Raw genomic sequence first — 69,725 nt, forward strand, 5'->3', positions numbered from 1 at the left:
AGGATTTTCTTTCATGTTATTTGGTCTTCCTAAAGTTTTGGGGTCATCTCCGATGAGAGGAGAGAATGTATGAGGTCAAAAAAGAGCAAGTTAAATGGAACCTAAGTATTTCTCGATTAAAGCTTAGTGTGCTTTCTTAAAGAATGCCAGGGGTGTAACACTGCATTTACCATGAATGCTAAAAAGGTATACATTTTAGCAAATGTGCATTAAACTTTAATACTGCTTCTGGCAATTGCAGATTTAGTTTGATGCTTTCCAACTTGCATGAGATGCATGAAGTAAAATTTTGGGTCAGAAAAAAAAAAAGATCCCACCCAGCAGTGTTGAATGGGGATTAAAGAACTTGGCTTTAATACACAGCAGATTCAAAGCAGCACAGGTAGTGAGTGGTGATTCTCTACCTCCCCCCTCTGCCTACATTTATTAATTGGCAGTCAGTCCTGTTGGTGACTGTCCTGGAGTAGCTGCTACGGGACTAGGCCTCCCACCACAAGCAATCATGACTGTGACAAAATGTACACATCACCCCTTTCAGGCCCCGGGGCAGTTGGCCATTGAGCCTTGACCCCAGAGCCCAGGGAAACCGCCAGGTGAGCTCCACCTGCTGAGGAGGCAGCAGCCAGAGTCTGGGCAGCTGAAGTTGTGGGAACACGTGGGCAGCAGATGGGTGGGGCCGGGCAGCCAGAAGCCTGTGTGTGGGTCCCTGCGTGTCAGTGGCTGAGACCCACCCAGAGCCGCTGTCTCAGGCTGGGGCAGAGGGGAGGCCCTCGAGGTCAGGCGAGCCTGAGGTCAGTGGGAGAGCCACTCAGCCCACGCAGATGGACCCTGTCCATCCTCGGGGATCCAGCCGAGACCCGAGGCGCCCGGAGCAGGCTGTCTCTGTGCCCCTGGGCTGAATGACAGTGTGCAGCCGGGAGGTCTTCAGACAACAGGAAGAGTCCTCTCGTTCTATTGGAGGCCAGAGGTCTGAAATCAGGTGTTGGTGGGCCTCTCTCCGAGACCCGCAGGGGAGGGCCCTCCTGCCTCTCCCAGCTTCTGGTATTTGCCAGAAATCCTGGGCATTCCTTGGGCACATCATGCCAGGCTCTGCCTCTTCTGTGGTCACACGGCCGTGTGTGTGTCTCTGTGTCCACATTTCCTCCTCTTAAAAGGACACACCCACGTAGAATCAGTGATGGTGACCACTCAAATCCAAAGACCCTTTTTCCAATTAAGGCCACATCCACTGGGGTGGGACTTGGACAGGTCTTCTTGGGGTTCAGCTTGTGTTAGTTAGATTCAGTTGTCAACTTGGCCAGGTGCGCATACCTAATCTTGTTGCTGCGGCCATAAGCCAATGGTGCGTGAACCTCATCTGTTGCCAATTACATCTGCAGTCGGCTAGGAGGCGTGTCTGCTGCAATGAGTGATGTTTGACTTAATTGGCTGGTGCTTAAATGAGAGAACGCAATGTAGCACAGCCTAGCAGCTCAGCATTCCTCATCTCAGCACTAGCAGCTCAGCCCAGGCCTTTGGAGATGCAGAAAGAAGTCACCCTGGGGAAAGTTGTTGGAACCCAGAGACCTGGAGAGAAGACCAGCAGAGACCATCTTGTGCCTTCCACGTAAGAAAGAACCTCAGTGGAAAGTTAGCTGCCTTTCCTCTGAAGAACCAACAAAATAAATCCCCTTTTATTAAAAGCCAATCCGTCTCTGGTGTATTGCATTCCAGCAGCTAGCAAACTAGAACACAGCTCAACCCATGATGAGGGCCCCCTAGATGCACCCTAGTAAAGCCTGAAAGGAGCCCAGAAAGTCCTGCAGGAGAGGAGTTTGGAGGCTGAACCCTGACAAAGTAGAGGTTTTGGGGAGCAGCTTGGGTTTTGCACAGACCCGGCCTGCCAAAGCATACAAACTCACAACAAGTTCAAGAAGATTAGCCAGGAACTGAACTCCCTATTGGAAGGGCCTGACCAGGCAAAGGGCAGTCGCGGAATCAGGGACCCTTGATTTGTATCGTCAGCACTGGGCAGCCCAGAAAGTCACCAGACAAAGAACCAGAAAACATAAGCTGATGTAAGAAGCAGCTTGGCGGTACGGGCCCCGAGAAAACCCAAAGTCAGATTTAGAAGACAAAGGTCCAAAGCAGTTTATTATAAATAGATTGAGAACCAAAGGGAAATACATTCTAAGAATTGATGATGTGATTAAAGGATGTCTACTAGGGAGAAAGTGGTTAGCTGGGAAACCAAAAAGCCCAAAAGGGGATCCTAGGGTGTCACAGAGAAGGCAATACAGGAAGCAGCCACTGCCCCTGGGGCCGAGGGAAGAGGCCGGGACAACAAAAACTCAGAAGCTCAGAGCGGAGACCTGGGGGCTGGACTTGTACCTCCTAGGAGGGGTGCTGGCCGACTGGGCCAGGGGCTTGGACGAGGCCACAACTGCTTCTGCAAGTGCTAGAGAGTGGCCAGCTGCCCGCACTGGATGCAAGAGACGCTGGGGCCACCCCTGCTCAGAGGCCCAGGGAGCTTGCCGCAGTCACATGGCCTGCGTTAAATTCTTCCGTGGACAGTGCCCTGGGGGCACCCTGCCCCCTCAGGACGCTGCCTGACTCCAGCTGCTTGCAGCTGCCAGCCTGAGCAAGGCACAGGCCAGGATGGCAGGGATGGGGGAAGACGGTCCTTTTTGAGGGAGTGGGTTGGCAGGGGCTACCCTGAGGCCCTTGAGGATGAAGATTTGCCCCCCACCCCCCCAACCCTGATTGACTCCACACACCCAGAGCCACGTTGGCTCAAAGATACTTGTGGGTGAGTGAATGAGAACCTCAGAGGGGCAGGGCTGAAGAACTGTTCCCTCCGGAAGGCCCCGGCCTCTGCCTTCCAGATTGCAGAGGTCTGGCCAAGCGCCTCCGCTCCCTACCCTGGGGCTAGAGAAGACCCTGGCCTCAGAGAGCTCCCCAGGGGCCTTGGGGACAGGCACCCCTGTGTGAGACCTGCGGCACCCCCACCCCAGGGTCCCAGGCCAGAAGAGTGGGCGAGAAGAAGTGGGGGCTGGGGGCTGGAGCAGGCCCAGAGAGTGGGGAGGACCTGGCTGAGTGGAGAGAGGAGGTGAAGGAACAGGATGTCCCGGGCTGGGTGTGCCGGCCAAGCAGTGGGATGGAGGCTGCGGCCAGCAGATGGACAGGTGGCCGGGCGTGGGGGGCGTTGGTCGGGAGGCCTGTCCTTGTGCAGGAGGGTCTGGAGGCCTGGGGAGGGGGAGCTTCAGCCCTCCTGAAGCAGGGGAAGCATGGAAGGAGACCTGCCCTGGCCCCGTCCTTGTTCAGCCTAGACAGACCCTGCACCTCCCTGGTTCGTTCCCTTGCCAGCACCTGGAGCTCAGCTCTCCGGGAAGTCCGGGCTAAGTGGAGGCCTCCACTGCATGCCGCCTCCGTTCGCTATTTCTGCCCCCGTGCGAGGAGACATGCCACAGGGCCCACTGGCCATGAGTGGCCGCCCACGGGAAGGCCTGCGGGGCCATATTACCCGGTTGTCTGGGTCAACACCACATGCCCTTGGGCCCTGCTGAGACAGCCGTAGGATGGGGCCTGAGCTGCTGGCCGCTCTTCTGGCCGTAGTCGCCGTGCCTGAGGCCAGGGCCGTGTGGCTGGGAAGGCTGGACCCTAAACAGGTAACGCCCCCACCTCCAGCTCCCCTCTGTTCCCCGTATGGTCCAGCCCTGAGTGCCGAGGGGGACGTGCTGGGCCTGTGTGGGGACCCCAAGCTGGGCAGCCGAGCAGGTCTCCAGGGAGCCGGCAGCCCTGCTCTCACTCCCCAGCTCCTGGGGCCCTGGTATGTGCTCGCCGTGGCCTCTCGAGAAAAGGGCTTCGTGGTGGAGAAGGCAACGAGAAATGTCCACGGGGTCGTGGTGACGCTCACGCCAGACAACAATCTGAGAGTGCTCTCCTCTCGGGATGGGTGAGTCAGGCCTGTGCCCGGGACCCCAGGCTGGGGGCATTTGTCCTGCTCAGGTGGCATCCCCTACCCCAGGCACAAAGGGCACATGGAGCATTCACACTCCACTCCTGGGGGCTCCATGGCCCCGGGGTGCCCCCTGAGCCCTCTGTTCCCCTGCTTCTCCTCTGAGCCTCCAGCCTCGGCCCCGCCTCCTGTGCCCCTGGCTTCCTGGGCTGGGCGGCATCTGCGTGGACCCACACTTGGACCGCTGGGCCGTGGCTCCTGTGCCCTGGTGGCTGGAGGCAAGAGAGGCCCCTTCTTTGCACCAGTCTCTCTGGGTCATGCATTTGGGCCCAGGAGTCACTGTTTCTTCCAGAAATAGATCCTAGAGGATGTGGCCCCAGGCAGGTGGCCAAACTGGCCCTGTGAGGAGTCCACCGACCTGGACTGAAGGAGCAGCGCATGCAGGCTCACCCCAGAGGACCACGCTTGGGGACTTTCCACCAGGGGGTTTCCACCTGGGGTCTCCCCTCCTGGGATCTCCCCTCCTGGGGTCTCTCTGCCTGGGGTCTCCCCTCCTGGGGTCTCTCCGCCTGGGGTCTCCCTGCCTGGGGTCTCTCCGCCTGAGGTCTCCCCTCCTGGGGTCTCTCCACCTGGGGTCTCTCTGCCTGAGGTCTCCCCTCCTGGGGTCTCTCCGCCTGGGGTCTCCCTGCCTGGGCGCAGGCTGCTGGGACATCAGGGGCTGCACCACTCCCCACAGGTGCTGTGCTTAGGACCTGAGACAAGTCCCCGCGTTCCACCTGCTGGCTGTTCTAGAGGGGGCCAAGCTTGCACCCACCTCTTGGGGGCAGTGGGCCAAGACCCCCGCTCACAGCTGCCTGTGGCAGGCCACTGGGCTAGCGGGTCCCGGTGGGGGAGCCTCCCTGCAGAGAGAGCCCCAGGCTGCCTTCAGGGGATGTTTGGGGTGGGGGTGTGGGGGTGGGGACCTCGTTCTCCTGGGCCAGGCCTGACAGGGAAAGACAGGGGTGGCAGCTGGAAAATACAGCATTTGAATGTGGAAGCACCCGGGAGAGCCCCGTCCCTCAGGAGGGCCACGCGAGGGTGGCGTGGGCTACAGCCGGAGGTCAGGCCGCTCTTGCCCCAACACTGCCATCTGGAGACCCTCGGAAAGGCAGGTCCATGACCTGATGTCCCTGCAGGTCAGAGATGACCGCGAGACACAGGCCTCTTGCACTGTGCTCAATTCAAATTTCACCGACTGACCTCTGGGTAGGGAATACATGGACATGGTTCAAAATTTAAAAAATCCGCAAGGGTGAGTGGCGTGGGGTACATCCCACCAGCCTCAGCCAACCGGCTCCCTCCTCTTTTCAGAAGTATCTCGGGGCCACCTGAGCTCAGGTGTCCGCATGCCTTCTGTCTCCAAGCTGGAGACACCCCACATCAGTTCGCAAAGTGCCCACATTTGTTTTTCCTTTTCTATCAATAGACTATATTTTCTAGCGCAGTTGCAGTCTCTAGAAAACCCATCCAGAGCGCAGAGCGTTCCCATCAGCACTCCCGGGCAGGTCCTCTCCAGTAACTTCAGTAGAAGGGGCCACATTTGTCACGGCGCAGCCCCCCGACGGCAGCAGTTAGCCGGGGCTGCCTTGCCCACTTCGTAGGGTCTTGGCACATGCGGGACGCCCTGCGCCCCGGACTATAACAACACGCAGGAGAGGTGCACGGCCCTAAATGTCCCTGGAGCTCCCCTGTGCGTGCCCCCAGCCGAGCCCCGGGCAGCCTCTGGTCACCCTTGCTGGAGTTGTCTGCTTTCGTTTCCTCTAGCTCCATGATTTGCCTTAATTCCCTCCATTTCCTCAGCCTGTTCTCCGCTGTGGGCATTTAAGTGGTCTAATCTTTTGCAATTAGAAACAGTGCTGGGCGAGTTAAGCTGGGTGGACGCACCCCTGAGGGCACTGCTCGAGGGCAAATCCCAGGAGGGGGAGGGTGGTCAGCTGCGGCCCCTATCCTGTGCCTACAACCTGTTGCAGTCCCAGAACCTCCCTGTGATTCTCACGGACCTGTCCCCACGTGTGCACCTGCCCCGCGGTTCATAGATGTGGTTCGGTGCCAATCGGATGTGCAAAAAAATGGCTCCCTGGACTTTGTCTTTTTTTTTTTTAACTTTTATATTATATAGTATAATATATATACAAAACAAAGAAAGAAAAAAGCAATAGTTTTCAAAGCACTCTTCAACAAGTAGTTACAGGACAGAGCCCAGAGTTTGCCTCTTGACTTTGTTTAATGTACCTTTCCCCAGCCCGAGGCGACCAGAACTCCTGGTGCTAACAGGCCCTTTGTATTTCCTCCAACCTCCTCTGCTCACATCCCTTCCCCATTTTCCTCTTGAGTTTGTTGGAGTTTTGCTTACCAATCTGTAGGAATTCTTAAATGCAAGGACGTTGAGCCAACTGTCTGGCATAGAAACGAGTTGCAAGTGTATTTCCTGCGTTGTCATTTTCCTTAAAACCTTCAGGAGTCTTCTGCTCTGAAGGCTTTCTTCTTGTACTTGAGTGGTTGTTGATGCCAATTCCTGTCCTGCGAGTTTCTGGGTTAGGGAGAAAATCAGGGAGCCCTTTCCCTCTCTTGGTACAGGGGGGACTCGGCTCTTTTCTATTTTAGATTTCCACCCAGTGGTCACTCCCCTCCCTGAGCCCCCCTTCTTCCCCCACTGACCTGCGATGTCATCCTCAACCCACGCTCTGTGTCTCTGTGTGATGGACACTCCTGCTGGCCTTTCTCCTCTGTCCCTTTGATCTGTTTATCTGCCAGAGCCCCGATGCTTAATTATTGCAGCTTTACGCTGTGCTTTATAATCTTATTGACGACTCAATAAGTCTTTTTGGGATTTTCCTAGTTACTGTTTTTTTCTCTTTGCCACGTGAACTTTAGCTTCCGTTTGTTGCGTTTGCTCATTTTGTGAGCAAAATCCTTGGGAGGTCGAGCCTCTTTATTCTAAATCATCGAATAACCTATGGTGAGTCTCAGCTTTTGCATCTCCAGCAGTGTTTTAAAGCTTCTTTGAGTAGATCTTGCACAGAGGTTGCTGGGCAGGGAAAGCTGCTGGCCTGAACTCCACAGCCAGGCTCAGGATGGGCTCAGCCCGTGGAGGGCAGAGTCGCCAGCACAGCCCATCTCCTCTGTGCTGACCCGGCCTTCTTTGTCCCAGGCTGAAGGGCTGCAGCCTGGCCACGGTGGAGCTGCTGAGACAGAGTTCCCGATGGGTCTTTGAGAATCCCTGTGAGTGGGATGCCTCTGGGGGCCCATGAGGGGGGTGGGGGCCATGCCTGCTTGCCCATGTGGTCTGGGTTCCGGGCTGCAGGCGCTGGGCCCTCCGTCCCCACCGTGTCCCCAGGCCCCGCCGGCAGGACCAGGGTCAGTGGGTCTGGTGGGCTGGCCCCCTCCCCGAGGCTTTGGTGCAGCTCAGCTCTTTCTGAAGAGGTCAGAGGTCTGGTGCCAATCCTGGGGGCAAAGGGGGCCCTGGACAGCCCAGCCCTGAGCCTCAGAGGACTGGGCCCTGGAGTCCCTCCACCCCGGCCCACACCAACTACAACATTGCACTGAGGGCCGCGGTACCTGGCCAGAGGCTGTCTGCTCCCTCTGGGGATGAGGACGGGGAGAGGGACCCGGCTGATCCTCTGTCACTCCCAGAACGAAGCTGTCAGGCACGCGTCTGTCGGTCCGTCCATTCCTCAGTCCCTGTCAGTCATTTGCTGAGCAGCCACAATGCACCAGCGCTAGGTGGGGGTCAGGGAGCGGGAGGGTCCCCAGGGGGCCCGGCCCACACGGGTGGGCTGTGTCTGTGCTGTAGCCCTGGGCGTGCTGGAGTACCGCGTGCTGGGTACCAACTTCAGGGACTACGCCATCGTCTTCACCCAGATGGAGTCTGGGGACGAGCCCTTCAACACGGTGGAGCTGTACAGTGAGTGGGGTGACGGGCAGGCTGGGCGGCTCGTGCTCTGGGGTGGGAACCCTCCTGGGTGGAAGGCAGGGCCCACACTCCCTGCCCATGCCAGCCACATCCTCAGGAGGTCCAGGGCCAGCAAGGGGCCCAGGGACCCCTGCCCCAGGGTTAGGGTCTCCTAGGCCTTGGGGCTCAGCTATCTGGGGGCGCCCAGCGGGTGGGTGGGGCTTAAGCTCCTACTTCCCACTGACCCCATCCCCACCAAAATCCCCAGAGAGGTCCCCCCATCTCCCCGCGAGGCCTCTGGCCGGTGGGGCCGGGTGGGTGGCGGCTGCAGGGGGGCGGCCCCTCTCTCTGCTGTCCCTGTCCCAGCGTGGGCCCTGGGGCCGTCCCGAGCCTGTGCTTGTGGCCACCACCCTTCCCACAGGCCGCACGCACCAGGCTAGCCACGAGGCCGTACGTCTTTTCTCCAAGTGGAGTGCCAACCTGGGCTACCTCGCCCAGGAGCAGGCCACGCTGCAGAAGGACCGTGAGTGCCGCCGCCACCACCACCCAGGCCAGGAGGGGCACAGAGAGGGGGTGGGGGCAGCTCAGCTCCTGCTGGGCTGGGAGCCCATCCTGGCCGCCTTCCAGGACTCAGGACTGCCCACCTAGGGGGAGCCGGGGCCCAAGCCCGTCCTGCCTGACGGTGCCCGGCACTCACTCTGCCCCTTCCCTTCCAGTCACCTGTGCACACAGGATTCTCCAGGTAAGCTGCCTTCCTGGGCATCACCTGGTGTCCCTGCAGGAGTCAGGAGGGGCCCTGAGAGCTGCCTTAGTCCCTGATGGGCAGGAGCCGCTGCTCGTTCCAGCCGTGTGGGCTGAGGCTCCGCACCAGGGCTCCCCAGGCTCATTTTCCTTTTCAGTGACTGCCCTGGTCCCGCGAGCAGCAGCACCTGCGGCGTGGCAGCTCATCTGGCCAGGGGTCACCCTCCTCCCTCGGCCGCCAGGACCCACAGCTTCCCAGGGGCTGGCGCTTGGGATCGCAATAAAATGACTCCACCCCAGTCTCCGAGCCGCTCCACTGTGTGCCCGCGGGGCCCCGGGAGGGCAGTGGGCAGGGGTGGATGGGCAGGCGCTGCCTCCTCATGCCCTGGCCAGCGAGGGGAGAGGGTCCCATATCCGGCTCAATTCCTGGCTGAGACATCCCAGTGACCCTGGAGTGGCTGCCTGGGGGTGAGGGCAGAGGGCCAGGTGGACACTGTGAGGGCGCCCCCTACGCTCCAAGACCTGGGTGTCCCGGGCAGGGGCCAGTCTTGACAGACAGGGCCCGCCGAGTCTGCCCTGCCCAGCTTCCCAAGGGCCCCCTGTCCAGCCCCCCAGGGAAGCCCAGGAAGAAGTGTCGGCCATGGGCGGAAGCTGGGCTGAGAGCAGGTTCAGTGGCTGCTCACTGCCAGGGAGGTGAGGGCACACATAGGAGCCTCACCCCTCAAGCTGGCACACACACTTGTGCACACACACTTGCTCACCCGTGCATACCTAGCATGCATGCCCGGCCTGGGCCCCGCCTGCCGGTGCCTGCTCAGGTGCTCTGCCTCCCTGCTCTTATTCTCTCAGAAATCCCTGTTGCACCCTAAAGGTAAATGCCTCCGTGACCCCGAGGACGCGGCCTCTGCAGTAAAACCTGCTGGCCCTTTGCCTTGCAGCTGGGAGGGTCCGGGCTGGAGGCTCAGGGTGTCTGGTGCCCCCTCCCAGGGGAGAGACAGCTCTTGGGGGGACACGGGGACCCCTGGCTCACAGCCCCCATGCCGAGGGGAAAGCTCTGAGGGTTCTGCTCAGGGCAGCCAAAGGGCAGCGGGCGACAAAGTGGGCTGGCCGAGGGGCACATGGTGACAGCAAAGGAGCCACAGTGAGCTGAGGCCATGGGGAGAGCTGGTGCCCACCTGTCCAGCGCCTGTCCACAAAGCCCCAAGGAGCCAAACAAAGGCCCATGTTAGGGGAGGCCTGGGCTGTAAGGAGGCTGCAGAGGGCCAGTGGTGTGGGCAATGGGTAGAGGAGGCCCAGGGAGGGTCAATGGCTGAGCTGAGGAGCATCCACAGGCGCCCCTCATGGGAGCATTTTAACCCCGTCAATTTGCTCAATTTCTAAAAGCCCTGGAACTGGAGAGATGGGGCTGCCCAGCTCTGTGAACGTCCATCGGCCATCAAATCTGCACTTTAAAATGGCCCACGTGGTACTTTATACATTATGCACATTGTGCCACAATGGAAAGAGCATTTATTGAGCACCTACTGAGTGCCAGTTACCACCAAGCACTCTTTTTTTTTATTAATTAAAAAAAATTTAACAAACGAACTAAAACATTAATATGTAATCATTCCATTCTACATATATAATCAGTAATTCACAATATCATCACTTAGTTGCATATTCATCATTCCTTAGAACATTTGCATCAATTCAGAAAAAGAAATAAAAAGAAAACAGAAAAAGAAATAAAACAAAAACAGAAAAAAAAAAGATTATACATACCATACTCCTTACTCCCCCTTTCATCGATCACTAGCATTTCAAACTAAATTTATTTTAACATTTGTTCCCCCCTATTATTTATTTTTATTCCATATGTTCTACTCGTCTGTTAACAAGGTAGATAAAAGGAGCATCAGACACAAGGTTTTCACAATCACACAGTCACATTGTGACAGCTGTATCATTATTCAATCATCATCAAGGAGCATGGCTACTGGAACACAGCTCCACATTTTCAGGCATTTCCCTCCAGCCTCTCCACTACATCTTGACTAACAAGGTGATTATCTATTTAATGTGTAAGAATAACCTCCAAGATAACCTCTCGACTCTGTTTGGAATCTCTCAGCCATTGACATTTTGTCTCATTTCACTCTTTCCCCTTTTGGTTGAGAAGGTTTTCTCAGTCCCTTGATGCTCAGTCTCAGCTCATTCTAGGGATTTTCTCAATCCCTTGATGCTGAGTCTCAGCTCATTCTAGGATTTCTGTCCCATGTTGCCAGGAAGGTCCACACCTCTGGGAGTCATGTCCCACATAGACGGGGGGAGGGCAGTGAGTTTGGTTGTTGGGTTGGCTGAGAGAGAGAGAGGCCACATCTGAGCAACAAAGGAGGCTCTCTTGGGGTGACTCTTAGGCCTAAATTTTAAGTAGACTTGACCTATCCTTTGTGGGGTTAAGTTTCATATGAACAAACCCCAAGACTGGAGGCTCAGCCTATAGCTTTGGTTGTCCACACTGCTTGTGAGAATATCAAGAATTCAACTTGGGGAGGTTGCATTTCTCCCCGTTCTCACCATTCTCCGACGGGGGTTTTGCACTGCCAGCACTCTCTTGGTCCCCCGACCCTATTCTGCGTGGGAGGAGTGCAAGGCTCGCCAACCCCTTTGGCCTCTTTCTGGAAGGTTCCAGCTCAGGGAGCTGCCTGGCGAGGATGGATTTGGGGGGAGGGGCCAAGGGTCTCGGAAGCTGGCAGGGGGCCCAGTGCAACTTCCAAACACAGGGTCCTCCTGAGAAACGGGGCCAGAATAAGGACCTCGTCAGGGAACACACCCCTGTCCTCATCCCTGCCCCCACCCTGCCCCCATCCCCATTCTGCACCCCTCACCCCATCCCCCACCCCACCCCACCCACATCTCCTCTCCCCTCTGCCCCGTTCTGCTGGACCGAGGCTCCCAGGGATGGGCCGATGCCCACGCTGGGGCTGGGCTGGCCCAGGAGATTTAAAGGTCTCCCCTGGGCTCAGAGACCAGGAGCTGGGGCTGCGGGCGGCTGAGCATGAGCCCAGGGCTGCTGCTCCCACCCCTGGCCCTGGCCCTGGCCCTGGCCCTGGCCCTGGCGCCGGCGGTCGTGTCCCAGCCTCAGGACCTGTTCCCCGAGGAGTCCCACAACCTCAACTGGAACAAGGTAAGCCCCGCGCCTGCTGGTCTCGGATCGGGGCGGGGGTGGTGGGGGTCACAGGGCCCCAGGGACGGTGCAGGGCGGGGGCCGTGGAGGGCCTGTTGCCAGAAGCTCAGCGGCACCTGGCACACCGGCCAAGAAGAGTGGGTAGCAGGTGGTCCTGCCCTTGGGTGGCCCTGGGAACAGCTCTGCCAGCCTCTGCCAGGCAAGAGGTGGACAGCAGGACGCACAGGGTGAGCGCCCGGAGAGGCGCAGAGTCTGGAACGCACGGAGCACACTCTCAAGTGGCGAGGGGACAGCTGGTGGGGACAGACAGCTCCTTGGGGGTGGGGCGGGCGCCCGGCTGGACGAGACGTGGAGGCTGCCCTTGGCCAGGCGTTGCGGGGTCCGGGCAGCGTGGGCTGGAGGGATTGGAGTGAGGGGGTGCTGGGGCAAGCCAGGGGCAGGGGCTGGCATCCCGCAGGGCACCTGTGCACCCCGCTGCCCCTCCCCCAGCCCCCTCTCTGCAGTTTTCAGGGTTCTGGTACATCCTTGCCATTGCCACCGATGCCCGGGGCTTCCTGCCGGGCAGGAGCAAGAGGAAGCTGGGGGCGTGTGTGGTCAAGGTGCACAGAATGGGTCAGCTGAAGGTGGTCCTTGCCTTCAGCAGGTGAGCAGGGCCAGGACAGCCTCTGGGGGCGGAGGTGGGAGTTGGTTGGCTGTGGGGGGGCTCCAGGGGCCCAAGGAGGGGCCCAGACCTCTGGGCTCCGCCTGGAAGTCCCGCAAGCTCTGGCCCCACCCTGGCTGCCTTGGTGCCCGACCCCTCGCCTGACCACTGGAGGGCGCCGTGCCCGCGGCGGGGCATGGGGCTTGGCGCGTGGGGAAGCTGGGGGGCGGGCCCTAGCCCAGATGCAGCCTTCTGGACAGGCGAGGCCGCGACTGGGGGGCTGGGGTGCGGCCACAGTCCCCAGCCCTTCCCAGGTCCCTCGGGGCTCCCGGGTGCCCTCAGGGCCGGTGGGTTTTGCCTGCAGGTCCCAGGGGTGCCAGACACACACGGTCATCCTAAAGAAGGACAAGAAGAAGGCTGTGTTCCGGAACACGTGTACGCACTCGCTGGCCCAGGGTGGATGGGGGGGGTGGGCGGGGGACAGGCAGAGGGATGGACCACGGGGTGGGCCAACGGTGGGCCACTCCTTGGCGACAAGAAACTGGGCGAGATGCCCTGACCACAGGGACCCTGTGAGTCGGCCCCTTTGATCTCTAGAGGATGCGGCAGAAAGGATGCAGTGGGACTGGGCTGGAGTCTTGCCCCCACTTTCTCCTTTATTGTGTAAATGAGCCCTGACATAAAACCCCTGAACCGTGCTAAGTGGACTGTTCTGTGGCCATGCTGCAAACCTCTCCCCACGCTCGATGTCCAGACTGTCCAGACTTTCCATCACTCAGATGCAAACATGAGCTCGTTTGGTGCTAAGGTGCCCCCAGCCCATTTCTAGCCTGCTGTCCCGGCGGACATGCCAGGGAAGGTTGCGAGCCGCCCCCACCCCAGCCTGGGGTGTCCGGTTCCCACATGCTGCAGCGTCCTGGGTGCCACCCTTTGACCTCCCCCCACCCGGGCTCCGGGGTGGACGCTGGGCTATTGGCCACCCCGCTGGGTCCCTGCCTGGGCCTCTGTGGCTCAGCAGGTGGGGTGGCCTGTCCCCATCCTGTCCCCTGGGATCCCGTCCACCTTGACGAGTCCCCTGCTTCCTCCTGCAGTGAGAGGCGTCAAGGACTTCCGTGTGCTGTCCACTGACTACGGCTATGGCGTGGTCTACGTGCACGTGGGGCGGGCCGGCAGAAACTTCCAGAATGTGCTGCTCTTCAGTGAGTGGGGGGGGGTGCCATGTGCAACGGGGGGCGGGGTGGGAGAACGGGTAAGGGTCCTGGGGAAGCCACAGGAGGGGGAGGGAAGGAGAAAGGAAGGTGAGGGATGTGAGAGTGGGTGGCGGGTGGACACTCCCATGGGGACACAGTGACCCCAAGATGATGGCAGGGCCAGAGGGCAGGGGCCAGGGAAGGCAGGGCAGCCAGGAGGGGGTGATGTGGGGGTGCTGGAGCATCAAGGGCGACACGGAGGGTGGGGCCTGGCTGGAAGGGACTGTCCAGCAGGGCATGCAGAGAGGGCTGGGGAAGCAGGCTGGGAGGGCTGCATTCAGCCTAGAGGCCAAGCGCCTGACCCTTGCCAGGGTCATCGGGGGGGGATGGGTTGAGTTTCCTTGTCTTGTCGCCCGCCAGGGCAGTGCTGTTGCTTCGGCAGAATGCCTTTGAGTTCCCCTCCACAGGCACCCGGGGTGGCTGGGGGTTGCGAAGTATTGGGGTGCAGCCCTCGCTGGGGAACCCTGGAGCGTTGGAGGCTGAGACTCTGATTTACAACCACAGGCAGAGACAAGACGTCGATCTTCTCGAACTTGAAAGAATTTGTAGACGCAGCCCAGGCTCTGGAACTCCTGGATAAAGTGGCTGTCCTTCCTAAAGATGGTACAACCTGGCTGCAGGGCTCTGAGTCTTGGGCAGCCCTCCAGCCCCCCACCTGCCCCCTGGAGCTGATTTGCATGGTGGAAGGAGGTTTCCATGCACCGTCTTGCCCTGGTTTACGGTTTAGGGCAGCCGAGAAAGCTCCAGGATGTGCTTTCCCTGCTGTGGTGCAGCGGGCCTCTCACTTGGCATCTGGCCCAGGAATGCACCCAGGCTGGGCACAGTGGACCAAGCCTGGCACCCAGAGTACCTACTCTGTCTGTCTGGGGTCTCTGGAGAGTGAAGGCTGAGTCTGGGGGCATGGGGGCTGCCTGGCTTTGCCCTCTCCGGGCGTCCGCGGGCGGGCGTGGGCTCCGTGGAGCCACCTTGGGGCCTCAGCCTCTCTCCTGCCCTGCAGCCTCCTGTGCGGACACCATTCGGCCGTAAGAGCTGGCTCTGTCCTTCCAGTCTGTCCCTTGGCACTCGACTTGTGGTCTTCCTGGGCCCTGGGAGCGCGGCTTCCGCCGGAAGGTCCCCATGCCCACAGCAAGGCCACAGCACTGTGGAAGCCAGGACCAAGGCTCTGGCTCCACCAAAAGGGCTTCTTGGTTGCCACAGGGAGATGGGGGCAGGGCCTGGGCAGGAGGAGCCCAAACTTTGCCCCTCACCCCTGTGACCTCCTGGTGACCCTGTGGGAGAGATGCCCATTCCTTATCTGCTGTCAGCAAGGCCACAGGGGGGAGGCAGCACCAGGAAGGAATGTGCTGGGTGGATGGCTGCTGCCCGCTGAAGCCAAGGGGAGACCCAGGACATGCGCCCCCTCAGAGGCAACACCAACTCTGGCAGCCTCATCACCTTGAGTCAATAAACCTCTGTGGGTGAAACTGGTCTGTGTCCTATTTGTTATGCAGCCCCTGCAAACCAAGACAAAAACATCACTTAACAGAACGGGGTGGGGGAGAACATGGCTTAGGTAGCAAGGAGAGGGCTATTTAGGGCATCAAAACCGCTTACATTCGAGAAGAAAAAGCTCTCAAATCAATCACCTAAACTCCAGTCTAAAAAAACTGGAATATAAAGGATAAAAGTAAGCAGGGGAAAATGGAACAATAAAGAACAGGAGTCAATGGAGGAGAAAACAAAAATAAAATAGAGGGAAAAGTCAATGCAAGTACAAGGAGGCTCTCTTCTCAGCTGCCTCTGCAGGATGAGGTCTGCCCAGGCTGCAGCCAGCGCCGGGGGCTGTGGGTAGGAGAGCTGTGATGGGGAAGGCAACGCACAGGGCAGCTGCAGCCGGGCTGAGCCTCAGCCTGCAGCTTGCTGACCACTCGCCTGCACCCTTGGGCGGGCTGGGGCTGAACACGTGGGACTTCGGGGTGTGATCCCCTTGCGTGTGGTCAGGCCTATTTCTCTCCTGGAGAAAGTGGGGAGTCCACCACCCTGGGTGTATGATGCACGGATCACGGGGCCAGTCCCCAGACTGGGGGTGAGCTGGCCGTGCTGGGTGAACTGGGGGTGGGGCAGGCAGAGTCCCCTGTTGCTTCCTATTGAAACGGAGCTCGAAGGATATTAAGGAATGATGAGAAAAAAAAGAAAGGAAGAAAGAAAGAAAGACACAGACGGGCTCAGGGGGTCTGAAGCTTGAGTTTACTTCAGACAGACTTCAGACAACTTTATTCTCAACCAGATCCTTGTTATATACCACAGGATGTCAATAGATATGCAGGCATTTCCTGAGGGAGCAAGATTCTTATCTCACAGTGTTCTTCATACTTAACATAACTGTTTGGGGTAAACATTCTCTTCCTCCCAGGCTGCTCTACATAACAATCTCCACAGTTTACCACCGCCATCCTGAGGCCAGCAGCTTGCAACAAATTCTGTAGGTCTTGCTTTAAACTCTTGGCTTCTACAGTCCCCCACTCGAGGGGGTGCCCCATCCTCCCCTGGGTCCCCATGACAGTGACCTCTAGCTGCTGGTCAGCTGCAATGGTCCCCGACTCTGCGTAGTGTCCAGTGGCTCTGGAGAGGGGTGGTCAGATGGCCTTGGGGTACGGTGGGGAAGGCTGCCACAGGACTGGGGCCACCCTGAACTTAGCCAGCCTCGCCTTCAGAGACCCTGCTGCCAAGTAAGGCCACCTTCATCGACTGCGCTGGGGCTGGGACCTGCCCGCCCAGGGGCACAGCTCAGCCCGTGGCAGCCCTGACTTTCCTCTCTGGTCCCTTTCTCAGTACCCACACGTGTTTCTCTTTGAACCCTGGATGATTACAAGTGCTCTGTTTACTTTCCAAATTGGGAGATTTTACAATTTCATGCAATTCTCTGTTGGTCCAAAACATACTTTCTGGTGATTTGAGTCTTTTCTCCATTTACTGAGGTTTGTTTTATGGTGCCCGCTGTGGTCTCTCTTAGAGAACGTTCCATGTGTGCTTTAAGATCCTGCTGATCTCAGGTGGAGTGTTCTACAAATGCCAGTGCGGTCAGATCGTTTGTTGGTTGTGTGCCAAATTGCCAAGACCCTCACTTGTTTTTGGACTATGGGTTTTATCTATTTTTGCAAGTGTTGTATCAATTTTTCAGTTTTTGACAAAGGAAATACTGAGGTTCATAAGTGTAAGAGGCTTTGTCTCCCCTTGGCTTCATGTACCTTGAAGTTTTGTGCCAGGCACCCTGGCTTGTTCTGCTCCCGTGTCGAACTGGGCCCTTGGCCCTTACCTAGTAACCCTTCAAAGTTATTCTTGGGAAGTTTCTTTTCTCTGAAATGTACTGTGATATAACACAGCCACTCCAGCTTTCTTTTAGTTAGTGTTGGCAAGCTCTATGTTTCTTTATCCTTTCATCTATGTGTGGTAGTTAGATTCAGTTGTCAACTTGGCCAGGTGAAGGCACCTAGTTCTGTTGCTGTGGATATGAGCCAATGGTAGGTGAGCCTCATCTGTTGCTGATTACATCTGCAGTCGGCTAGGAGGCGTGTCTGCTGCAATGAGTGACCTTTGACTTAATTGGCTGGTGCTTAAATGAGAGAGCGCAAAGTAGCACAGCCTATACAGCTCGGCATTCCTCATCTCAGCACTCGTAGCTCAGCCCAGGCCTTTGGAGATGCAGAAAGAAGTCACCCCGGGGAAAGTTGTTGGAACCCAGGGGCCTGGAGAGAAGGCCAGCAGAGATCACCCTGAGCCTTCCCATGTAAGAAATAACCTCAGATGGAAGTTAGCTGCCTTTCCTCTGGAGAACTAATGAACTAAATCCCCTTTTATTAAAAGCCAATCCGTGTCTGGTGTGTTGCATTCTGGCAGCCAGAAAACTAGAACAACTATGTGTGTCTTTATATTTAAAGTGGGTTTCAGGTGGACGTTATTTACCTGGGTCTTTTTATTTTTTCTGACTTGAAAATTGGTGCCTCTACTGTGGGTATTCAGGCCATTTACATTTTTTAAAAAAAATTGTGATTGACAAATCTTCACACAAATACAGTCCATACATGGTGTACAATCAATGGCTCACAATATCATCACATAGTTGTGCATTCATCACCACAATCGCTTTGTATCTGGAGGGATACAAAGAGAATGTTTGTATCCCTCCAGAAAAAAGAAATGCAAAGAAAAAACTCATACATACTCTACCCCTTGCCCCTCCCTCTCATTGACCACTAGTATTTCCATCTACCCAGTTTATTCTACCCTTTGTCCCCTCTATTATTTATTTATTTTTCATCCATATTTTTTACTTGTCTGTCCCTACCCTAGATAAAAGGAACATCAGACACAAGTTTCTCACAATCACAGAGTCAAGGCCATATACATTAAATGTAATTATTTATGTGGTTGGGTTTAAATATGCTATCTTAACATTTCCTTTTTATTTGTTTGTGTTTAAATACACTATCTAAATAGTTACCTTTTATTTGTTCTGTCTATTCATTTTTTTCTTTTTCTGTTTTTGTTCCTGCATTTCCATTTAGCATTTTTATGGTTTTCATTTTATCTCCTTTATTGGCTTTCTTAGCTAAATCACCTTGTTTTTAAAATTTGATGTTTGATTTAGAGTATATCCTATATGTGCCAGTTTGAAAATTTTATGTACCCCAGGAAAGCCATGTTTTAATCCTGACCCAATCTTGTGGGGCAGACCCATTGTTTAGCGTTAGAAACTTTGATTGGATTGTTTCCATGGAGATGTGACACACCCACTTATGGGTGTGACCTTTTGGTTATATGGAGCTATGACTCCACCCATTCAAGGTAGGTCCTGATTAGTTTACTAGAGTCCTTTAAAAGGGAGACATTTTGGGGAAAGCTCAGATGCAGACACTTGGAGAAGAGCTGCTTCAGAGCTGAAAGAGACATGGAGGTTTGGAGATGCAAGTCCCAGCAGAGGGTGCCATGCACCTTCCCATGAGATGCTGAATAAGCTGGAACCCAGAGCTGTGAGGGCTCACAGGCACTTAGAGAGGAAACCACTGGCGTCAGAGGCTGGAAGTAACAGAACCAGGAACAAGGACCAGCTGATGCCAGCTACATGCCTTCCCAGCTGGCAGAGGCGTTCCGGACAGTATCAGCCTTTCCTGAGTGAAGGTAACTTCTTGATGCCTTAATTTTGACAAGTTTTGGCCTTGGAACTGTAAAGTTGCAATGTAATAAATTCCCCTTTTCAAAGCTGATCCGTTTCTGGTGTATTGCATTCCAGCAGTTTTAGCAAACTAATACAGTATATATCACTAATTTATCACAGTCTGCCTTAAAGTAACATTATATCACTTCACGCATAGTATAAGAAGCTTGCAGTAGTATAGATTCATTTCCCTCTGTTGAAAAATTGTGCTATTGCTGTCCTGTGATTTATTTCTACATATGTACAATAAACCCCAAAGACATTAGCATGTATTATTATATTTTTTTACTTTTAACATTTTAGAGGACTTTAAAATGTGAAAACGTGTTATATACTTACTCATGCTCCCCATTTTTTTGCTCTTAATTCTTTGTGACAATCCAGATGTGCAACTATCACCACTTTGTCTTTTCCTAGTAATTTCCTTTACAATTCTCGCTGTGATAGATGCTGTTGCTGGTTTCTGTCAGCTTTTGCTTGTCCGAAACAGTCTTTATTTGAATGATTTTTTGCTAGGTATAGAATTCTAGGTCGATAAATAATTGCCCCACTGTCTTCTGATTTGCATTGTTTCCTACAAGAAATCTCTAGTCATTCTTTTCTTTGTTCTTCTCTACATAAAGGGCCATTTTTGTCTGATCACTTTCAAGGTTTTTTTTTAATCACTAAGTGTAAGTAATTTAGTTATGACATGCCTTTGGGTAGTTTCATTCCTGTTTTATGCTTAGGGTTCACTGAGCCACTTGGACCTGTGGCATTACAGTTGTTTTTTGTTTTTTTTTAAGTATAGATTTTTATAAATGGCATAGAAATGGTGAACTTATAGAGCACAATTTTCTTCTTCTAAAATAACCGTAATTTGCAAATTTTCATTCTTGCAGACCTATACTTCTTTTAAAAACTTTTTTATTAATTAAATCAATCAACATACAACACAAACATTCTTAATGTATGAACATTCCATGTCTGGTATGCAATCAGTGGCTCACAATATCATCACATAGTTGTATCTTCATCACCATAATCATTTCTCAGAACATTTATATCACTTCAGGAAAAGAAATAAAAAGAAAAAAGAAAAAACTCATACATATCATATTCCTTACTCCCTCTCATTGACCACCAATATTTCCCTCTACCCAATTTATTTTAACAGTTGTTCCCCCTATTATTTATTTTTATTCCATATGTTCTGCTTGTCTGTTGACAAGGTAGATAAAAGGAGCATCAGACACAAGGTTTTCACATCACACAGTCACATTGTGAAAGCTATATGATTATACAATCATCTTCAAGGAACATGGCTACTGGAACACAGCTCAACAGTTTCAGTTACTTCCTTCTAGCCTCTCTAATACACCTTAAATCCCTTAAAAAGGGATTATCTATATAATGCATATGAATAACCTCCAGGATAACCTCTTGACTCTATTTGAAACTCTCAGCCACTGACACTGTATTTTGTCTCATTTCTCTGTTCCCCCTTTCAGGCGAGATGTTTTTCTCAATCCCTTGATGCTGAGTCCCAGCTCATTCTAGGATTTCTGTCCCATGTTGCCAGAAAGGTCCACACCCCTGGGTGTCATGTCCCACATAGAGAGGGGGAGGGCAGTGAGTTTGCTTGTTGTGTTGGCTGAGAGAGAGAGGCCACATCTGAGCAACAAAAGTTCTCTGAGAGTGACTCTTAGGACTAATTTTAAATATAGACTTGGCCTATCCTTTGCAGGGATATGTTTCATATGAACAAAAAAACCAAGATTGAGGGTTTGGCCTATTGATTTTGTTGTTCTCACTACTTGCAAGAATATCAGGTCTTCTCCATATGGGGAAGTTGAATTTTTCCTCTTTCTCACCATTCCCCATGGGGGACTTTATGGTTTTGATCAAATTTTGAAACATTCCAACCATTTTTTCTCCAAATAGTTTTTATGTTTCCTTCTCTCTCCAGTTACATAATGCATGTGCATAATGCACAGCCTGTGGAAGTTTTCCTGCAGCTCATCGATGCTCTGTTAATTTTTTCTCACTATATCTCACTTAAGATAGTTTCTACTGCCATGTCTTCAAGTTCAGCAATCGCTCCTTTTGCAGTGTCTAATCTGTTCTTAATCCCATCTGTGTGTTTTTTCCCTCAGATGTTGGGTTTTCATCTCCAGAAGTTTGATTTGTTCTTTTAAAAAAATCTCTTGGTGCCAGAAGAAGTCAGGACATGGGGGCTGTGAAGAAACACGCTTCTCGCATGCCTCAGTGGGCGCATTATATCCAGGCCACAAAGCAACTCCTCTGCCCGGTGGTGAGCTGTGGTGCATGATGCCAGCTAGAGCTGCGAGACAGGACGTCCTTATCACCTGCAGCAGGAAGGAGGCTCATGGGCTGCCATTGGGTTTGGTAGCAACATTTGGACCGGAAGCATTCACAGAGAAGGGTGAAGACAATGGAGTGGAGGCTGCCTTGAAGAAAGAAGTTGGTGACAATAAGGCATCTGCAGAGATAAGGCTGAGGAAGGTCCAGTTAGTGGAGAGTAGAGCAGGCAATATTGTCTTCATCAGGACACATGACCCTGAGAAATGGAATGTATCTCCAGGATATGTACAAAACCAAGGAGAAGCAGCCCTAGGCTACGACACATGCAAGGCTTTCTCAGAGGATATGAAAACATATGCAGAAATATTTTTGGAACCCTGGCTTACCACTCCAATTAAAGGGACATTTCAGATAGTGTATGTCTCAAAATAACAGATGCGTGCATAGAGAAGGAGTTACCAAAGAATTGGCAGGAATAGCTGGCAGCCTCAATTCAGAAAATAAAGTGGATCTTATGACCCATAGTACACAGTGGCAGTAGAAATCACAAACTGTGTGTGACCTGAGTGTTGTGAGAGATTACATGTTGTTCAGAAAATGCAATCTCCAGGAAGTGGCAAAGAGTGCTAAGGACTTGTCACAGCTTAATCCAAAGTGGACCATGCAAGCAAGAAACGGGAAAGGAGCTAAACTGGAGTCTGGTGACACATCCAATCAAAGTGATGCAGGAGAAGGAAAAAGTAACCAGCAGGTGGCACCAGAGAATAGTAAAGAGGCCGGGAGGACCAAAGTTCAGGGGCTAAGCCTGAACTTCCGAGTCAAGTCACAGAAAAAGCCAAGTCAAATGAAAATGACCTCTTAGAGGGGGAAAAAAAAAAAAAAAAAAAAGCTGGTGCTGAAAGTGATGTCACAGCTGGGTTTCTGCATGAAGTCATGACTGAGAATACTGCTTGTGAGTTTTGTGTGCTGCAGTCGTAAACTGTGAACTGTGACCGAGCAGCTCCGTTCACAATTTAATTGGTGACCTTTCAGCCCTGGGGGCAGCGTGGGGAAGGCTCACGTGCATGTGTGGGGAGGGGGCGGGTGGAGCTGTTGGTTATCCGTGGACACTGTATTCATGAGGGGGCAGAGGGGGGTGGAAATTGCTGGTCTACCCCTCATCATCACCTCCGCCGCTGCCCCCAGGCACTGCCCATCGAATTCTGGGAGCAAGTGCTGTGTGAGGGAAGAAAGGAGAGGGAAATTTGCATTCTGAGGAAGGAATTTTTAAAATTTTTTAAATGTTTTTAAATACCAAAAAACCCAAAGCAAATGCAAACATTCCCATTTTGATCATTCTGTTCTACATATATAATCAGTAATTCACAATATCATCACATAGTTGCATAGTCATCATCATAATCACTTCTTGGAACACTTGCATCTATTCAGAAAAAGAAATAAAACGAAAACTAAAAAAAATTTATACATACCATACCCCCTACCCCTCCCTTTCATTGATCACTACCATTTCAAACTAAATTTATTTTAGCATGTATTCCCCCATTATTTAATAATTTATTTATTTGCCCTTTTTATTTCTTTTATTATTTATTAATTAAAAAAAATTAACAACAAATGAACAAAAACATTCTTAACATATGATCATTCCGTTCTACATATATAATCAGTGACTCACAATATCATCACATAGTTGCATATTCATCATCATGATCATTTCTTAGAACATTTTCATCAATTCAGAAAAGAAATAAAAAGACAACAGAAAAAGAAATAAAATGAAAACAAAACAAAAAACAAAGATTGTACATACCATACATACCCCTTACCCCTCCCTTCTATTGATCGTTAGCATTTCAAACTAAATTAATTTTAACCTTTGTTCCCCCATTATTCATTTTCATTCCATATGTTCTACTCGTCTGTTGACAAGGTAGATAAAAGGAACATCAGACACAAGGTTTTCACACTCACACAGTCACATTGTGAAAGCACTATCATTGTACAATCATCATCAAGAAACATGGCTACTGGAACACAGCTCCACATTTTCAGGCAGTTTCATTCAGCCTCTCTGTTACACTTTTACTAAAAAGATGATAGCTATTTAATGCATAAGAATAGCCTCCAGGACAACCTCTGGACTCTGTTTGGAATCTCTCAGCCATTGACACTTTATTTTGTCTCATTTCTCTCTTCCCCCTTTCCATCGAGAAGGTTTTCTCAATCCCTTGATGCTGAATACTCAGCTCATTCTAGGATTTCTGTCCCACGTTGCCAGGAAGGTCCACACCCCTGGGAGTCATGTCCCACGTAGACGGGGGGAGGGTGGTGAGTTTGCTTGTTGTGTTGACTGAAGAGAGAGGCCACATCTGAGCAACAAAAGAGGCTCTCTTGGGGGTGACTCTTAGGCCCAATTCTGAGGAAGGAATTTTTGCATGCTACCACTCACAGATGTTCCTACCATTTTGTTGTAGACCTTTCAAAAACGTGGATCGTGGCGGGCCGCGGTGGCTCAGCGGGCAAAGTGCTTGCCTGCTATGCCGGAGGACCTCGGTTCGATCCCCGGCCCCAGCCCATGTAACAAAAACGGAGAAACAGAATACAATAAAACAAGAAAATGTTTAAAAATGTTTCCCTTTCTTCCTTCCTTCCTTCCTTCTATCCTTCCTTCCTTCTCTCTGTCTTTCCTTAAAAAAAAAAAAAAAACGTGGATCGTACAGGGTAGAAATGAATTGTTTTGTGAAGTTTTTGTATTTTTGGTAAATTTCCTTAATTATGCCTGTTTTTAAATTTTATTAATGTTTGCTTGCTACAAACAAATGCAGTGGTCCAGTGCTGTGCTATTTGAAGGCACAGGAGAAGAGGGATCATTCTAGACCCAGGTCTGTGGACATTTCTGATACGGTGAGTGAGGCAGAATTACAATGTTCTGAGTTACCTCAGTGTCCTAGTGCATCAGGTGTGCAAGGAAAGTCTGTCTTCACAATGAAAGCTACTTATCCAGGGTTTTGTGTATGTGTGTGTGTGTGTACATGTACGCCAAGCTGTTCTATTCCATTGTGCATCATCTGTGGCATGCACTTTTATTATTTTTTTCTTTTATTTATTTATTAATTTTAAAAATTAACAAACAAAAATATTAACATATCATCCCATTCTACATATATAATGAGTAATTCTTAATATCATCACATAGTTGCATATTCATCATCTCTTAGAACATTTGCATCGATTTAGAAAAAGAAATAAAAAGATAACAGAAAAAGAAATAAAATGATAACAGAAAAAAAAAATTATACATACCATACCCCTTACCCCTTGCTTTCATTTATCACTAGCATTTCAAACTAAATTTATTTTAACATTTTTCCCCTATTATTTATTTTTATTCCATATGTTCTACTCATCTGTTGACATGGTAGATAAAAGGAGCATCAGACACAGGTTTTCACAACCACAGAGTCTCACTGTGAAAGCTATATCATTGTTCAATCATCATCAAGAAACATGACTACTGGAACACAGCTCTACATTTTCAGGCAGTTCCCTCCAACCTCTCCACTACATTTTGAACAACAAAGTGATATCTACTTAATGTGTAAGAATAACCTCCAGGATAACCTCTTGACTCTGTTTGGAATTTCTCAGCCATTGACACTTAGTCTCATTTCACTCTTCCCCCTTTTGGTCGAGAAGGTTCTCTCAATCCCTTGATGTTAAGTCTCAGCTCATTCTACGGTTTTTCTCAATCCCTTGATGCTGAGTCTCAGCTCATTCCAGGATCTCTGTCCCACATTGCCAGGAAGGTCCACACCCCTGGGAGTCATGTCCCACGCAGAGAGGGGGAGGGTGGTGAGTTTGCTTGTTATGTTGGCTGGAGAGAGAGGTCACATCTGAGCAACAAAAGAGGCTCTCTTGGGGGTGACTCTTAGGTCTAAATTTTAAGTAGACTTGACCTATCCTTTGTGGGGTTAAGTTTCATATGAGCAACCCCCAAGACTGGGGGCTCAGCCTATAGCTTTGGTTGTCCACACTGCTTGTGAGAATGTCAAGAATTCAGCTTGGGGAAGTGGAATTTCTCCCTGTTCTCACCATTCCCTGAAGGGGGCTTTGCAAATACTTTTCCACTCACTGATCAAATCACTCTGGGATTCATCGGGGCATCACTCTGGACAAACCAACAAAATTTCATGTCCTACCTGAGATTCCAAGTACTTATGGCGTTCAATCAAACTATCTACATAAGTTATATTAGGAAATGCACTAGTCAAAATATAAATTTTGTAACAAATAAACATTTTTTTCTTCAGTCTCACACATAAGGTGACATTTTAAAATATTAATTACCATCTATTTTCAGCACCCTGCAATAATGACATTCCTTTGTTCTTCCTCATGCAAAAACATTTTTAAAATTTGTACATTGTACATTTCACTATTATTATACACTCTAGGCATTCCTAGATTATACCATCTCAATCTTTAACATCTATCTTTCTTTCTGATTTCATTTATGTCCCCAGCCATCCGCCCTCTATCATTCTCACATTGTGGCATGCACTTTTAAATCTAACAATTATTAACTATAAATCACAGGCATTTGACAAGTAAAGATGTTGAATATTTTAAATGGCTATTGGGATGTCAAAGAGAATAAAGTTTCATTTAAAAAGTTTCATTTCAACATTTAAAAATTTCATTTCAACATTCATTGAAAAGGTTTAGGAAGCAAGGTATTTAGCAGGAGAACTTAACTTGGAAAAAAGAAAAATTTACATAGTTAATGTCAACGTTAAAATGCTAGGGCAAGATGGAGTAGAAAAAAGTAAAAAGTCTTGATTCTCAGTTCAATAAGTTGACTTTATTGATGGTAAGTGACATGATGCAGAAGAGGCTTAGCATAATTAATTACTAAGAACAGCTTCTCTATCTAGATTGATGTATCAACAGATTTCACATTTTTCATGCATTTGTAAGATTGGTAAATGATGGTGACGTCCAAAACTTTCAGCTGCACAGAGCTGCCTGAAACAAATGGCAATATATATTTAATGTAGTGTCTTCATATCTGGAAACCCAAGTTTTGCCATCTATTCTGTGGGTATGGTGGTTAGCTCCGTGACAAGTCTCCGTGACCTCGTAAAAAAGAGAAAATCCTAACATCGATGTTACAGCATATTGCTGTTTTCTCAGAGAGCTGCTGCTATCAAAAACTTGGAGATGAAGTTCTGAATAATGCTACAAAAATAGTTACCTTTATTAAAGACCTGTTCATACAAGAATATTACATTTTTTGTTTAATATTTTCTTTTTTTGCTTATAAATATTTAAAATGTAACTATCAAAAGTTAAAAACATGACTCATGCAAATATAAAATAGGCACACAGCAAAGATTATTCAACCCACTCAGGAGAGAACAAACAAGATGGCAAATCTGATTCTAAGAGCGTTTGGAGAACTCACCATTGATGGGCAGTGCGGGTAGGGTGGGGACATGTTAAGTTCAAAGGGGCAGCAACAAGACTGACAGCTTATGTGGCAGGCTACAGATTTCTTTTTATTTATCCCATTAGGGTTTATAAAGCTTCCTGAATCTGTGATTTTCATCTGTGTTGGGAAATTTTCAGCCATTCTCTCTCAAACATTACTCCGTAGGCCAGCGTTAAAATGCCGGGACTTTTAGATTTGAGATGACCAGAAAAATTGCATTACTAGAGGAGCCCTTGAAACGTTTCCCTGGGCATGCTAGCTGGAGAAGGAAGAAGGAAAGCAGCAATTGTCAAGGCTCACTAGAAATAAAGACCGCCTGGAAGAACTGGGAGACCAGTTCAGTAGGACCTCTCCTTTTCGCAACAGTAGTCCATGGCTGGGTGAGGAGCCCTTTCCTGAAATCCTTTACTCAGGGGAGAGTTTGTCTTTGAGAGAAAAGGAAGAGCTCTGTGGGCTTTAGCTGATGCATTGTAGATTCCTGTGAAACAGGAGGAACTCATACCTACAACCTGTCAGCTCACGGTGACATGCCAAGTGGCTTCCCTGTAGGGGGTCCCTGAATTTGAAAATGAGTTCCTCCAGAGCACAGAGATTACAGAAGGCCTTGAGGGACAGAGACCCAAGAGGGCTGCATAACAACCGGCCGGTTAGAGAACATGTGCAGGGACTGTGAAATTAGTTTTTGGAGAGGATTTATTCTTAAATTTGGAAATGCTAGAATGTGCTGTAAATGTTAAGACTTCCTACACAAATGGCTAGGTTAAATGGCCAGTGATAGGAGAATATATTTTTATCCTCTTAGCCAGTGGTCCTGCTTTTTGTAAGTCAGACTAGAAGGGTTTGGTGGGGGTGAGGGATGTGGGTGGGGGTGGGTGGGAGAAAATAGGAGCTTGCTAATGGCAGCCGGGAACTTCCTTAACACGCCTTTAATTTTTAGAAGGTTCGGTCTTCATGGGGTTGCATTCCTCTTAAGAGAATTGCAAGAGCACCATGAGTGTCATTTGGGAAAACAGAAAGGGCAGCATTTGGGGGTCTTTTTCAGCAGACTTGTTCCAAAACAAAGATACTTTTATTTCAATAGTGCAAGACAAAGAGATTCTGGAAGCAAATTGGCTACATGCCTCCGGAATATACAGCTCAGGGGCTGGTTCCCTTGACTGCTCTCAATAGAAATACTCTAATTTTATGGGTTATTTTCCATACCTTTTGTATTTATTTGTCTTTGGTAAGACAAAAACCTGGGTGTGGCCCAAGCTATTCTCCCCCAACTATTCAATACAACCTTCTGTTGGGATCTGAATTAATTCAGTGAAAGGAAGAAAACCTGAAAGGTTTTCCGGTTTATAAACCATTTATTTTCACTGACATTTGAGCAGATTATTTTATAGATCGTGATATTCCAGGGGGGACAATTGAGTACTTTTTTTTTCTCATTTTAGTTTTTTACTTTCAAAAATGTCAGTTAAAAAACAATAACCCCAGTTTTGTGATTTAGTTCATTGTTTTGCTCTAGAGAGGAGAGTGTTAAACTTCGGTATATTTTAAGACACTTTTCTCAAAGGTTAAACATGATTTTCAAATGTTATTTGTATTTTACTTTTACTACAGCCAAATAGTCAGTGTGTTTTTCATAGTTCCTGATATTTTCAGAACAATTTAATTAAGTTTGTCCCCTAAAAATAAATAAACAAATAAATGCAAATATCTTCCATGTCTCTCCTTAACACCCTTATGCTCTCCTGAGTCTCTTGAGCATTTGAAATACAGTCGTAATGGCTGCCTAAGGTCCCTGTTTGCTCATTCCAGCATCAAGGCCAGTTCTGGGTCCATTTCTAGTGATTGTTTTTTCTCCGTATTATGTTTGTATTGTCCTACTTCTTTTGCACTCATAGTCATTTTTGTTGGATTGGCATGCATTTGGAACTTTATGTAGTTTAGTGCTTGCTTTTTAAATATTCCCTTGGCTACTTTGGGGATCTATTGTAGGATATACGTGGATTACTTGTGAGCAGTTTGAGCCCTTCAAAGCTTCCTTTTCATTTTAAGCTCCATTAGACAGGATAGAGCAGGATTTGGTTTAGGGGTAATTTGGCTCCGTTACTGAGAGAACTTCCTTCTGATCGCCAGCCCCGCTCCCTGTCTCCTGTGCAGTTTCTCCACCTGGTGGTCAGGAATGCGGCTGCATCCCACTTCCTGAGTCCCGGGAATTGTGCTGCCTGCTCCTTGCTGGGCTGCAGCGCTAAGGATGAGATTCTAGGGGAAGGTTTTCGGCAGGGCTATCACTTGTGGGTGATACTATATCCTTTTCGGGACAACAAATCAGCAGCACATGCCATCAGTTTGTCCTCTTGCTGGAGGTAACTTTGGTTGCTGGGGTATGGTGGTGTGTCCTGACGTCTCCATGGTAACGGAAACTTTCCCCTCTGTAATTATTAATCAATCTGTGGGTGCCTGTTGGGAACTGTGAATATCTTGTTCACCAGCACTCGTTTGCTCCATAGTTTTAGCATATAATGATGAATACCTGAATAAGTCATTATATGCTCGTTAAAAATGGTGACTAGAAAATTGGTATATTAATTGATTAGTATTCTACTATTCAGAAGCTCCTCTCTGAAAATTATTCATTGTGTTAGAATGAAATTCCTCTTATTTATTTACTTTAATCCTTAAATGATCCCTGATTAGGCCGTGATAGTGCTATGTCTGTGTAACAAAAGCAAAATATACACACACACAACCGCACACACACGTACATGCTTGTATATGCAAAAATACACACGGGAAGAACAGAAGACAATGAATTGGCGAGGGCCTGAGCACATGGGGCACTGTGAAGGGAATGGAGGGAATGGGACTCCTGTGAGTATGACATGATTTTATTCATTTAACAATATATCCCGAAAACAACTTGCCTCAAGGACAACCTGAGTTGTCGTCAAAAGCCCTGGTGCCTGGACAACGCGCTCCGGCCACCCAGACCTGGTCACTGCCCGCCCCCGTCCACCGAGGTTGGGGACCCAGTAGAGTGGGAGATGAGCGTTTTGGGCTGTAGGGCTGTCGAGGCTGGGAGGAGGGCGGGAAGAGGACGTGGAATGACCCACGGACAGCAGCCAAAGCTCTTCCTCCCCAATCACCGATGACCTCCCAGGCATCTGAGCTTTTTTCTGCCTCCTGCCAGGGCACATGGCCAATGGCCGAGTTACTTCAAGTCCTCTGGCCTCTGCGACTCCACGTCTCCATCTCACCTCACTGGATCTGGGTATAGCCTGCAGTCGATGAAGGGTCTGTGGGAAGGTCTGAGCCCCCTCCCCTGGGCCTTGGGCAGTGGCCTGGGCAGTGAAGGGAGGCTGCAGGCTATCCTGGAGAATAACAGCAGAGCCTTAACTGAGGGCCTTTGCCCAGGCCAGAGCTCCTGCCTTACAGGCATGTTTTGGTTCCAGCTTGTTATTATCCTGCTTTACAAATGGGGAAGCCCAGGTGCCGGGAGCCCAGCCCAGGTGAAGCCCAGGTGCCGGGAGCCCAGCCCAGGTGCCAGGAGCTCAGCCCAGGTGCCAGGAGCTCCAACGGCCACTGCCAGCCAAGCAGATGTCCAGAGCCTATGCCCCTGGCCCGTTGACATGCTTCCCTGAGACTTTATTGGAATTGAACTTGCTCTGGGCATCCCTGGGCTCTTCTGGCTGTAATTGCTGCCCCAAATGACCAGATCTGGGCTGGGCGGGGGATCTGGTCCGCAGGCCTCCGGCACCACTCAGGACCCTCCCCGGGATGTGGGGTGGTGAGCAAAGAGGCCCGCCTGGTCTGCGCATCCCTGGGAACCACTCCCCTGGCCCCACCTCCCTGTTCCCTCACCCAGAAAGCCTCTTACCTGCCTTTGAAGCCTCCCTATTGGTCTCTGACCTGTAACCACAGCCCCAGTTAATCGAACACCCAGAGGAAGACCGCTGCGTGGCATTTCTCCCCAGAGGAAGACCGCTGCATGGCATTTCTCCCCTCCACACAAAGAGTCTGTCTCAAGACCACCCCCAGCTCCTACTCCCCACCCCTTTCCACCCATCTCAACGTCATAAGGAATCCAGAATGTCTCAGCTGCTGTTTGTGGACCCCAGAAACCATGTTCTTAAACTCAATCCCTCCTGTGGCTGTGACCTCCTAAGGGGACCTTCTGATGAGATGACTCCAGCTAAGATGGCCCAGCTGAGTCAGGACGGGTCTTAACCCTGTTGCCGAAGGCCTCACAGGGACGGCCTAGAGAGAGAGAAAGATGGAAAGGGGCTGAAAGGCCATGGAACCCAGAGACCCGGGAGAGGCTGCCATAGGCACCAGGTATGACGGAAGAGCCCAGGGCCAAGGGTCTTCAGGGAGAAAGCCTCACCTTGATGGTGCTTTGATTTTGGACTTCTAACCTCAAAACTGTGAGCCAGTAAATTCCCATTTTTTAAGCCAACCCATTGCATGATTTTTGTTTCAGTATCTAGGGAACTAAACAGTTTTTGGTAGTGGAAAGTGGGGTGCTGCTACTGCAAATAACCTAAAATGTGGGAATGACTTGGGAATTGGGGAAGAGGTTGGGAGAATCATGAGGGGTCAATAATAGGGGGGATAAGGAGCAAGGGAGAATCAGGATTTTATTTTTAATTTTTATTTCTTTTCTGGAGTAATGAAAAATTTCTAAATTTGATCACGGGGATGTTTGCACAGCCATGTGATTATACTGTCAGGCAGTGATTGCATACTTTGGGTGGTTCCTAAGGTGTGCGAATGTATCTAAAAAAATTGCATTAAAAAATGAGTGAGAGCTGTAGAGAAACTTTGTATCACCTGAGAGAACACAACTCACCTTTAATGGAATGTTAGTAGACACATGGATGTTAGAGGTACTACCAGCACACGTCTTAGAAGGAAACGATGAGTGTGTTATTGGAAGCTGGAGGAAAGATGATCTTTGCTTGAAAATGGCAGAGAACTTGGTGAAATTTTGATGTCAGGTGGAAGGCAGACCTTGAAACTGTTGAGCTTGGAGATTTCCAGCTAAGTGTGGAAGATGCCGCCTGGCTTCTCCTTACAGCTTATCATGAAATTCAAGAGGCAAGAGATAAGCTGAGGAATGGACTCTGAAGCACAAATAAACCAGAAATTGATGGTTTGGAAAACTCCGAGCCTACCCACTGGCGTGCTCTGAGTCCAGGGCCAAAAGCGGCTCTATCAGGGACCTCCCAGAGCTTCCAGAAAGCGAGTCCCCGGAGAACATGGCTCCACGTGAGGGTTTAACTGAACATGAGTCCAGTTGGCCATTTCAGGGGAAGTTGGGATTGGAAATGCAGTTATGCCCACAGGATCTGGGGCTGTTCCATTTTCTGGTGGTTTGGACTTCTGAGAACTGCACGCAAAGCTAACAGAGTTTTTGAAAAACTTGTATGAGCAGAACCACTACCAGTCTGGAATGAAAGGACAGAGAAGGGGCAAATTGAAGGAAGAATGACTTCAAGGCAGAGCCGTGGAAGCTGAGGTCTGGACCAAAGAGACACCCTTGGGCCAAGAGAGTGGGCCCAGCTGTGTGCAGGGAAAGGGCAGGGCACCCCAGAGTTTGAAGGGTGCAGGCCGCTGCCCTGGTGCTCGGAGTGGGTGGGCCTTGTGCCCTGCTGTTCAGGAAGAGTGCTGCACCCATCCAATCTCAGAGATGGGGGTCCTTTACCCCAGTGTTTGGGGAGAATGTGGCCAATGTACAAGTGTTGTAGGGTGGTGGCTGCTGCCCTGTCAGGCCCCGGGGACAGGACATTGATCTGTGGATGACTCCCAGATCTTGGAGTCTAATGGAGGGGGCCCTACTGGGGCATGGAATTGTTTGAGACCCGTAACCCCCGTTTTCCTTCCAATTTCTCCCTACGGAATGAGAATTTTATCCTCGACCTGTCCCTCCATTGTGTATTAGACACAGATAACATGTTTCCTAGGCTTCACAGGTCACAGATGGAGGGAAATTTTGCTTCAGGACAGACCAGTCCACACCCATCGTTGATTTATTTTTTGGGGTGTGGGAAGGCACCGGGAATCAAACCCAGGTCTCCAGCATGGCAGGTGAGAACTCTGCCACTGTGCCACCCTTGCCCGCCCCCATCATTGATTTTGATGAGACCTTGTACTGAGCTTTGTGACAAAATGACAAGTTTTTTTGGATGTTGTGATGGAATGAATGTATTTTGCACATGGGAAAAACATGTTTTTTTGGGGTCCAGAGAGCACAGTGCGGTGGCTGGGAGAGGTGTGCCCCAGAAAAACATGTTCCTAACCCTAATCGTTTCTGTGCATGGGAACCCACTGGAAGTAGGACATTTTGATGAGTTACTTCAGTTGCAATGGGGCCCAGCTGAAGCGGGATGGGTGTTCACCCTATTATTGAAGTCCTTTGTAAGGGATAAAGTTCAGACATAGAGAGAGTCAGAGGGAGCAGCCAGCAGTTGAAAGTCAGTGAAGCCCAGGAAAGAAAGAAGCAGCCCAAAGAAGCTGCCATGTGCATTCCACGTGGCAAGGAGTCTGGGACTGAGGATGGCTGGCTGCCAGCTGCAGAATGCATCATCTTCTGGGAAAAAGCCTTGCCTTGATGACACCTTGGATTTGGACTTCTCCTAGCTTCAAAGCCACGAGTCAATAAGTTCCTATTGTTCGAGTCAGTCCACTGCGTGTTATTTGCTTTGGCAGCCAGAAAATGAAAACAGTGTTGAGTGCTCAGCAATGTTCGTTTCCTTGGTCCTCCTGGTTGTAGCATTTTAAAATCCTCAGGCTTTGGTTCAAAAATAGCAAGATGTTGAGTACCTGGACAGCTTTTTGGAAGCAAGCTTCTATGCTCTGCTGCACTGCCAGTAGACCAGCTCCCTCAAAATTACTCCAGGCCGCAAACTCATAGATTTGTGACCTTTGGTTGCTGGAACCAATGTTCCATTGAATTGTGTCTGGTGTGGGGGGCTCCTGGAAAGGTACAGTGAGGGGCATGGCAAAACTTCTCCCCAGATGGCAATGATTAAACTGCACAAAACTGCACCCCAAAACAGCCATTTCAGGGCTCTGGAAATCGACCCAGAGCACACAACACAACAGGGAGCAGTTGAACCTTGGGTATGGACAGTGAGAGTCCGAGGTGACTCCACCTGGGCCTGCTGCCGTCAGCCCTGATCCCTCTGGGGTGGGGGGAGGTGGAAGGGTGGGCAGCCTCAAGGGCCTGTACCCTTGCTTTTGGAGGGAGCCACGCATGGAGACCTCACCCAGGTGTGGTCGGGAGTGGAGCTGTCATCAGTTGTCATTAGTTGGAGCTAATAGGAGGCTCTGAGGTTGTGACACTGGCTGGGTCAGCAGGTTAGCATGGAGCTGGGACTTTCATGGGGAGTTCTGGAAACAGCCACAGCAAGCCTTGGCCAGCTCCCTTGGGACCGGGGTGGTCTAGTAGATTCAGGGGCGTGCAGGCCGGGCCCACTCGCACTGCCTCTTGTCCTTGGCCAAGTGAGGCCCTGCATGCAGAGAGCAGACCTGAAATGTCTGCGCGGGTGGTTCAAATGCCAGGACGTTGAGTGAGTCCTCTGAGCCACAGACACCACCATGGGCGAGGGCAGAGGCCTCACAGGCTGACCCCTAAGCTGTGTTGGCTCAGCGGTAACACTTAGGAAGCCAGAATTAAAAATCATAACAAGAAAAAACCCAACATGATGGAGACGCCGAGGCCACACTCTGAGGGGGGCAGAGGGGCAGACTGCAGAACCGGGCAGGTCCACGGCAAACAAACAAGTGAGAACAGCAACCCCCTCCAGGGAGCCTGCAATTCGGAGTCACTACAAATTACAAAACGTGCAAAGAAACCGGAACACGTGACCCAAGCACGGGAAATGAAGCCGTCTCCCGGCTGCCTCTGGGAGGCCCAGGTGTCCGACGTAATGTCCTGGGCATGTTCCAGGAACCAAAATAAACCTGGTTTAAAGAATTAAAGTACGATGACCATGACTCATCAAATGGAAGATACAAATAAAGAGAAATGACAAAAAACACAATGGAACTTCTGGAGTCAGAGAGTAAGATAACAAATGAAAAATTCTCTAGAAAGGCTGAACAGTAAGCTTGAGGTAACCTGTCAGTTTTGAAGGTAGATCAATAAAAATGTTTGACTGTAAAGAACAGAAAAATAAAGAATGAAGAAACATGAGCAGAACCTTAGACCTGTGGGACAGATTTGGACGATCAATAGTCAACCACAGGAGAGTAAGGAGAGGAGAGAGAGAGAAAGAGGCAGAAAAGATATTAACAAAAAACCCAACAGAAAGAAAGGAAACAAAGCTCCGAGAATGGTGGAAATGAGGAAGCTTTGCCTCCTGTGGCCCACACAAGGGTGGTAGACTCTCAACTGACCCTTAGAAATTGCTGCACTTGCCTGGCCCTGCCTCCCGGTCATTACTGCAGGGCTCCAGTCCAAAGGTCAAGCCCAGTATCAGCTTCATTTGCCCCATGGAACGGCCCAGTCAGGAGGCCCAGTCCATGCAGATGTTTGTGCGGCGGCCTGGGTCCCTGTGAGTGTGGGGACTCGGGTGGAGGCAGGCACGCTTTGCTCCTGCGTTTTGAAGGTGCATTGCTCTGATTTGCGGTGTGTCCTGTTGACCTGTCATGGTGCCTCCTTCCTTGTGGTGGGAAAGCGGCCTGGTGCAGCCTGTGACAGGGGCCGTCCCCAGACCCCACGCCTTGCTGCTCATGCGCCCCCGGCCCCAGCGCTCACACCCACTTCCCACAGCTCGAGCTGTCCTGAGCCCGCCCAGCCCCCACTCCAGGCTGGAGTTCACCCCACGCCGCTGGGTCAGCCTGGCCCTGTCTTGGCTCCAGTGACATCTTTAGGACCTGGGGGTCTTTGCCTCTGCCCGAGGGTGCACGGTGTTGGATTTCCCTCATGTTCTAGGACGCCCTCTCCAATCCAGAGAGACAGAAGGATCACTCTTGGACCCCCTGTACCCCCTGGAGCTGGGGGTGGCCAGTACCCTCCAGGCCACTGGTCTGTGTGGGGCAGTGGATGCCTGGCCTGTGAGAATGGAGGGGCTGGATGTCCCGGGGGTCCCCTCTGCTCTCAGGTCACCTGACAGTGCTGGTGCCAACTAGGAACCTGAGTCAGCCAGAGCCGCTGCGGCCACTGAGCCCCCAGGAAAAGATGAATGACAGAGTGGGCCACGGTGGCTCAGCAGGTGAGAATGCTTGCCTGCCATACTTGAGGGTTCGATTCCCGGTGCCTGCCCATGTAAAAAAAAAAAAAAAAGAAAAGACGAATGACAAGGGAATGGCCAAGTGTGCAGAGGCCACGAGGGGCTCAGGTGGAGCAGAAGGACTGAACAGGCTCTGCGAGAGTTGAGGGCTCACCCCATTAGCCGCTCACCCACTGGAGAGCCTGTGGTGTGGGGAGGCCATTGGCAACTGTTTTAGTTTGCTAAAGCTGCCAGAATGCAACACACCATAGACGGATCAGCTTTTTTTTTTTTGGAGGGTGTTTTATTTTTTATTTATTTTTTGCTTTTTTTAAATTAATTTTTTAATTAAAAACTATAACCACAAACAAACGTAAACATTAACTTTTGATCATTCCGTTCTACATATACAATCAGTAATTCACAATATCACATAGTTGCATATTCATCATCATGATCATTTCTTAGAACATTTGCATCAATTCAGAAAAAGAAATAAAAAGACAACAGAAAATTTTCATGCATGCCATATCCCCTACCCCTCCCTTTCATTGATCACTAACATTTCAATTTAAATTTATTTTAACATTTGTTCCCCCTATTATTTGTTTATTTATTTTTAAAATTTATTTTATTATTATTTTTTAATTTTATATGGGCAGGCACTGGGAATCGAACCCGGGTCCTCTGGCATGGCAGGCAAGCATTCTTGCCTGCTGAGCCACCGTGGCCCCTATTTATTTTTAATCCATATGTTTTACTCATCTGTCCATAAGGTAGATAAAAGAAGCATCAGACACAAGGTTTTCACAATCACACAGTCACATTGTGAAAGCTGTATCATCATACAATCATCTTCAAGAAACGTGGCTACTGGAACACAGCTCTACATTTTCAGGCAGTTCCCTCCAGCCTCTCCATTACACCTTAACTGAAAAGGTGATGTCTATTTAATGCATAAGAATAACCTCCAGGATAACCTCTTGACTATTTGGAATTTCTCAGCCATTGACACTTTATTTTGTCTCATTTCGCTCTTTTCCCTTTCAGTCGAGAAGGTTTTTCTCAATCCCTTGAGGCTGAGTCCCAGCTCATTCTAGGATTTCTGTCCCACATTGCCAGGAAGGTCCACACCCCTGGGAGTCATATCCCATGTAGAGAGGCAGAGGGTGGTGAGTTTGCTTGCTATATTGGCTGGTGAGAGAGGCCACATCTGAGCAACAAAAGAGGTTCTCTTGGGGGTGACTCTAAGGCCTAATTTTAAGTAGACTTGACCTATCTGTTGTGGGGTTAAGATTCATATGAACGAACCCCAAGATTGGGGGCTCAATCTATTGCTCTGGTTGTCCATACTGCTTGTGAGAATATCAAGAATTCAACTTGGGGAAGTTTCTCAGTATTCTGAGAAACCACTCCCCGAAGGGGATTTTGCAAATACTTTTTTATTCACTGATCAAATCACTCTGGGATTTATCAGGACATCACTCTGGACAAACCTACAAAATCTCATGCCCTACTCAAGGTTCCATGTACTTATGGTGTTCAGTTAAGCTGTCCACATCAGTTATATTAGAGAATGCATTAGTCAAAATACAAATTTTGTACCAATAAACATTTTTTGCTTTAGTGTTGCACATAAGTTAAAAATTTAAAATATGAATTACCATCTATTTTCAACACCCTGCAGTAATGACATTCCTTTGCTCTTCCTCATGCAAAAACATTTTTTAATTTGAACATTTAGTCACTATCATTATACACTCTAGGCATCCCTAGATTATACCATCTCAGTCTTTATCATCTCTCTTTCTTTCTGATTTCAGTTGTGTCTCCAGCCCTCCTCCCTCTATCATTCTCACATTCAGCTTCATTGAGTGTTTTAAAGAATTCTATTACAGTTAGGTAGTATTGTGTTATCCATTTCTGAGTTTTTACAATCAGTTCTGTTGCACAATCTGTATCCCTTCAGCTCCAATTACCCAATATCTTACCCTATTTCTATCTCCTGATGGTCTCTGTTCTTAACTGGAATTCTCCAAGTTTATTCATTAATGTCAGTTCATATCAGCGAGACCATACAGTATCTGTCCTTTTGTTTCTGGCTAATCACATTCAGCATAATGTCCTTAAGGTCCATCCATGTTGTTACATTCATCATAACTTTATTCTGTCTTATGACTGCATAATATTCCATCATATGTAAATACCACAGCTTGTTTAGCCACTCGTCTGTTGATGGACATTTGGGCTGTTTCCATCTCTTTGCAATTGTAAATAATGCTGCTATAAACATTGGTGTGCAAATGTCTGTTTGTATCCTTGCCCTCATGTCCTCTGAGTAGATACCTAGCAATGGTATTACTGGGTCATATGGCAATTCTATATTTAGCTTTTTGAGGAACTGCCAAACTGCCTTCCACAGAGGTTGTACCATTTGATATTCCCACCAACAGTTGGATAAGTGTGCCTCTTTCTCCACATCCTCTCCAGCACTTGTCATTTTCTGTTTTATTGATAATGGCCATTCTGGTGAGTGTGAGATGATATCTCATTGTGGTTTGGATTTGCATTTCCCTAATAGCCAGGGAAGTTGAGCATCTTTTCATGTGCCTTTTGGCCATTTGTATTTCCTCTTCTGAGACGTGTCTGTTCAAGTCTTTTGCCCATTTTGTAATTGGGTTGTCTGTCTTTTTGTTGTTGAGTTGAACAATCTCTATAAATTCTGGATACTAGGCCTTTATCTGATATATCGTTTCCAAATATTGTCTCCCATTGTGTAGGCTGTCTTTTTACTTTCTTGATGAAGTTCTTTGATGCGCCAAAGTGTTTAATTTTGAACACTTTGGTTCAAAATTTCCCCCTTTCTTTCTTTCTTTCTTTCTTTCTTTCTTTCTTTCTTTCTTTCTTTCTTTCTTTCTTTCTTTCTTTCTTTCTTTCTTTCTTTCTTTCTTTCTTTCTTTCTTTCTTTCTTTCTCTTTCTTTCCTTCTTTCCTTCTTCCTTCCTTCCTTCCTTTCTTTCCTTTCTTCCCTCCCTCCCTCCCTCCTTCTTCCCTTCCCTTCCCTCTCCTCCCCTCCCCTCCCCTCCCCTCCCCTTCCCTTCCCTTCCTTTTCTTTCTTCAATGTTCTTGCTTTGGGTGTAAGGTCTAGGAAACTGCCTCCTACTGTAAGATTTATAAGATATTTGCCTACATTTTATTTAACATTTTTATGGCCTTAGAGCTAATGTTTAGGTCTATGATCCATTTTGAGTTAATTTTTGTATAGGGTGTGAGATATGGATCCTCTTTCATTCTTTTGCATGTGGATATCCAGTTCTCTAGGCACCATTTATTGAAGAGACTGTCCTGTCCTAGGTTGAGTTGGCTTGACTGCCTTATCAAAGATCAGTTGTCCATAAATGATAGGGTCTGTGTCTGGACACCCTATTCTATTCCATTGGTCAGTATATCTGTCTTTATACCAGTACCATGCTGTTTTGACCACTGTAGCTTCATAATATGCTTTAAAGTCAGGTAGCGTGAGATCTCCAACTTCATTTTTTTCCTCAGGATATTTTTAGCTATTTGGGGCACCATGCCCTTCCAGATAAATTTGGTTATTGGTTTTCCTATTTTTGAAAGTAAGTTTTTGGAATTTTAATTGGTATTGCAGTGAATCTGCAAATAAATTTAGGTAGAATTGACATCTTAACTATATTTAGTCTTCCAATCCATGAACATGGTATGCCCTTCCATTTATTTAAGTCTTTTGTGATTTCTTTTAACAATTTCTTGTAGTTTTCTTTGTACAGGTCTTTTGTCTGTTTAGTTAAATTTATTCCTAAATATTTTATTCTTTTGGTTGCAATTGTAAATGGAATTCTCTGCTTGAATTCTCTGCTCAGATTGTTCATTACTAGTGTATAGAAACACTACAGATTTTTGAGTGTTGATCTTGTAACCTGCCACTTTTCTGTACTCATTTATTAGCTCTAGCAGTTTTGCTGTGGATTTTTTTGGGGTTTTCAACATATAGTATCATATCATCTGCAAACAGTGAGAGTTTTACTTCTTCCTTTCCAATTTTGATGTCTTGTATTTCTTTTTCTTGTCTAATTGCTCTGGCTAGAACTTCCAACACAATGTTGAATAACAGTGGTGATAGTGGACGTCCTTGTCTTGTTCCTAATTTTAGGGGGAAAGTTTTCAGTTTTTCCCCATTGAAGATGATGTTACTTGTGGGTTTTTTATATATTCCCTTTATCATTTTGAGGAAGTTCCCTTCTATTCTTATCCTTTGAAGTGTTTTCAAGAGGAAAGGATGTTGAATTTTGCCAAATACATTTCTTGCATCAATCGAGATGATCATGTGCTTTTTCTGCTTTGATTTGTTGATATGGTGTATTACATTAATTGATTTTCTTATGTTGAAGCACCCTTGCATACCTGGGATGAATCCTACTTGGTCATGATGTATAATTCTTTTAATGTGTTGCTGGATTCAATTTGCTAGAATTTTGTTGCTGATTTTTGCATCTATATTCCTTAGAGAGATTGGTCTGTAGTTTTCTTTTCTTGTAATATCTTTGTCTGGCTTTGGTATGAGGGTGATGTTGGTTTCATAGAATGAGTTAGGTAGCTTTCCCTCCTCTTCAATTTTTTGGAAGAGTTTGATCAGGATTGGTACTAATTCTTTCTGGAATGTTTGGTAGAATTCACATGTGAAGTCATCTGGTCCTAGACTTTTCTTTTGGGGGAGCTTCTTAGTGACTGATTCAATTTCTTTACTTGTGATTGATTTGTTGAGGTCGTTTATTTCTTCTCATGTCAATGTTGGTTGTTCATGCCTTTCTAGAAAGTTGTCCATTTCATCTACATTGTCATACTTATTAGCATAAAGTTGTTCATAGTATACTGTCATTGCTTTCTTTATTTCTGTGGGGTCAGTGGTTATGTCTCCTCTTTCATTTCTGATCTTATCTATTTGCATCCTCTCTCTTCTTTTTGTCACTCTTGCTAAGTGCCCATCAATCTTGTTGATTTTCTCAAAGAACCAACTTCTGGTTTTGTTGATTTTCTCAATTGTGTTCATGTTCTCAATTTCATTTATTTCTGCTCTAATCTTTGTTATTCTTTCCTTTTGCTTGCTTTGGGGTTAGTTTGCTGTTCTTTCTCCAGTTCTTCCAAGTGGACAGTTAATTCCTCGGTTTTTGCCCTCTCTTCTTTTCTGATATAGGCATTTAGGGCAATAAATTTCCCTCTTAGCACTGCATTTGCTGCATCCCATAAGTTTTGATACGTTGTGTTTTCATTTTCATTTGCCTTGAGATATTTACTGATTTCTCTTGTAAGTTCTTCCTTGACCCACTGGTTGTTTAAGAGTGTGTTGTTGAGCCTCCACATATTTGTGAATTTTCTGGCACACTGCCTATTATTGATTTCCAACTTTATTCTTTTATGATCTGAGAAAGTGTTTTGTATGATATCAATCTTTTGAAATTTATTGAGACTTGCTTTGTGACCCAGAACATGGTCTGTCCTTGAGAATGATCTATGAGTACTTGAGAAAAAGGTGTATCCTGCTGTTGTGGGGTGTAATGTTCTATAAATGTCTGTTAAATCTCGCTCATTTATTGTATTATTCAAATTCTCCATTTCTTTATTGATCCTCTGTCTAGATGTTCTGTCCACTGATGAGAGTGTGGAATTGAAGTCTCTAACTATTATGGTAGATGTGTCTGTTTCTCTTTTCAGTGTTTGCCCCATGTAATTTGGAGCATTCTGGCTTGGTGCATACATATTTATGATTGCTAAGTCTTTTTGTTGAATTGTTCCTTTTATTAATACATAGTGTCCTTCTTTGTCTCTTTTAACTGTTTTACATTTGAAGTCTAATTTGTGGATATTAGTTTAGCCACTCCTGTTCTTTTCTGATTGTTATTTGCATGAAATATCTTTTCCCAACCTTTCACTTTCAACCTATGTTTATCCTTGTGTCTAAGATGTGTTTCCTGTAGACAGTCTATAGATCTGTCCCATTTTTAAATCCATTCTGCCAGTCTATGCCTTTTGATTGGGGAGTCCAATCCAGTAACATTTAGTGTTATTACTGTATGGCTAGTATTTTCTTCTAACATTTTGCCTTTTAGATTTTATATGTCATATCTAATTTTTCTTTCTTTCTTTCTTTCTTTTTTTTACCTTTACTGTTAGTCTTTCTTTCTATACTCTTTTCTGTGCCCCTCTTTTCTGTCTTTTTCATACCTGCCTCTAGTGCTCCCTTTAGTATGTCTTGCAGAGCCAGTCACTTGGTCACAAATTCTCTCAGTGATTTTTTGTCAGATAATGGTATAATTTCTCCCTCATTTTTGAAGGACAATTTTGCTTGATATAGAATTCTTGGTCGGCAGTTTTTCTTTTTTAGTAATTTAAATATATCATCCCACTGTCTTCTCACCTCCATGGTTTCTGCTGAGAAATCTACACATAGTCTTATTGGGCTTCCCTTGTATGTGATGCTGCTTTCAAGATTCTCTCTTTCTCTTTCACCTCTGACATTCTGATTAGTAAATGTCTTGGAGTATGTCTATTTGGATCTATTCTCTTTGGGGTATGCTGCACTTCTTGGATCTGTAATTTTAAGCCTTTCATAAGAGTTGGGAAATTTTCAGTGATAATTTCCTCCATTAGTTTTTCTCCTCCTTTTCCCTTCTCTTCTCCTTCTGGGACACCCACAACACGTATATTTGTGTGCTTCATGTTGTCATTCAATTCCCTGATCCCCTGCTCGTATTTTCCCATTCTTTTCCCTATAGTTTCTTTTACTTATCAGATTTCAGATGTTCCGTCCTCCAGTTCACTAATCTTATCTTCTGCCTCTCAAAAAATAATGTAAGTTTCTTTTTTTATCTCTTCTATTTTGCCTTTCATTCCCATAAGTTCTGTGCTTTTTTCAGACTTTCAATTTCTTCCTTTTGTTCATTCCTTGCCTTCTTTATATCCTTCCTCAATTCATTGATTTGATTTTTGATGAGGTTTTCTATGTCTGTTTGAACATTCTGAATGAATTGTTTCAACTCCTGTATCTCATTTGAATTGTTGGTTTGTTCCTTTGGGCCATATCTTCAATTATTCTAGTGTGATTTCTTATTTTTTGCTGGCATCTAGGCATTTAAGTTCCTTAATTAGTTTATTCTCCAGATTTTTTTCATTTCTTTTACCTGGGATTTTCTTGCTGGATGACTTTGTTGTATATCTGTTCTTTGACATTCAGTTCAGCTTTTTCTGGACCACTAGCTTAGGTTTTGTTTAACAGAGCAGAATTTGTCAGTTCTCATTTTCTTGTTTCTTGCCCTGCCTGTATGGTACCTTTCCCCTCCACCCTTAGGAAGGTCTACTTAGGTATTATAGACCCCAGCCAGACTTTCCCAGACCAAACTGGCCTCTTATCAGGTGGAAAGAGTCATCTGCGTTGGTTTTCCCCGAGGATGAGATCCAGCAGGTTGAACGACTTTCCTGCAAAGTCTCTGTACTGTTTTTCTTTTCCTACCCAGTATGTGCTGCTTGTCTGGTTGCAGGTCCCACCAGCATAAGATGATGTGGTACCTTTAACTTTGGCAGACTCTTCCTGCTGGGGACGTGGAGACAGAGGAGAGGTTGTAGGCTGGTTTTAATGGCTTCAAATTGCCAAGCCCTGGGGTCTGAATTCCTTGAGGGAGGGATTCCACCTGAGTTGGGCCTCACCCCTCCCCTGGGGAAGGCACAGTCTCCAGACAAGCCCCCAAACAAGCTTATTTCTGCCTACACCGGGGGCAGTTGAAGCCTGAGAAGTCCTGCCACTGTATCCAAAGGCAGTCAAGCCTTTGTAGAAACACAGCCACAAAAACCTCTGTTTCCTTTTTTTTCTTTTTCCATCAGCCCTGCCACCTTGACACCGGGGCAAAAATCAGCAACCTCCGCTTTGACCAGGTTCACCTGAGCTGGGGGCCTATTTTTAGTGGTCAGGACTTGTTAATTAATTCCACAATTGGTGTTTGATTGTGCTCAGCCCCTGCTGCTGGTAAAGTCCCTTTCCTTTCCCCTCTGGGAAGCAGCCTGTAGGGAGGGGCAGTGGCTGCCATGGCTTGGGGAACTCACGGTTCTGGGGGGGCTCACAACCGGTCCAGCTGGTCCGTCTGGTTGCTGCCATGCCTCCAGGAGCTGTTCTGTACTGTTTCTGGTTATTTAGTAGCTGTTCTGAATGATGAACTAAATCCCACACCTCACTAAGCCGCCATCTTGGCCCCTCTCCCATGGAGGGTGTTTTAGTTTCCTTGGATCACCTTTTAATAATGGGATTTATTTTGTTAAAAATTTATAGTTCTCCCTGGGATCTGTCCTATAACTACTTGTTGAAGAGTGCTTTGAAATCTACTGCCTTTTTCTTTCTTTGCTTTGTGTATATGTTATTTTATACAATAAAATAGTTAAAAAAACAGAAAACACCCAAAAAGACATGCAAACAAAAAATTTATAGTTCTTCAGAGGAAAGGCAGCTAGTTTTCAGCGGAGGTTCTCTGTCACATGGAAGGCACCCAGCGACATCTGCCGGCCTTCTCTCCTGGCTTCTGGGTTCCAACAGCCATCCCCAGGGCAATTACTTTCTCCATCTCCAACATCTGGGCTAAGCTGCTAGTGCTGAGAGGAGAAATACCGAGGGGCTAAGCTCTCTTCTGACTTCTCTCTTTTAACCCTCCAGCTAATTAAATTAAACCTCACTCATCATGGAAGGCACTCTCCTTAGCCGATGTCATCAGCCATAGATGAATTTCACATATTGATGATTTAAATTCACAGACACAGAACATCAGGGCATCATCACCTGGCCAAGTTGACACTCAAATTTAACTACTACAGCAATGGACACAGTTTCTTAAAAGTGTAGAATCTCCTACAACACGGGTCTATTGAGTTGCACTTAATGCAAATAGATTTCTACTGATAAAAAAAATCAGAAAATGATGGAAATTCACATTTCTGCATATGGTGGGTCAGGGCACAGCTGGCGGCTTTGCAAAGCCACGTGGGGAAAGAAATGAGAGGGGGTGGGGCTGGGGCAGCCGTTCCTTTTTTACAGCTGAGTAATATTCCACGACATGGACTAGACCACTGGGCATGCACTGGGTGGCCCCGAGGTGGGGGGTGGCCCTGAGAGGCATGACCCACAGGGTGCTGGCAGGACCCAGGGGTGGTGGTGGCGGCTCCAAGGGCTTTGACCCCCCCCGTGACAGTGCAGCCATCCTGCTAGGTGAAACTGCATGTTAGCCTGATTCTACATACAACAAAGGAACTAGGAGAGCTACTGCTAGGAAAATGAAGTGGAATCCTCCGAATTCTCTGAAAAGGAGAGGAACTTGAAGGGTGCTGAGGACTGAGAGGTGGGCAGGATGGTTGACTGCTGGGAGGAAGTGGCTCCCCAGATTAGGACTCAGTGCATGGAACCAGAGCCACTGCTTTTGGTGCCTCATGCAGGAGGCAGCCCTGGACACAGGTGTAGGGTCGGCAGGCAGGTGTATGCTGGGGTCTTCCAAGGTGCACGTGCACTTTTAAAGATTTCCCCTGCTGATCAGCATTTTAAATTAACTGTGTGGAAGCCAGCGTGCAGGCCAAGTACAGCGGATGGTTCTGGAAGGCTGTCAGCAGTGGTGGGTGGTGGGGAGAGAGGGGGAGGTCTGGTCTTTGGGGGTGGGGTCCCACTCATGTACTCCTGGCTGGTTACAGTTGTATGCAGTGAAACGGTTAAAATCTCACGTCATCTTCAATGTTGAAAATGATGGCTTTGTGTTTAGAAATTGATAAATCATGGCAAAAGATCTACCAAAAAAACTCCTTAACGTTTCGACCATATGGCTAGCTTCTTCTTTTCCTATCCATTCCCATTTCCCTGGCATTAGGGTGAGTTGCAAAATTTTCGTGATTGTGCATAAGCCTGGTGTAGATGATTTTCTGATAAGCCTTTAACTGCAGCTCCGAGCTTTTCACCTAAAGGGGCTTTACAAACCAAACAGTCGCTCAAAACATTTGCATGAAAACCTGCCCAGGAGAGGGGCTTGACTTCACTTTGTTCCCACTCCAGAGATCAGGGAAAGGACACAGATTGTTTTGTAGTGAAGTTTTGGGGATGCAGTTACTGGGCTGGACCTCCAGGAACATGCCCAGGCTGGTCTCCAGCTGCAGAGTGAGGGCATCAGGGGCCTGTGGGGGTGAGGGGGTACGGGATCCTGGGCCAAGAGTGTCCTGGGCTCTGGATGGCGCCCTGCCCTTGGCTGTGACCCCCGTATGGACCACATCAGGGAGGCCTGACATCACCACCAGCCGCTGGCAGCTGGAGTGGGGGTCGCCTTCCAATGCCCCTTCCCTCCCTGGGCACTGGGGACCAGCCATCCCCCCAGCCGTCTGCAATTAACGTCGGGGGATTAGAGAGGCCAAGCCCCGACATTGACTTGGCATCAAGTCCAGAGGGTACAGGCGTCAGCGGCCTCAGGGCTCACTCCTGTTTGTGCAACTTCCACGTACACGAAGGTTCAAAGTGGATGGAACAAAGGGGCCTGTGTTGAGGTAAGTCGGACCTCTGAGGAACTCCAGGAAAAGAAGGCACTGGGAACACAAACACAGGTGACCTTTCCCTGAGGGCCCCCCACCCCAAACACCTGCAGCCGGTTTGCCTACCCTGTACCCCCCACCCCGGGGCTCCCATGGTCAAGGGCAGTCAAGGGCAGGCCAGCTTCTCTCAACGATTCAGCACAGCCGGGTTAACTTGGGGGGCCTTTGCCCAGCCCCGCGGGGGCCTTGCTCACCCGTTGACATGGGAGGTGCAGGGGGCAGGCGGCTCAGCCTGGCGGGAAGCAGGTTGCGGGAGACCCAGATAAACTCGGGGACGGAGGCCTTAGGATTACAGAGGAGCCGGCTCCTTTTTCTGTGCACAGGACCCTTATTTTACTCTTGTGTAAAACGCAGAGGGGCAGGATGAGCCCTCGGCTCTCAGCACCCCGGGGGGCCAACCTCAGTCTGGGGCCTCCTTCACATGAGCTTGGAGACAGAGTACTATGTGACAGCACCCAGGCAGGGGTGCTGATAGGGAGAGACAGCACGGAGTTCTCTAAGCACGTAAGAGCGAGTCGTTTGGGGTGGTGGGATTTTTTTTTTCCATCTACTCAATTTATTTTACCCTTTGTCTCCTCCATTATTTGTTTATTTTTTATCCATATTTTTTACTCATCTGTCCACACCCTGGATAAAAGGAGCATCAGACACAAGGTTTTCACCAACACACAGTAACATTGTAAAAACTGCAGAGTTATACAATCGTCTTCAAGAATCAAGGCTACTGGAACACAGCGTCACAGTTTCAGACACTTCCCTCCAGCCACTCCAGTACTAAACTGAAAAAAGGGATGTCTATATAATGCATAAGAAAAACCTCCAAGATAACCTCTCTACTCTGTTTGAAATCTTTCAACCACTAACACTTGATTTTGTCTCATTTCTCTCTTCCCCTTTTGGTCAAGAAGACTTTCTCAGTCCCTGGGTGCTGGATCCCAGCTCATCCCGGGATTTCTATTCCACGTTGCCAGGGAGGTTTAAACACCCATGAGAATCATGTCCCACGTAGAGGGGGGGAGGGCAGTGAGTTCAACTGCAGAGTTGGCTTACAGACAGAGGGATTAAATGATTTCCTGTTCTCTTCCAACTTTCTCAAATGTTTGCACTGTGTGTCAGTTAAAAGATGACGTCAAGCCATTGTTGAGAGGCAATCTGTCTCCCTGTGAGCTGGGGGCTGGTTGAAGCCCTGGACTCCTCCTAGCTCAGCTCTCGGGGCTGTGTGTGTCCTCAGCCCCGCGGGCTCGGGCAGCCTGGCATTCTTGGCCGGCCGGGCCCTGTCCGCAAGGGGGTGGGGGGCAGGCCTAGCAGCGCCGGGGGCTGGCGGAGAACAGCAGCTGGGTCGAGGCAGGGGGTCTGAGGGGTCACCCTCACCCATTGCTCCTATGGGGCTGTCTACTCTTCAAACTGCACTAAAAACGTTACAGAAGTAACAAGGGAAATGGTAAAAATTCATGCAGTATGAAAAGGTTGTCTGTTAAAACCAGGTCTCCCTTTCTTGTATGTTTGCAGACACAGGAATGTCCAGCTGCTTTTCTCCTTGACACTCTCTTCTGAACGGTGAAATTTTTCAGCACACAGGAAAAAAAGCAGAGAAAATAAACACCAGGAACCCACTCCCCAGAAAATCTTGACGTTTGTGTGTATTTGCTTCTGATTTTTTCTTGAAAAGGAAATGAAACTTACAGATAGAACAGGGCATAGATTCAGATTTTGTGGGGATGGGAATTTATGCAAATAATGGGGCCCTCTTAAAAAAAAAAAGAGTAAGTTGTGAATTTAAATTCAATTTGAAAATAAATATTTATTTGGAGTGAGAAAAAAATCTCAAAAATCACACATTAACAAACCTGGTAAATACCACAAACACTACAAAATCCATGAAAAAAAAATACCTGTTCTGTATCTATTAATCTGGCATATCTTTGTAAAAATCTTTTTCCTACACCATTTAGCTGCTACTCCTGAATACCACTTCATGTGAGATTGGTTTTATATGATTTCCTATGAAGAGAAGGGAAAGATAATTCATCTTTCTTCTAGCACGGGGAATCGAAATCCAGTTGTATCCCTGTTTGTGGGCATGGAAAATGCCCGTGTCTTCAAAGAGCCCCACTCACTGTGGATTTGCCATAGGCTTTTGCCCCATGAACAAGAATTCTGGGCAATTGTGTGATTGCCATAAAAAGTCATAAAATCCTATGCACACTCTGCTGTCAGGTCAGTTGCAGACAGAACTGAGGCCCCACTTGTCACTCCACCCAGGGGGACCAGCTCCCCTTTCCTGGCTGCACATACGATACCAGGCAGCAGCTTAAACAACAGGAATTTATTGACCCACAGTTTTGCAAAATTGAGGAGTCCTCAGGTGGTGCTTTCTTCCAGGAAATTGTGCCCCTCTTGGGCAGCTGGAGGCCATCCTAGGTCCAATGCAACTCCGTCACTTGGCTACTCTTGGGTTCTGCTGGTGTTACTGGGTTCTGGCTGCTCCCTCTGGCTTTTGTTGTCTCCCTGGGTCTGCCTTTCAGTCTCTTATAAGGCACCCCAGTGATTGGGCTAAGGTCTATCCTGGTTGAGTTTGGACCTTACCTGAACAACCTCAGGGAAAGGCCCTACAGGAAGGATCCTCACCCGCAGGAATGGATTAGGCTCCAGAATGTGTTTCTTGGGGGTGCAGAGCTCCCAGCAGCCAGGGAAGCTGTGCCCAGGTTCACTTTGGACTTCACGCAGAACGAGACTTGCATCTCTGTCCCTCGCGCTTGCTCCACCTCTTATCATGATGTGGTTTCTCCTCCGACAGTCTTGGATCACAGGACCAGGTGAATCGGTATGGAGGGCGGTGGGAAAATTCCTGGAAGCCAGGACTTCATCGGGGAGGCTAGCAGGAGTGTGGCTAGCCTCACCAACATAGCCCATGAAACCCCAAAAGCCCAAGACCACTCCACCACCACCCGGCACCAGGAGATATGACAATGGGAGTCAGGGTTGTATACCTGGTACAAAATCTATATGACCACATGAGCACATGACTGGTTTTAATTTGCTAAAGCTGCCAGAATGCAATATGCCAGAAATGGAATGACTTTTAAAATGGGAATTTATGAAGTTGCAAGCTTACAGTTCTAAGACCATGAAAATGTCCAAACTAAGACACCCACAAGAGATTACCTTCACTCAAGAAGGCTGATGCCATCTGGAACACCTCTGTCATCTGGGGAGGCACATGGCTGTGTCTACTAGCTTTCTCTCCTCATTTCATAAGACTTCCCAAGGGATATTTTCCTTCTACCTCTCCAAAGATCTTTGGCTGTGTGGGCTCTGTCAGCGCTGAAACTTTTTCCAAAATGGTTCCCTCTTAAAGGACTCCAGTCAGCAGCTCCACCTTGAATGGGTGAAGACACATCTCCATGGAAATAATGAAAGGATCCCAGCCAGCAATATTGAATGAGGATTAAAGAGCATGGCTTTTCTGGGGTCCACAGCAGATTCAAACCAGCGCACTGGTGTATGGAAGGGACCCGTGCGCACGTGTCGGGAAACTGGTCCAGGAAGCTGTGGTCTGGGGGGTAGATGCAGCTTCAGCTCTGCCAGCTGTGGCCCGTTACTCCTTTGGGTCCAAGCAGTTCACAAGCCCAGCAGCCATGGTGAGGATTCCCCAGGTGACGTTTGCTGACAGATTCCTTCTGGCTTGTGGCTGTGAACTCACACCCACCTCTTGTTTTGATTTGCATTTCCCTGGTCCTCACTGATACTGAGCATCTCATCACATCCTTGCCTCTCACTCAGCCTTCCTCTCTGGTCCACTGCCTCTTCATATTCACCATCTGTTCTTCTTTTGTTCATCTTTTGCGAATTCATTTGCAGGAGTTCTCCACGTATTCTCCATATCAAAACTGTGGTTTTAAACATTGCAGGCATTTTCTTCTGATTACCTGTGTAGTTTATCTCAGTTGGTATCTTCTTTTAGGACCTAGCCTTCAGTGAGAAAAGTGTGCTTTCTTCTCTAGGGATAAAGGGTTTGCTTTTCATTTTTGGGCCTTTTAATCTACCTGGGATTGCGTGTGGTGTGAGGCATGGCACTAGATTTGTGTATCTTTTCCACATGGATTCAATATTTTTCCCCATGAATGTTTTTTGGCACCTGTTCCTGTCCCAACTCTGGCTAGAACTGTTTCTGGCCTCTCTCATCTGTGGAATGGCTCTCTTGGCTTAGCTGTATTACAAAAACCTCAGAGCCTTAAGGTCTGCCCGTGCGCATCGGCTATTTTCCATCTACTCAGAAGTTGCGTCAGCTTTTCTTTAATCTCTATCTGCAGATTATCCACCCATCACTCCTAATATTGTTTGATTGTTGTTTTCTTTATTAGTCTTCTAGGGGTTTATCTATTTTGATGACATTTCCCAGATAGATGGTTTTACTTTTGTTGATTGTTCTAGTTTGCTAGGAGCCAGAATGCAATATACCAGGAATGCAATGGCTTTTTAAAAAGGAATTTAATAAGTTGCTAGTTTACAGTTCTAGGGCCAAGAAAATGTCCCAATTAAAACAAGTCTATAGAAATATCCAATTTAAGGCATCCAGGGAAAGATACCTTGGTTCAAGAAGGCCAATGAAGTTCAGGGTTTCTCTCATGAGAAGGCACATGGTGAACACAGAGTTTCACTCTTGCCTGCAAAGGCACATGGTGAACACGGTCAGGGCGCCTCTCTCATCTGGAAGGGCACATGGTGAGCACGGCGTCATCTACTACTTGCTTCTCCTGCCTTCCTGTTTCAGGAAGCTCCCTGGGAGGCATGTCCCTTCTTCATCTCCAAAGGTCGCTGGCTGGTGGACACTGCTTTTCGTGGCCATGTCCTTATGCTCTGCCCTCCATGCATTTTTCATTCTCCAAAATGTTTCCTCTCTTACAGGACTCCAGAAACTTACCAAGACTCACCCAATGGGTGGAGACATGTCATCATGTAATCCAGTTTAACAACCACTCTTGATTAAATCACATCTCTAGGGAGAGGATCTGAATATAGTTTCAAACACACAGCACTGACTAGGGATTATTCTGCCTTTCTGAACTGGGATTTAGATTAAACATGGGTATGCACATCCTTTCAAACCAGCACATTGTTATTGTCTCCATTAAAAAAAAACCAATTCATTGACTTCTATTCTTTTTCATTTATTTTTTATCTTCTAATTTCTTTAGGCTATTTTTAATTGTTTCTGGATTTGAATGCATAACCCACTTATGCATATATATGGGTTCTACTAACCCATATATATATATATAAATAAATATTTATTTATATATTTTTTTGCGTTCTACTTAGTGTATCTAATTTATCTAAATGTAGCTAGATTTCTATGTAAGGATTTTCTTACCTGTATCCTTTAATATTGATATCTATCATGCACATAGCTTTTCAGGTCTGTATTTTTGTGATTTCTTCTTTAACCCATGAGTTGTTTAGGAGTTTAAAGTGTATATTTATTTATTTATTTATTTATTATTTTTTTTGCATGGGCAGGCACCGGGAATTGAACCCAGGTCTCTGTCATGGCAGACAAGAATTCTGCCACTGAGCCACTGTTGCACTGCCCTAAGTGTATATTTATTTATTTATTAATTTATTTTATTTTATTTGCTTCCATACCAAAAAACACCAAACAAATGCAAACATTCCTATTTTGATCCTTCCATTCTAAATATATAATCAGTAATTCACAATATCATCACATAGTTGCATATTCATCATCATGATTATTTCTTGGAACATTTGCATCTATTCAGAAAAAGAAATAAAATGAAAACAGAAAAAGAATGTCTATATACCATACCCCTTACCCCTCCCTTTCATTGATCACTAGCATTTCAAATTAAATTTATTTTAACATTTGTTCCCCCTATTATTTATTTTTGTTCCATATGTTCTACTTGTCTGTTGACAAGGTAGATAAAAGGAGCATCAGACACAAGGTTTTCACAATCACACAGTCACACTGTGAAAGCTATATCATTATTCAATCATCCTCAGGAAACATGGCTACTGGAACACAGCTCTACATTTTCAGGCAGTTCCCTCCAGCCTCTCCATTACATCTTGAATAACAAGGTGATATCTACTTAATGTGTAAGAATAACCTCCAGGATAATCTCTTGACTCTGGAATCTCTCTGCCATTGACACTTTGTCTCATTTCACTCTTTCCCCTTTTGGTCGAGAAGGTTTTCTCAATCCCTTGATGCTGAGTCTCAGCTCATTCCAGGATTTCTGTCCCACATTGCCAGGAAGGTCCACACCCCTGGGAGTCATGTCCCACGTGGGGAGGGTGGTGAGTTTGCTTGTTGTGTTGGCTGGAGAGAGAGGCCACATCTGAGTAACAAAAGAGGCTCTCTTGGGGGTGACTCTTAGGCCTAATTTTAAGTACACTTGACCTATCCTTTGTTGGGTTAAGTTTCATATGAACAAACCCCAAGACTGGGGGGCTCAGCCTATAGCTTTGGTTGTCCACACTGCTTGTGAGAATATCAAGAATTCAACTTGGGGAAGTGGAATTTTCCCCCTTTCTCACCATTCCCCGAAGGGGACTTTGCAAATACTTTTCCACTCACTATCAAGTCACTCTGGGATTTATCGGGGCATCACTCTGCACAAACCAACAAAATGTCATGTCCTACTCAAGGTTCCATGTACTTATGGTGTTCAATTAAGCTGTCTACATAAGTTATGTTAGGAAATGCACTAGTCAAAATAGAAATTTTGTACCAAATAAACATTTTTTGTTTTAGTCTCATTTATTTTTATAGAACATTATCTGTTAGTGTTGATTCTAATTTCATTGCCTTTAGGCAAACAGAGCAGGCTCCATTGGTTTGATTCTGTGACATTTCCTGCCATCTGTTTTTGGTCAATTTTTATCCCTCTTCCACATGTACGTGAAAATAATGCAATTTGTCACATACAGATTTTTAAAGAATTTTTTATTCCAATCTACATTGGCATAAACTTTTAAATCGGTTCATCTCCAAGTTTCTAAGAGAATATTGTTAACATCAGCCATTCTGATCATGGATTCGTCAAGATCTGTTTTTCTTCAGTCTACTGTGGCTTTTTATGTTTTGATGTGGTGTGCTTTCGAGTTTGTGAAATTTTATATCTTCTATGGTTTTGGGTCTTTTATGCCAGTTTCCTTCTCATCTCAATTAATGTTCTTTACCTTCAATTATGCTAGGCTTCTTTGTTTTTGAAATGTATTATTTTCCCCTCTCCCCTCTTTCCCCATAGATTTTATTTGTATGCACTAAGGCAAACAGGCCATGAGTTCTTTGTTTTTTTACATGCATTTAGAACTCTTTAAATACCCCCTCAAAGTGGACTGTTCCTTCCTTGTCCTCCATCTTTTTCTTATTGCCTGAAGCCTTAGTTTCCTTTTTAAAATTTAGCCATTTTTACATTCAGTTTTTACATACAGTTTTTACATTCAATAATTAATTAAATTTGCTGATGTGTTTTATGAATCATTGTCCTTGTTGCTGAATCCCATACTTTCCCCTTAAACCCACACATATTCTCGCCGAGGTACATCTTAAAAAATTTCCTTTAGCAAGGTGAGAGAGTGGTCAACACTCTCAGTTTTTAAAAAATGTCTGGGATATCTTTATCTTTCTTTTGATATTTTAAGAAAGTTGAGCTGAGTATAACATTGTAGATTGAATGCTATTTTTCATCAGTTCTTTAAAGATGCTAATCTATTGTCTGGTGGAAATTAGTGCTACTGAGAAATTGCTATCAGTCCACATTTACTTCCTTTTTAGGTAACGTGTAATTTCTTTCTGGTCATTTTCATTTCTTTCTTTATCTGGATGCTCTGCAGTGTCTCTATAATATTCTAGGCATATATTACTCTGTTTTGCTCATTACTTGATGTACAACTTATATTTGGTATCTTATGTCTTTTCAATTCTGGAAAATTTTCAGTTATTTTGTTTTTTTCTGTCATTTTTTTCGATGATTTCTTTTGGAAATGCTAATGCACACACATTGGAGCCCCTTGATCTATTCTCTATGTTTGTTAAGATCTCTCTCGTGCGTGTGTGTGTGTGTGTTTCTTTTTGCTTCTCTGGTAAATTTCCTCAATACCAATTTATTTAGGTTAGAAATTCTGAATCTATTCCTAACACCTCAACTTCTTTCAAAATTCCCATCTTTACTAACTTTCAATGTACTAATTCTCTCATCTACTATGTCAAGTCTAGAGTTTATCCTGTCTATTGAGTTTTTAAATTTGCTATACAAATTTTTATACAAAAAAAAATTTGTCTCCAAGATTGGTAAATATTTCTTTTTTATACCTCCTTATCTTTTGCTTCATATTGGCCAGTTTTAATTAAAAAATTCCTTGTTCTTTTTGATTTTAGGAATCCTCATCCTGTTACTGCAATTTTGAAAGAGTTTGTTAGCTGTTTCATTATCTGGAACAAATTCCTATACTCACAGTTTACTTTCATGTGTCTTTCTTAGCATGATATTTCTCTGAGTAATTTGGAATTTTGGTTTGCTGGCTCATTTTGAGAGGATTCTGAGTTTATCATTTCCCCCGTCTGTCGTCTCAGTGTCACCATTTCCAGCCCCAGCACCTGTTCTGCTGCCATGTCGGCACGTCCCGGAAGAGGTCACCGCAGCAGAAGGCTAGTCCCACATTCTGTTTGTGAGGCTGCATCTATGTCCTCCGGCCTTCGACCCGCAGCTTTCCATTATGCCATCACCTCAGGAGACGAGCCGGGAGAAGTTTCCAGCCTCCTCGCTGGAGCCAGGGATGTCTGCCCTGCCCCCCCGCCCCGCCCCCAGTTGCTGGACCCCTGGGCCTCTCTGCCTGCGTCGGACGTGGGGCCAGAGGTGGTGACAGTCCATCACCAGGGTGCCCCCTGAAAGGTTTAGGAGGCAAAAGGGTGAGAAAGAAGGAAGGTAGGCCAGGAAATTTAAAGTGGGCGGGTTTATTTTTGTGTTCCGGGCTGAGCTCACCCAATCCAAGATGGAGGGAGGTGAGTCAGCACCTGGATGATGGCCTGGGCAGTTTTTAAGCAAGGGGGTCAGGCAACGTTGGAAGGGGGGGGTTCTCCAGAAGTCAGGTGTCCGGAAGGGGTGGGTCTCTGGAAGCCAGGTGTCCGAAGGGGCAGTTCTCCGGAAACCAGGTGTCTGAGGGGGCGGGTCTCCGGAAGTCAGGTGTCCAGAAGGGACGGGTCTCTGGAAGTCAGGTGTCCAGAAGGGGTGGGTTTCCGGAAGCCAGGTGTCCAAAGGGGCAGTTCTCCGGAAGCCAGGTGTCTGAGGGGGCGGGTCTCCAGAAGTCAGGTGTCTGGAAGGGGTGGTTCTGGAAGCCATGTTGATAGGGGCGACACAGCCTCTGCAGCTCCAGTAGCAGTGCCCTTCCTCGTTTCCCTCACCTAACACCCCCCTGTTCCACTCCTGATTGTGTGCGTGTGCTTGTGAGTGTGCTCGTTTACTTATGTTTGGCTCTTCCTTTTATATATCTGTCTGTCCCTGCTCTGCAGAAGGAGCAGAGAGGGTGCATCAGCAGCCTAATTATTGTACTTCTTACTCGTAAGCCTATTCTTTTCTGCATCCAGCGTTTAAACAGCATGTTTTGGACATATCTTTGTGTTAGAAAGAGAGTAGTACCCAATTCATTTGAATTGCTTCATGGTATTTCATCTTAGGGCCACCGTTATCTTATCTAACCAGCCTCTGGTTGATGAGTTCTTGGGTGGCTTCTGAGAGAAGGGCTGAAAGAAGCATCCTTGAACACACAAGTGAGTGTGCGTGGGTACGGCAGAGTACCTGGCAGCCAGTACATTTCACGTACTCACTTAAAGTACACGGTATGTACTTCTTTAGTGTGTAGAACTTCAACACTGTTCTAAGAATAGTAACTATAGCAAAGGTATATAATCAACTAAGCAGCTCCAATAAACAGCTTTTGGCCTCTCAAGAAACTCACTTCTCTTCTTTTCATGCGGGACAGAGTGTTCAGAGGTAACACACGTGTACACACTGTACCTGTCTGTAGGAAAAATCCCTTGAAGTGCCTTTAAGGATGCATTTTGAAATCTGGGATGGACATGTCTAGCTTCTCTACAAAGAGGTTACACACATACACAGCCACATTGGATCTAAGTTCCTGTTTTCTTGCACCCTTTCCTACATTGCACATTAACAAACTTGTAAATCTTTGTCAATCTGATAAGTGAAACGCATAATTCACTGTTGTTTTAGTTTGCATTCAAATCATAAATGTTTTTTTTGAGCATTTAAAAATATTCATATGTCTCTTTCTGTGAACTGATGGTTGGTTCCCTTTGCTACATTTTCTATGTTTGCTGTTTATTTGTTGATTTTGAGAGTGTTTGACATACTAGGGAAATTAAGTTGCTGCTGGCTGTTCTCCCCTTGCCTGCCCCCTCAGTTTCTATCCATTCTCTGCCCTGGGTTCTGGGAGGCTCTAGATTCTGCGGCCAGAGCAGCCGCGCTCCCTGGATCTTGAGGTCATTGGGGGGGGGCGGGGATCTGGGCCAGCCCCTCGGTGCTTCCCACTGCAGCCCTCTCCAGACTCCTCCAGCCCCCCGCTCCATTCGGCCTTCTGCTGGTCACAGTCTCCATGGGTCCCCTTACTGCATCCTTATCTTGGACCACCTCCTTTCATTCCATTCCGCCACAGTCCCAGAGGGTTTGATTGTCATGGTTTGAAATTATTTTTTCCCAAGTTTGTGTTTGCTTTTGGCAAGGTTTTGTTTTAAATTTTGCTCTAAGGGAGTTTTAACTTTTACATAGCCGAATTTATTTTTCCTTTGTGTCTTCTGGGTTGTGTGTCCTGTTTTTGAAAGCCTTTTTCTTGAGAGAAAAAAGATATATATGATGTTACATATTATATACTACTGCACGGTTATATTAAAATGTCCATATTTTCATCTAGTACGTAGTTTGCTTTTTTTTATGTTCTGGGATCTCGGGTTTATTTGGAACTTTCTTTGGTGAGCTGTTGAGGCACGATGTGGTTTTAACTTTTACCACAGTTACTTTTCCACAGTGTTACGATTTAACACTGAACCGTCAGGACCACTTATTGAAGAACTCGCCTTCCCTCCCCGTATGAGAGGCCACCCCTGGCCTCTGCTGGGTGCCTGTGTGTTGCCTCACGGCCTCTCCTTCCCAGCCTGGTTGGTATTTGGAAAATCCAAGAGAGGGAGAATCCTAGCAAGAGAGGCACCAAGGCGGCTGCGTGGCCAGCCGCCCTGCCGGACTGGACTTCCAGCCAGGGTCAGCTCTGGGCTCCTGGGAAGGTGGTCCAAGCCTGGCCACCCACAGGCCCAGGAAGGAGGAGACTGCTGTGTGCTTCGGGGGAAGTAGGGCTGACCTCGGAGGCCCAGTGAGGGGCCCCCAGACCCATCATCAGACACTGGCTTCATGGAAGCCTGGGGTGACGAGGCGGGGTCACGTGGAGACAGTGGGGAGGGGTGTAGGGTCAGAGGTGGCATGGCGGGGGGAGTGTCATGGGGTGAGGGTCTGAGGCACTTGGCCAAAGTTGTTGCCCTTGATACAGGGAGAGACGGCTGGCCTGGCCTCAGGGAGCCTCAACGTGCTCTGCTGCCATGATTTCGATGCCCGCCTTCTCTGTGGGAGCTTTTGAGCATGACTCCGGGACCAACCGTGGTCAGGTGGCCTGCCAGGGGCACAGGAAGACCAGCTGGGGTCTGAGCCCGGACATCCATCCTGCAGTGGGCAGGCAGCCCCTGCAGAGCCGCGGGGCACAGCTGGGTGGAGGGCAGGCGGCGGCTGCGCATACAGAAGGCGGGGGAGCCCCAACCTTGGATAAACGGGTCTGCAAGTTGCTTCCTCTGCACGCAGGAGACTTGGAAGGAGTTGGGCATTCGGGGATTTAAGAAGCTGATATTCAGCAACATCCAACAATAACAACATTTTATCTGCTCCACTGCAGAGCTGGCTGCCTCACAAGCGGGCCGGCGACGGGGCCAGGTTCCTGCAGCCCACGCACCGTTATAAAAGGGCAGCAGCGCCAGGAGCCTGCACAGTCCCCGGCCCCAGCGAGCACAGACCCTGGCGATGCAGACCCTGCTGCTGGCCCTCGGCTTCGGCCTGGTTGCGGCCCTCAGTGCCCTCGCCCCGGGCCGGGCCTTCCCCAAGGAAGCTGACGTGCGGTTCTGAAGGGGCGGGCTGGGCTGGAGGGGGCGGTGGGGGTGGGGGCTGTGATGCCGATGGCTGCCCATCCCTCTCCCGTGGCGCCCTCATCTTAGGGCCAGGCAGAGCATGTGGGCCGGTTTGCTGGGGGTAGGGGTGGGGTGCGCTGAGGCGGCCTGTCTCCAGCCTTGGGGCAGGCCGTTCAGGCAGAGTGGGGAGGAGCCCTTGTGGGGACTGGCTGGGGTCTCCCTCAGAGCCCTCACAGGAGCCCCTGTCTCCAGGTGTCGGGGCAGTGGTACCTGAAGGCCATGGTGACGGACCGGGTCTCTGATAAGGAGCCAGAGGGAGTGACACCCCTGAGCATCAAGGCCCTGCAGGGGGGTAACTTCGAACTGAAAATCACCATGCTGTGAGTGCTGGCTCCGAGAGCACGAGCAGGGCTGGGCAGGCTGGGCACGTCCTTCAGCGCCGGCCAGCCGGGGAGGGCGCCTCGTGGGCTGGGGGCGGGGCTGGGCTCTTGGGAAAGCACGCAAGTCAGAGTGGCAGGGGGTGTCCTGGATCCTAGCTCGGGTCCCCTTGAACATTTCCGCTTTGGGTACCCACAGGGGAAGGGGTTTGCAGAACCGCCAAGAGGGGGCATACGACTCCACAAAGGATGCTCGCAGGGAGGCTGCCTTGAAGCAGTGTGTGTCTATCCACCTGTGCGGCTCCTGGGGTACACTTGCACCTGTGTAACTTCCCAGCTTGCACCTGTGCAACTTCCCAGCTTGCACCTGTGCAGCACACACACCTGTGCGGCATGGTGGGTGTGTGTGTGTGTGTGTGTGTGTGTGTGCGCCCGTGTTCTAGGCCTTTGGGAGCTTTGACACTGGCCCAGTAACGTCTGCTTTTTTTCAAAAGCCCTTGACTCAACTTTTCTCTCGTGGGGCCAGATGGCTGTAGGTGTGGAGACTCATCCTAGGTGAGGTTGGAAGGGAAAGGGGAGATCTGGGCACAGGTAGCTGATCTGCTGCCACAGGTTGTGCCTGGACCCTGGGACTGAGGGTCAGGAGACACTGAAGTCCACCCTGGTGGCCGGATGACGCTGAGATGCCAAGGGGTGTGGCTCCTCTCTGGCTGCAGGAGGGGGCGTGCCTTGAGTGCCTGCAGGCCAGCGAGCACATGTGGCTGCCCTGGGGGGCTGGAGTGGGAGGGGCCAGCTGCATTTCCAGAAGGGCTTCTGATTTCCAGGGAAGATGGGCAGTGCCAAGAGATGAAAGTGTTGCTGGAGAAAACAGATGAGCCTGGCAAATACAGTGCCTGTGAGTCCCGGGACCCCTTCCCGGGCAGCCCCCTTCTCCCTGGCCCCCATAAATGCCCACCCTCCCCTCCTGCTGGCCAGTCTGCCTTAAAGAAGCAAAAGCTGGCAAAGCAAACTGGCTTTGATGGGCTTGTCCCGAGAAGGGTCTGAGCTTCCAGAGTGGCCTCTGGGGGTGAGGGGTTCTGGGCGGTGCCCAGGGCAGGGGGCAAAGAGCAGCTCTCATATGGCTGAGCACCCCTAGCGCCTTCCCCTTCCCAGCCTTGGGCCCTGAGTTTGCCCCAGGTGGCTTCCTGGTTTTGGCTGGGGGCTTCTCCCCAGTAAGGGCTTCTCACAGGACTCTGGGCCCTTGAGAACTGGAGACTCCATGGGTCAGGGGCCTTGGCACAGAGCCCTCCAGAGGGACTACGTGGCTAGAGCAGGACGGTCCTCTTGCAGACGGGGGCAAGCGAACGGTGTACCTGCAGAAGGCACAGACGAGGGGACACTACATCTTGTCCTGCGAAGGCGAGCTCAACGGGGAGCAGGTCCGAATGGGGAAGCTTTTGGGTGAGTCACGCCATCCTCGGGCTGTCAGAACTACCCCCACCCCGTCTCTCTTTGTCTCCCACATTCCCTCCTCCTCTTGGGAGAAGCCCCTGGGACCCAAGAACCCCCATTTGCATCTCCTAAAGAATGCACTTCCCAGGACTCCCTGGTCCCTTGGTCTTGGCTGTGGGCACCTGGGGACGGGCAGGGAACAGTGGTAGGCACAGCACCCAGGATGTCACTGGATGGTCCAGGCCACTCGCTGGACGGGCTCCTTGCAGCCCCCTATGGGCAGTGCTCCTCTGAGGGCCCCAGAGGGGGAGAGGAACGGAGTGAGAAGGGGAGCTGCAGGGCAGGAAAGCCAATTCCAGGGCTCTAGTTCCAGACCGGGATTCCGAGTGTACGGTGGGGGACAGCGCTGCTCCTACGTGAAGGCAGGAGGCCCCGAGGAGGTGCCCCGACTTCTCTGCAGGCCACCCCCATCTCCTCCTGATCTCGCCCTCAGGGAGGGACCCAAAATACAGCCAGAAGGCCTTGGGAGAGTTTAAGAAAGTCGTGGCACAAATTGGGCTCGACCCGAAGAGAATCTTCCTCATGGAGCAAATGGGTGAGAGGGGCGGATGGGCTTAGCTCTCGGCCAGATCTCCTCCAGGCTGGAGCAATCAGCAGGACTAGAGGCCAGCTTTGCCTTCCTGCGTGGGGTGGCTGGTGGAGGGTGGCGGCCCACGGCCTGTTCCCTGGAGCCTTCTATGTCATGCATGTTTCCTTTTTGCTACAGAAACCTGCACACCAAGGGGAAATTAGGGTAAGTGGGCCCTTTCAGAGGACATGTGAGAAAGCCAGGGTCAGGGTTCGGTGGGACATGTGCTGGACCCTCCCTGCCCCGGGGCACTGAGACTCCTCCTTGGGCCACCCCCCACCCCAACCATCAGGGGTACAACTGGGTCTGCCTAAGGTCTGCTTAAGGGGTTTGGAAATACAGCAGCCTGGCACCTGTTGCTTCCCCTTTCCTAGGGGCGGGGTTGTTAGGGGCCCTGGGATCAGTGCGGAGCAGCCTCACTGTTTCTTCCCTTAAGCACCCCCATTTGCTGCAGTCACTCTTGTCATCCCTTCACAGCGGGCCTGGGGCCTGGGGCCTGGGGCAGGGAGACCAGCTCTGTCTGCTAGGATCGGGGGGGCCACAGTCTGGAGAGTCCAGCTGTCCTTCCCACATCCCCGCCCCACCCCACTGCCTCCCTGTCTCTCATAGGAGAGACATCTCTGTTCGTCACCAGCAACGCACACCCAGGAGCGCCTCCTGCCGCAGGGGGTAGGAGCGCCCAGCTCGCAGCACTCTGCGCCCCGACCCCCTGCTCCCCCACCCCCAGCCCTCCATCCTCTCCTGATTCTCCATAAAAAGCTCCAGCATCCCTGAGTCTCGGCCTGTCTGTTGGGTCCCTCGTGCCGGCTGCCCTGGGCGCCCCCTGGGTGTCTGCTGGTGGGTGGGGCCGGGGGAGCAGGGGCGGGGAGGACAGGAGGCCCCGCGGGGTCCCGGCTCCGCGTGGTGGGGGCCGCTGTGCGTCACAGGGTGGGCGCGGCTGCCGGGCGTGAGGGCGGGTCCTGACGCCGGGAGGGCTTCTGCAGATCCCACGCCCCGCGGCACCCGGGTTCTGCGCGGTGGGTGCGGTTTGGGGTGGGGCCTGGTCCGCGGCGCTGCGGGCAGGCGTGGTCTGCGGCCTCAGGAGTCGGACACAACCTGGAGAGCCTTCCCAGGTCGGGGTGTGCGCGGGCCCTGCGGCTGTCTGAGCAGGCTGGACCTGGGGGCGGGGGGTGGTGAGGGGGGCGCAGTAGCTCCGGCAGGTGGGGGGTTTGAACTGGGCCTCCCCGGCGCGGCTGCGCGGGCACCTGTACTCCCGCTTCCCTTTCTGGGCCCCGCTCGCTGCTTCCCGTGTCTGCACCTCGCAGGTCTGGGGAGGTGAGCTGCTGGCACCTGAGCGTGTCACCTGACGATGTCAGCGTCAGGGCCAGCCACCTGGGCCCTGCCTGCTCCTTCTCAACAGTGGATCTCGCTCCTTCCAAGGCGTCTAAGGTTCTTCCTTGTATTAGATGCAGCCCCCCATCCCTACCCCAAGTTCCCCGCAGCAGCGTGCAGGAGGTCCCAGGTTACAGCAGAGGTGTCTCAGGTGCCTGGGTCTCTCCTTCGTGGGAGCAGGCAGGCTAGGCGCTTACGGACTCCGTCAAGGAAGGCGGAACCAGCTGTACCAGCCCCAGCTCTGGTCTCTCCTGGGCACCCTGCAGACCTGTCCTCCCTGCTCTCACTGGCCATCGGTGAGCCTGGGCACACCCGGCCAGCTGCTGCTCCAAAGCCCCTTATTGGCACTTTGGCCTCTGCTGGCTCACTCTCCCCATTTCCTCACTCCTGCTCCCTGGGTCCTCACTTGTCCAGTCTGCCAGCACACACTGGTCAGCTTAAACAATGGGGACTTACTGTCTCACAATTCTGGGGGCTAGAAGTCCAAAATCAAGGTAACTGCAGGGCTCTGGGGTAGCTTGCTGGTCCTTCTCTGCCTGTCACCTGGCCGTCTCCTTTTTCTCCCTGTGTCCTACTGTCTGTTCCATTCCCTCCTCTTATACAGACACCAGCCACATTGGATGAGGGCCCACCTGGTCCAGTTGGGGTCATTTTAGCTAATCACATCTTCAGAGGTCCTCTTTTCAATGAATTCCCATCTGTAGGATTGAGGGTGAGGACTAGGACATGTCTTTTGGGGTCTTACAACATAACATCACCCAAATAAACGATTTGAATCCAATTCCTGACTCAGGGTCTTTTGTGAAGTACACTGAGACCCCTCAGCAAGACACCGGCCATCACACAAACAGGGACATGTTGGTGGCCTGGCCAGTTCTCGAGGCTCTGGCCTGGAAGGGACATGACCCACAGAGAGCAAACCCAGGAGAAGTCAGCAGCCGCAGCTCCACCCCTGCCGCCTCTGACCCAGTGTCACTTCCCTGCTGACCCGACTGCCCAGGGATGGTCAGTCCTTCTCCCCAAGTTCCTGAGCCCTTTGTGGCTGATGGCACCTGTCCCGGGGAGGGAGAGGCAGCACACACTGTCCACCTCCAGGCACCTTCCTTTGTGAATTGGACCCACCGTCTGCTCGGCTTCGTCAGCACCCACCTGGGGTCCAAGGTCCAGGCTGAGCAGGGCGCTGGCAGGGGCTGCAGGGAGGAGTGGCGCTCCCGTGCCGGACTCAGCCTTGGCCTGCACCTGACCATGCGTTATGGGATGGGGGCCAGAGTGGTTTATCAACCAATCCCTGCACCCGCTGTTCTAAAACCCTGACCCTGGAAGACACTCTGGAAAAGAACATGGGATTTTCCAAGCAGGCATCTGTTACTCTTGTTCCTAGACCTGGACTGCCCCTACCTGGCTGCTTTCTTCTCTTGTCCTCCTCCTGCAGCCTGAGCTGAGGGAGCAATTCTGCAAGAAAAGCATTCCGAGCAGGGAAAACAGGAGGCACATGCAGGCTGTGCATCTCCAAGAGGAGAAGGCTGTGAGGGGCCCTCGAGGAACTAAGAAAGCAGGCACCACAAGGAACAGCAGAGGGTTAAAGAGTTTGCAGGTAGCACCTACACAGAAGCGTATCGATATTTAACTGATGTCAGGGCATAAAGGCAGTAGAGGAAATCTCAAATGAAAAGGCAAAGAGATGTGAGTCCACAGAAGTTTCAAATATATGGGAAAATTGTCACAAACAAAACAGGAAAAGAAGTGACAAGATTTCCTGGTTCTGTGGCAATGGCAGCTGCCTAAATCCAATCTGTTTTAGTTTCCTGGGCTATTCAAGTAAACACTGTGAAACGGATTGAGTTAAACAACGGGAATTTATCAGTTTATGGTTTTGAGGCTGAAAGAAAGTCCAAATCCTGTTGCTGTAGCTTCTTGCTTCTCTCTCTGTCTCCCCATTCCAATTTTAAAGGACTCCAGTAACAGGACTGGAGTCCCGTCCTGAACGAGGTGGGTCACACCTTCATTGAAGGAGCCACGTTGAAAGCTTCTCCTTACAATGGATCCTCACAGGTTTTTCTGGGACGCGTACAGCGTTGAGCCACTGCCCACGTAGGTTAGTACCTGATTATCCACGCAAGTACCTGCAGCCTGGAAAGTGCCAACTCCACATGGCCTGCAAGTGGGAAAACCATGATCCCAAATGCACAGGGTCAGAGTCAGAACCCACCCTGGGCAGAGTAATTGCTGTGAGAGGAAAAGAGGATGGGGTCCCCGTGATGGTCGAACGCAGAGCGCACCCACTCTCAGTGGGGAAATACTGGGAATTCCCACCTGGATCACAGCGCTGATGGCTGGGGATTTGAAAACAAGGTGTTTGGAAAGTGTTGGATCTGAGCGGCCGTCTTTGGAAGGCACAGCGTCTGGCTGAGAGGGGGCGTTTCGGGAGAGGTGTCCTTTGGAGGACAGCTGGTGAAGAGAGAGAATACACGTGGCCAAGGTTAAAGACCTTTCCAAAACTCAGAGGGCAGGGCATGGATCTCCAAAGCCACCACTTATTAGAGTTCCATTGCAGTGTGCCTGTTGGCATTTAGCTAGACCTCTTTGCATTTTTTTTTGAACAGCTTTTCATGTGTTTACTGACAACTTATCTATCTTCTCTGGAAAATGTCCATCCAAGTTCCCTGCCCATTTTATATAACTGGCTTGTCTTTTTATTGTTTCATTTATAAGTTCTTTATATATTCTGGACTTTAAGCCCTTATCTAATATATGGTTTTAAACTATTTTCTCCCATCCTGTAGGTTGTCTTTTCACTTTCTGGATAATTTTGATCAATGCATGTAAGTTTCAAATTTTGATGAAATCAAACTTATCTATTTTCTTTTGTGGCTTGTGTTTTTGGTGTCATATCTAAGAACCCATTACCAAATTCAGGTCATGAAGAATTGCTTCTATGTTATCTTCTAAGAGTTGTATAACGTTAGCTCTTATATTTTGTTCCTTGATTCATTTTGGGTAGATTTTTGCATATGCTGTGAGGTAGGGGTTGAATTTCATTCTTCTGCCTGTGACTACCCAGTTTTCCCAATAATGTTGGTTGAAAAGACTATTTTATCCCCACTGCATGTGCTTAGCACACTTGTCAAAAATCAATTTGCCAGGTAGGCCATGGTGGCTCAGTGGCAGAGCTCTCACCTGAAACCCAGGTTCGATTCTCAGTGCCTACCCATGCAAAAAAAAAAAAAAAAAAGAAAAAAGAAAAAAATTTGCCTTAGATGTGTGGTTCTATTTCTGGACTTTAAATTCTGTTCCACTGGTCTCTTTGTCTTTGTGCATTTATCACACTGTTTTGATTATTGCCGCTTTGTAGTACAATTTGAAGCCAGGAAGTAGGAGTCTTCCAACCCTGTTCTTCTTCTCTTTTTTTTTGCATGGGCTGGCACCGGGAATCGAACCCGGGTCTCTGGCATGGCAGGCAGGAACTCTGCCACTGAGCCACCGTGGCCCACCCCTGTTCTTTTTCAAAATTGTTTTGGCTGTTCAGGGCCCCCTGCAGTTCCACAAAAATTTGAAGCTCAGGTCTTCCATTTCTTTAGGCTGAGGAGGGTCCGCTGAGAGTAAGAGGCAGTTGCTCTAACGGTAAGCTCCTCTCCTGCTGCATCACTCACGGTTCTGCTAGACAAGGCGGCAGCAGCAGCATCTCTGTCTCCACGACTTGGCAGCGCTGCACACCTGGGGCCAAGCATTGTGCTCCCGCCTGCCCCATCCTGGAAGGTCTCTTTGCATTTTTACGTGGTTGCTCCGGGGATTACAACGTGCCTCTTTATGTTTTCACAGTCTACTCAAGATTATTAGTGTACCAGTTCACATAAAACATGGAGACCTCGCCGCTATACGGGTCCATTTCCCGCCCCTCATGCTTGTTACAGATGCCACATGCTCCCTCACTACATCTGTAACAATGCTGGCTTTAGACAGTCATGTACGCTGTAAGTCAGTTAAGAAGAAAAATCAGTTTTTTATATTTTCCCTTATTCTTATCACTTTTGATGCTTTGTTTCTTCCTGTTTCCACCACACATCTTTTCCTTCATCATTGTGGTAGTTAGATTTAGGTGTCAACTTGGTCAGGTGAAGGCACCTAGTTCTGTGGCTGTGGACATGAGCCAATGGCATGTGAACCTCATCTGTTGCTCATTACATCTGCAGTCGGCTAGGAGGTGTGCCTGCTGCAATGAATGATGTTTGACTTAATTGGCTGGTGCTTAAATGAGAGACTCAACGTAGCACAGCCCAAGCAGCTCAGCATTCCTCATCTCAGCACTCGCAGCTCAGCCTAGGCCTTTGGGGATGCAGAAAGAAAACACCCCAGAGAAGGGCGTTGGAACCTAGAGACTGGAGAGAAGGCCAGCAGAGATCACCCTGTGCCTTCCCACGTAAGAAAGAACCTCAGTGGAAAGTTAGCTTCCTTTCCTCTGAAAAACTATACATTAACTAAATAAATCCCCTTTTTTTGAAAGTCAGTCCATCTCTGGTGGGTTGCATTCTGGCAGCTAGCAAACTAGAACTGTCATGAAGACTTGGTCTGCAGGTCTGCTGCCCACAAGTTCTCTCAGTTTTAAAAATCCAAATGTGTTTTCATTTTGATCTTATTCTTCAGGATATTTTTGATGGATACAGAATTCTGGGGTAATGGGTATTTTCTTTCAGCGCTTTAAAGAGGCTATTTCGCTCTCTTCTGCCCCCCGTGGTTTCTGGTGAGGTATCAATGCTTATTCAGTTTATCGTCTCCATGGATTTCCTCTGGTTTTTCGAAGATCTTCTCTTTAAGTTTGGTTTCAGCACTTTCACTTTGACGAACCCAGGTGTTGTCTTTAAGCTATTTATCCCGCTTAGGGTTTGCTAAGCTTCTTGGGTCTGCATTTGAGGTTTTCCCACACATTTGGAAAATTTCAATCCATTTTGTACTCAACTGTTCTTCTGTACCTTTACTGCTCTCCTCTCACAATAGGACCGAATTACACATATGTTAGACAATGTGATATTGGCCCACAGCTCCCTGAGGCGCTGTTCCTTTTTTTTTTTTTTTTCAGATTTCTTTTTCTCCTCAGTTGTACTTAGGATTGGGTTATTTATTTATTTATTTTTGGTGTTTTTCCAAGTTCATTGACTCTTCTCAATTTTTCTGTTAACCTCATCCAATGAACTTTTTTTCCTTTGGGTGCATGGTCCGGGAATCGAACCCGGGTCTCCCACATGAAAGGCAGGCATTCTAACCACTGAACCACCCGTGCACCCCAACCAGTGAATGTTTGATTTCATATTTTATAATTTTCGGTTTTAGACTTTCCATTTGGTTGTTGTTTACCGTTCCCATTTCCCTGCTGAAATTTTCTATCTTTTCATTTAGAAATAGCACATTTTCCTTTACGTTCTTAAGTGTTGTTGTAGCAATTTTAGAATCCTTGTTTGCTAATTTTAATATGTTTGTCATCTCGGGGTCAGTCCTTTCTCTTAGGAATGAGTCATATTTTCCTGTTTCTTCCTACTGAGTAATTTTGGATTTTACTGTGGACATGTGGGATAAACTCTGGATTTGGGTCTGTTCCTCTGGAGAGTGCTGATCCCTTTTCAGAGCAGGTGGTTGACTTGACTGACCTCAAATGTGGAAATCTGCTCCCTGCAGTGGCTGGCCACTTATTTAGAAATAGAATTTATTTCTTCATTTTCATTCGGTTCTTTTGGCTTTAGCTGGACTTCTGGGCGTAAGTCCTGTGTATTTGGACAGAGCTTATGCACAGAACTTGGGGTTCTCCCTTGTTGGCTCTCTTCCTTCCAGGATGTCTCCTTCACTTTCCTGCAGCTGTAGTTGTCCTGGACTGCCCCAGAAGTGGGGCTGGTGTTTAGTAAATGAGCTGCATTTCATAATATCAACAGAAGAGGGCGCTGCTGGACTAGGAATTTTTACATACTCCTCATGCGCCCCTTTTCACGTTTTGTCTCTTTACATAATAATTTTATATGTAAGAGAATTAAGAAACAAATTTAAAAGTTTAGTTAAATAAACTAACTTATATGGAACACAGGGTTCTTCCTAAATTGTAAAAATCTTACAAATTTAAAAATTAGGTTTTTTCCCTGACTATGGAAAGCTTTTGTTTCCTCTAGGGTGATCTTGTTTCAATGATAGTCTTATAAAGTGTGGTGACTCCAGACTTATGCTTGTTTACTATGAAAGTTTAGATTAAAATCTGTTTTTCATGAACACTTTCATTAACTCAAACATTACCCTCCAATTGCATTACCTAATATCTAATAGGTTTTGATTGTTTAGCTCATGTTAATAAAATGGTGTATTTTGTTAAAAATACATTACTTGTGTGCAAAAAAGAATGAAGGAACAAATTAAGACCGAAATAAGTAGAAGAAAAAAACAAATATGAGAAGAAATCAACAAAATGAAAGCAAACAGTAGAAAATGAACAAAGACAAAAGTTGGTTTTATGACATGATTAACCAAAATTGATAACACTCAATGAAATGGAGAGTGACCGCTAATGGGTGTGAGTGTCTTTTGGAAGTGATGAAACTGCTCTAAAATTGTGGTGACTGCACAGCTCTGTGAATATACTACAGACCATGGAACTGGAAATTGAAATGAGAGTTGTATTCTATGGGATTCTATCTCAGTAAAGTTGCTTGAGAAAACTCAGCAAGGACTGGTGAAGGAAAAAGAGATAAATGCAACCCACCTGTATTAGGAGGGAAAGGGAGGCTATCATCACAGGTTTCCCAGACATTAAATGGATAGAAAGAGGATATTATGAAAGCTTTATTTCAATAAATTCAACTTAAAATAGACAAACTCTCCCCGGAATACAAATGACCAAATTTGTAATAGAAAGAAATAGAGAATCAGAACAGCCTTATTCTATCAAGGAAATCTGCTATTATTTAGAAATACAATTTATTTTTAAAAAAAATATAGTTCCTTTACCCCTTGACCTTGTTCAATTCACACTTTAGTTCTAGTGGATTCGCGAAGTCTCCTATTTCTATGTACACAACAATGGAATTTATGAATAAAGACAGTTTTTCCTGCCCCTACCCTAACCGCCAGGTCCAGAAGGCTTGATTGGGGAATTCTATTAAATATTTAAAGTTAAATAATATCAATCTCACTTTAGGAGAAAAGAACAGAAAAGAACAAGAATAAACCTTACCGGTTTATTTTCTGAGGC

General features: G+C 48.3%; 3 protein-coding genes and 1 pseudogene across 4 annotated transcripts; all 4 read left to right on the top strand.

Annotated features, from left to right (window-relative positions):
• The first annotated feature begins 3,557 nt into the window (after positions 1-3,557).
• Positions 3,558-8,898, top strand: LCN6 (lipocalin 6). Its single transcript, XM_077129730.1, has 6 exons — positions 3,558-3,647; positions 3,795-3,934; positions 7,128-7,198; positions 7,770-7,880; positions 8,290-8,391; positions 8,585-8,898. Exons 1-6 carry the CDS (start codon positions 3,558-3,560, stop codon positions 8,896-8,898), a joined length of 828 nt encoding a protein of 275 aa, XP_076985845.1.
• A 2,732-nt stretch (positions 8,899-11,630) lies between these two features.
• LCN10 (lipocalin 10) lies at positions 11,631-15,120 on the top strand. The gene is made up of 6 exons (XM_077135738.1): positions 11,631-11,778; positions 12,282-12,421; positions 12,783-12,853; positions 13,510-13,617; positions 14,173-14,271; positions 14,666-15,120. Exons 1-6 carry the CDS (start codon positions 11,650-11,652, stop codon positions 14,692-14,694), a joined length of 576 nt encoding a protein of 191 aa, XP_076991853.1. The 5' UTR covers positions 11,631-11,649; the 3' UTR covers positions 14,695-15,120.
• Positions 15,121-18,460: 3,340 nt separating this feature from the next.
• On the top strand, positions 18,461-22,144 carry LOC143657396 (THUMP domain-containing protein 1 pseudogene; annotated as a pseudogene). Its single transcript, XR_013162844.1, has 2 exons — positions 18,461-18,825; positions 20,998-22,144. The product of XR_013162844.1 is annotated as a THUMP domain-containing protein 1 pseudogene (transcript).
• Positions 22,145-58,550: 36,406 nt separating this feature from the next.
• LOC143662219 (major allergen Can f 1-like) lies at positions 58,551-61,897 on the top strand. The gene is made up of 7 exons (XM_077135750.1): positions 58,551-58,682; positions 58,949-59,076; positions 59,898-59,968; positions 60,403-60,513; positions 60,998-61,099; positions 61,271-61,297; positions 61,742-61,897. The coding sequence occupies exons 1-6, from the start codon at positions 58,593-58,595 to the stop codon at positions 61,294-61,296; spliced, it is 528 nt and encodes a 175-aa protein (XP_076991865.1). The 5' UTR covers positions 58,551-58,592; the 3' UTR covers position 61,297; positions 61,742-61,897.
• Positions 61,898-69,725: the final 7,828 nt, after the last annotated feature.

Source organism: Tamandua tetradactyla, chromosome 2 (genome assembly GCF_023851605.1).
Source record: "Tamandua tetradactyla isolate mTamTet1 chromosome 2, mTamTet1.pri, whole genome shotgun sequence".
NCBI lineage: Eukaryota > Metazoa > Chordata > Mammalia > Pilosa > Myrmecophagidae > Tamandua > Tamandua tetradactyla.

Coding starts and splice junctions, on each gene's coding strand:
- LCN6 (XM_077129730.1), top strand. CDS start 3,558: ATGGGGCCTGAGCTGCTGGCCGCTCTTCTGGCCGTAGTCGCCGTGCCT. Junction 7,199..7,769: donor ATGGGTCTTTGAGAATCCCT/GTGAGTGGGATG, acceptor TCTGTGCTGTAG/CCCTGGGCGTGCTGGAGTAC. Junction 7,881..8,289: donor CAACACGGTGGAGCTGTACA/GTGAGTGGGGTG, acceptor CCCTTCCCACAG/GCCGCACGCACCAGGCTAGC.
- LCN10 (XM_077135738.1), top strand. CDS start 11,650: ATGAGCCCAGGGCTGCTGCTCCCACCCCTGGCCCTGGCCCTGGCCCTG. Junction 11,779..12,281: donor ACAACCTCAACTGGAACAAG/GTAAGCCCCGCG, acceptor CCCTCTCTGCAG/TTTTCAGGGTTCTGGTACAT. Junction 12,854..13,509: donor GGCTGTGTTCCGGAACACGT/GTACGCACTCGC, acceptor TTCCTCCTGCAG/TGAGAGGCGTCAAGGACTTC.
- LOC143662219 (XM_077135750.1), top strand. CDS start 58,593: ATGCAGACCCTGCTGCTGGCCCTCGGCTTCGGCCTGGTTGCGGCCCTC. Junction 58,683..58,948: donor CCTTCCCCAAGGAAGCTGAC/GTGCGGTTCTGA, acceptor CCCTGTCTCCAG/GTGTCGGGGCAGTGGTACCT. Junction 60,514..60,997: donor CCGAATGGGGAAGCTTTTGG/GTGAGTCACGCC, acceptor TCTCGCCCTCAG/GGAGGGACCCAAAATACAGC.